We start from the raw sequence: 69366 nt of genomic DNA on the forward strand, positions 1-69366 counted from the left end.
ACCGCACAATACATATAAATTTTCTCTAGATCAAAATCAGGAACTCTATCAAGATTAGACTTTGGAATACCCTCAGTTATACGTTTCATTTCTTCATAACCCAAAAGAAGGCTAAGCTCTTTATGATGCTCAAGGGTAATCAAATTATCACAATGTTTGGACACGACTTGATCATGAAACAAATAACATTGGAGCTTTAAATGACCATGTTCATTGCAAAGTTCACAAGGGGCACGAAAAATATTGAATATTTCAGCACATTCATCTAGGCTTTCTTGCAACGATTTGGTTTCTAAGTACTTATGCCTCTTGCAATATCTATCTTCCTTATTTGGTGCGTACTTGCAAACCCAGTCTACTCCACAGAAATTGACATGTTTATAGGAGGTATTTTCATCATAACTAGTGCAATCATCATTAGTATTATGGATATTCAAAGAATTCGTACTAACAACATTGCAATCATGCTCATCATTCAAATATTTAGTGCCAAACATTTTATAGATTTCTTCTTCTAGCACTTGAGCACAATTATCCTTTCCATCATACTTACGAAAGATATTAAAAAGGTGAAGCGTATGAGACAAACTCAATTCCATTTTTTATACTTTTCTTTTATAAACTAAACTAGTGATAAAACAAGAAACTAAAGGACTCGATTGCAAGATCTAAAGATATACCTTCAAGCGCTAACCTCCCCGGCAACGGCGCCAGAAAAGAGCTTGATGTCTACTACACAACCTTCTTCTTGTAGACGTTGTTGGGCCTCCAAGTGCAGAGGTTTGTAGGACAGTAGCAAATTTCCCTCAAGTGGATGACCTAAGGTTTATCAATCCGTAGGAGGCATAGGATGAAGATGGTCTCTATCAAGCAACCCTGCAACCAAATAACAAAGAGTCTCTTGTGTCCCCAACACACCCAATACAATGGTAAATTGTATAGGTGCACTAGTTCGGCGAAGAGATAGTGAAACAAGTGGTATATGGATAGTAGATAAAGGTATTTGTAATCTGAAATAATAAAAACAGCAAGGTATCAAGTGATAAAAGTGAGCGTAAACGGTATTGCAATGTGTGGAAACAAGGCCTAGGGTTCATACTTTCGCTAGTGCAAGTTCCCTCAACAATACTAACATAATTGGATCATAAAACTATCCCTCAACATGCAACAAAGAGTCACTCCAAAGTCACTAATAGCGGAGAACAAACGAAGAGATTATGGTAGGGTACGAAACCACCTCAAAGTTATTCTTTCCAATCAATCCGTTGGCTATTCCTATAAGTGTCACAAACAGCCCTAGAGTTCATACTAGAATAACACCTTAAGACACAAATCAATTAAAACCCTAATGTCACCTAGATACTCCATTGTCACCTCAATTATCCATGGGCATGATTATACAATATGCATCACACAATCTCAATTCATCTATTCAACCAACACATAGAACCTCAAAGAGTGCCCCAAAGATCTACCGGAGAATCACGACGAAAACGTGTGCCAACCCCTATGCATAGGTTCATGAACCCGCAAGTTGGTCACCTTAACATACATCAAGTGGCACGCGGTATCCCATTGTCACCACAGATATCCACGGCAAGACATACATCAAGTGTTCTCAAATCTTTAAAGACTCAATTCGATAAGATTACTTCAAAGGGGAAACTCGATCCATTACAAGAGAGAAGAGGGGGGAAGAAACATCATAGGATCCAAATATAATAGCAAAGCTCGTGATACATCAAGATCGTATCATCTCAAGAACACGAGAGAGAGAGAGAGAGAGAGAGAGAGAGAGATCAAACACATAGCTACTGGTACATACCCTCAGCCCCGAGGGAGAACTACTCCCTCCTCGTCATGGAGAGCACCGGGATGATGAAGATGGCCACCGGAGAAGGATTGCCCCCTCCGGCAGGGTGCCGGAACGGGTCTAGATTGGGTTTTGATGGCTACGGAGGCTTCTGGCGGCGGAACTCCCGATCTACTATGCATTCTGGAAGTTTTAGGTCACGTAGGTATATATGGGTGTAGGAGGTACGTCAGGGGAGCCACGAGGGTCCCACGAGACAGGGGGCGCGCCCTAGGGGGGCGCCCCCCACCCTCGTGAGCACCTCGTTCCTTCCTTGACGTGGGGTCCAAGTCCATCAAGTGTGTTTCCTTCCAAAAATAACTTCTCCAGTTGATTTCGTTCCGTTTCGACTCTGTCTGATATTCCTTTTCTTCAAAACACTGAAATAGGCATAAAAGAGCAAATCTGGGTTGGGCCTCCGGTTAATAGGTTAGTCCCAAAAATAATATAAAAGTGGATAATAAAGCCCAATATTGCCTAAAACAGTAGATAATATAGCATGGAGCAATCAAAAATTATAGATACGTTGGAGACGTATCAGTGACTATAGACTTGCAAGATAGGATCAAGAACTCACATATATTCATGAAAACATAATAGGTTCAGATCTGAAATCATGGCACTCGGGCCCTAGTGACAAGCATTAAGCATAGCAAAGTCATAGCAACATCAATCTCAGAACATAATGGACACTAGGGATCAAACCCTAATAAAACTAACTCGATTACATGATAAATCTCATCCAACCCATCAGCGTCCAGCAAGCCTACGATGGAATTACTCACGCAGGGTGGTGAGCATCATGAAATTGGTGATGGTGGATGGTTGATGATGACGACGACGATGAATCCCCCTCTCCAGAGCCCCGAACGGACTCCAGATCAGCCCTCCCGAGAGGTTTTAGGGCTTAGCGGTGGCTCCGTATCGTAAAACACGATGATTTCTTCTCTCTGATTTTTTCTCTCTCCGAAAGCAAATATATAGAGTTGGAGTTGGCGTCGGAGGGTTTCCAGGGGGCCCACGAGGTAGGGGGCACGCCCTAGGGGGGGCGCGCCCCCCACCCTCGTGAGAAGGGTGTGGGCCCCCTGGTCTTCATCTTTGGCGAGGATTTTTTATTGTTTTTTCTAAGATGTTCCGTGGAGTTTCAGGTCATTTCGAGAATATTTGTTTTCTGCATATAAGACAACACCATGGTAATTCTGCTGAAAACAGTGTCAGTCCGGGTTAGTTCCATTCAAATCATACAAGTTATAGTCCAAAACAATGGCAAAAGTGTTTGGAAAAGTAGATACGACGGAGACGTATCACTTAAGCGTTGCGGCATCGGATGGGTATTGGAAAGCCGGTGACCACGAAAGCCTGGGAGGGGGTTCTCATCTTCAGGAGAAGTGTCTCTGCAATAAAACCAAGTCTGGTTCCATTCCTTTGGGTGGCTGTGCAGTTTGGCATGAGGAAATTCAACTTCTTTCCGCTTCTGAATTGAGACACCACCAAGTTCAGTGTTGGGACCATTTACAAATTATGTGCGCCGGTTTAGGTGAAAGAAGTCCCGGAACAGCTCCGCAGTTGGTTCTTCCTGTAAGTACACTTCACAGAAGACCTGGAAGTTGCATAGATTGGATATTGAGTTGGGCCCGATGTCTTGAGGATGGAGTTGGAAATTGGCAAGCACATCTCAGTAAAACTTTGACCCTGGCGGTTTGAAGCCACGGCCTATGTGGTCGACAAAGACCACCACCTCACCCTGCCTTGGGGTCGGAGGATTTTCTGCTCCTGGAACTCGCCATTTAATCTCAGTCTTCTTAGGCAAGGTACCAATGCTAACTATATTGTTCAATTGTTCCTCGGTGACCCGGGAACAAGCCTAGTTGCAAGCGGTAAATTGCTTGGCCATTATAGAGCAAAAAAGCTGTGGAAGAAACACCGGTTTACAGATCATTCAGGATAACACACAAGATGTAATGATATCAACATATACTGGTACATAAGATTGCGTAAACCGGAGGCTCATATAATAATGAAGGACAAGGTTATATCAAGGATATAAACATATCGTTAAACCGGAGTTGGCAATTCCATACAAGAATTCATTAAATACAGGTTATAAGGGGAAGTATATTGGCGGTTCAACAAGGGGACTAATGGTGTATACCGGATTGTCATTCTTGCAAAGTTAAACCGCCTATATTGGTGTGAGGAGTACAGATCTAAAAATACCTAAGTAAGGGGAAACAGATTTCACAGAGTTATATGAAAATTTCGGATCTAAGGTGTGACAGAAACTGGAAAATATTCAGGTTCAAGCTTCAGGTATTTAAACAGTTCAGCAGATTCAGATAAGTTGGTCTTGATATAAAGAGAGAGTCTAATGAGGAGAATATGATTACGGCTACGGTCACGCAAGGATAATAGGTCCAACCTAGCCCGGGATGCTACAGAGAAGAAAAGAGAAGAACATCACTAAGTTTTTCGATGAACTCCGACGAGCAGTGAAACCCTAAAAACAAGATCTAGGGTGGAAGTAAAAAGGGTTACCAATATCACAGGAACGGCGGAGAGATGCCGCAGTATTCTGGTACGTTCAGGGTGATGCAGCGGCCGGAGTCGGAGCAGAGGCGACGGTCGACGGTGGCAGCGGAGCTCTGGAGGATGAGCAGCGCAAGGAAGACGACGCGAAGAGGCACGAAGGGGAAAAGTGAAAATGACTCCCGATCTTATTTATAAAGGCAAGGGATAGGTGTCAGGCGTGAAAATCGAGGAGCCAAAACTTGGAAGTGAGGCAGAGCTGTCGCCTTGATTGTCGGAGAACCATTAATGAAGATGACGTCACGACGGTTTTCCACGATCTAAGAAGATGATGTCACGGCGGTTTACCAAAATATGAGAAGATGTGGAAGACAAAGTTTTTACTAAGGATTGACATGAAACCTGTTCAAGTCAATCTCGGGCCTAATGTTGGGGATATTACTACTGGACGTAAATCGGTCAGGAGTAGCCGGATTAACTTTATGAAGATTAGAAGCCCATGAAGATGTGAAGATGATGGCGCTTTACGAAGGCCCAAGGCCTAGAAGTGGGTTAAGGCCTATAGATGTAAACCAGCTTAATCATGTAACTTGCTTTGTAAGATAGGGAGTGTAGATACCGAACCGGAAACGTTTATGATCCGGCTTCGGGACTCTGTAAACCGATGTGCGCTACCCATGTATATAAGGGGACGACCCGGCAGCGGTTCAGGGGACAGACAACAACTCGAGAGCCAGACAAAGCGGATTCTCTCCCTGGCCTTCGAAACCCAAGCAATACCAATCACAACTAGACGTAGGCTTTTACCTTCATCGAAGGGGCCGAACTAGTATAAACTTCCCGTGTCCTCTTGTCTGGTTTAACCCCTTAAAGCTAACCCGTTGCGATGGCTCCACGACTAAGTCCTTTCACAAGGACATCTACCGTGACAAACCCACGACAAATCCCGTATGCATCAATTTCTATGCTAGGTTGAAGCTTCTGTCACTCTTGCCCTCCAATACATAGTCCTATCAACATACAACTAACCCTAGGGTGTGATCCACGCGTGCAATCATATGATGGGAACCAAAGGACAGCAACATAACCACAAGCAAATTAAATCAATCATAGCAATTCATCAACCACCGATAGGACAACGAAAATCTATTCAGACATCATTGGATGGCAACACATCATTGGATAATAGTATGAAGCATAAAGCACCATGTTCAAGTAGAGGGTACAGCGGGTTGCGGGAGAGTGGAACGCTGTAGATAGAGGGGGGAAGGTGATGGAGATGTTGGTGAAGATGGCGGAGGTGTTGGTGTAGATCGTGATGATGATGGCCCCCGGCGGCGTTCCGGCGCCACCGGAAGCGAGGGGGAGAGAGAGCCCCTCCTTCTTCTTCTTCCTTGACCTTCTCCCTAGATGGGAGAAGGGTTTCCCCTCTGGTCCATGGCCTCCATGGCATGGGAGGGGTGAGAGCCCCTCCGAGATTGGATCTGTCTCTCTGTCTCTCTCTGTTTCTGCGTTCTTCCTCTGCTCTGTTTCACTGTTTCGTGTATATATGGAGATCCGTAACTCCGATTGGCCGAAAACCTTCGCCATGATTTTTTTCCCGAAAATTAGATTTCTTGCGGCAAAATAAGAGCGTCAACCGCCTTATGGGTGGCTCATGAGGGTAGGGGCGCGCCCAGGGGGCAGGCGCGCCCCCCTGCCTCGTGACCACCTCGGGCACCGTCTCGCGTGGATTTTTCTTCCAGAATTTTCCAAATATTCCAAAAAGTATCTCCGTCCGTTTTTATCCCTTTTGGACTCCGTTTGATATGGATATTCTGCGAAACCAAAAACATGCAACAGACAGGAACTGGCACTGGGCACTGGATCAATATGTTAGTCCCAAAAATAGTATAAAAATTTGCCAAAAGTATATGAAAGTTGTAGAATATTGGCATGGAACAATCAAAAATTATCGATACGACGGAGACGTATCAGTGTAATACTTGGTTTTTGATGACTTGTAGATTTTTGCAATAAGTATGTGAGTTCTTTATGACTAATGTTGAGTCCATGGATTATACGCACTCTTACCCTTCCATCATTGCTAGCCTCTTCGGTACCGTGCATTGACCTTTCTCACATTGGGAGTTGGTGCAAACTTCGCCGGTGCATCCAAACCCCGTGATATGATACGCTCTATCACACATAAACCTCCTTATATCTTCCTCAAAACAGCCACCATACCTACCTATTATGGCATTTCCATAGCCATTCCGAGATATATTGCCATGCAACTTTCCATCGTTCCGTTCATCATGACACATTCATCATTGTCATATTGCTTAGCATGATCATGTAGTTGACATAGTATTTGTGGCAAAGCCACCATGCATAATTTATCATACATGTCACTCTTGATTCATTGCCCATCCCGGTACACCGCCGGAGGCATTCATATAGAGTCATACTTTGTTCTAGTATCAAGTTGTAATCTTTGAGTTGTAAATAAATAGAAGTGTGATGATCATCATTAATAGAGCATTGTCCCAAAAAAATAAAAAATAAAAGAAAAGAAAGGCCAAATAAAAAAAGGGAAGGCCAAATAAAAAAAGGCCAAATAAAAAAATAAAAAATAAAAGGGACAATGCTACTATCCTTTTTCCACACTTGTGCTTCAAAGTAGCACCATGATCTTCATAGTAGAGAGTCTCTCATGTTATCACTTTCATATACTAGTGGGAATTTTTCATTATAGAACTTGGCTTGTATATTCCAACAATGGGCCTCCTCAAGTGCCCTAGGTCTTCGTGAGCAAGCAAGTTGGATGCACACTCACTAGTTTCTTTTGTTGAGCTTTCATACATTTATAGCTCTAGTGCATCCGTTGCATGGCAATCCCTACTCCTTTCATTGACATCAATTGATGGGCATCTCCCTAGCCCATTGATTAGCCGCGTCGATGTGAGACTTTCTCCTTTTTGTCTTCTCCACATAACCCCCTCATTATATTCTATTCCACCCATAGTGCTATATCCATGGCTCACGCTCATGTATTGCGTGAAAGTTGAAAAAAGTTTGAGATTACTAAAGTATGAAACAATTGCTTGACTTGTCATCGGGGTTGTGCATGATGAGAGCATTCTTGTGTGACGAAAACGGAACATGACCAAACTATATGATTTTGTAGGGATGAGCTTTCTTTGGCCATGTTATTTTGAGAAGACATGATTGCTTAGTTAGTATGCTTGAAGTATTATTATTTTATGTCAATATTAAAATTTTGTCTTGAATCTTATGGATCTGAATATTCTTGCTACAATAAAGAGAAATACATGATGAATATGTTAGGTAGCATTCCACATCAAAAATTCTGTTTTTATCATTTACCTTCTCGAGGACGAGCAGGAATTAAGCTTGGGGATGCTGATACGTCTCCAACGTATCTATAATTTTTTATTGTTCCATGCTATTATATTATCTGTTTTGGATGTTTATGGGCTTTATTATACACTTTTATATTAGTTTTGAGACTAACCTATTAACCCAAAGCCCAGTGCCAGTTTCTATTTTTTCCTTGTTTTAAAGTATCGCAGAAAAGGAAAATCAAATGGAGTCCAATTGACCTGAAACTTCACGGAACTTACTTTTGGACCAGAAGAAGCCCACGGAGTATCGGAGTTGGACTAGGAGAGTCCCGGGCTGCCCACGAGGGTGGGGGTGCGCCCACCCCCCTGGGCGTGCCCCCTGCCTCGTGGACAGCCCGGAGGTCCACCGACGTACTTCTTCCTCCCATATATACCCATATACCCTAAAAACTTTGGGGAGCATAATAGATCGGGAGTTCCGCCGCCAGAAGCCTCCGTAGCCACCGAAAACCATTCTAGACCCGTTCCGGCACCCTGCCGGAGGGGGAATCCCTCTCCGGTGTCCATCTTCATCATCCCGGTGCTCTCCATGACGAGGAGGGAGTAGTTCTCCCTCGGGGCTGAGGGTATGTACCAATAGCTATGTGTTTGATCTCTCTCTCTCTCTCGTGTTCTTGAGGTGGTACGATCTTGATGTATCGCGAGCTTTGCTATTATAGTTGGATCTTATGATGTTTCTCCCTCTCTACTCTCTTGTAATGAATTGAGTTTTCCCTTTGAAGTTATCTTATCAGATCGAGTCCTTAAGGATTTGAGAACACTTGATGTATGTCTTGCGTGGGATACCGGTGGTGACAATGGAGTATTCTATTGATCCACTTGATGTATGTTTTGGTGATCAACTTGCGGGTTCCGCCCATGAACCTATGCATAGGGGTTGGCACACGTTTTCGCCTTGACTCTCCGGTAGAATCTTTGGGGCACTCTTTGAAGTTCTTTGTGTTGGTTGAATAGATGAATCTGAGATTGTGTGATGCATATCGTATAATCATACCCACGGATACTTGAGGTGACATTGGAGTATCTAGGTGACATTAGGGTTTTGGTTGATTTGTGTCTTAAGGTGTTATTCTAGTACGAACTCTATGGCTGTTTGTGACACTTATAGGAATAGCCCAAAGGATTGATTGGAAAGAATAACTTTGAGGTGATTTCATACCCTACCATAATCTCTTCGTTTGTTCTCCGATATTAGTGACTTTGGAGTGACTCTTTGTTGCATGTTGAGGGATAGTTATATGATCCAACTATGTTATTATTGTTGAGAGAACTTGCACTAGTGAAAGTATGAACTCTATGCCTTGTTTCCTAGCATTGTAATACTGTTTACGCTTACTTTTATCATTAGTTACCTTGCTATTTTTATATTTTCAGATTACAAAACCTTTATCTACCATCCATATACCACTTGTATCAACATCTCTTCGCCGAACTAGTGCACCTATACAATTACCATTGTATTGGGTGTGTTGGGGGCACAAGAGACTCCTTGTTATTTGGTTGCAGGGTTGCTTGAGAGAAACCATCTTCATCCTACGCCTCCTACGGATTGATAAACCTTAGGTCATCCACTTGAGGGAAATTTGCCACTGTCCTACAAACCTCTGCACTTAGAGGCCCAACAACGTCTACAAGAAGAAGGTTGTGTAGTAGACATCAGTCGACCATCGAGTAGCAGTGTGGGTTAGAGTATCTCCAGCCGTTGGCCCCCGAGAGGCGCTAAAAATTGCCCCCTGGGGGTGCACCGGCGCGAATCGCGTGCTGGGGCGTGATGCCCTCTAGTCGCGGCGCCCACGTTTTTTCGAATTTTTTTAATTTCGGCACAAACACGGCGCAAATTCAACCAAACTTTGGCGAGTTCGTACATATTTAAAATATTTTACAAAAAAGAAAGAAATGCTACTAGGCTGCTCCTCGCCGTCTCCCTCGCCGCTCCTTGCCGCCCGCCGCCCTTGCAACTCTACATGCCGAGGAGGCGGTAGAACCGCTGTAGTCCCCGACGTCGTCGTCGTCGTCGCCTCCTCCGCATCCGCCGTCCCTGCTGCAACCCTCCCCCGGTTGGCACGTCAGGTTGGACGGTCCGAGCACGTCCTCGTCGTCGTCGCTGTCGAGGATCACGACGCCGCGCTCGTCCTCGTTCCCATGTTTGCGGGCGGCTATCTCCTCCAGGGCCCGGCGCTGCCGGACCATCTCGTCGCAGAGGTAGTCGTCCCGCGCCCATCGTAGGGCGTCCTCGTCGGAGAAGCCGCGCTGGGCTATCTCCTGGTACTCCGCGGGGAGGCCGGGCTCGGGCTTCGGCCTGACAAGGATGAGGCGGCCAAAGGCGGGGGCGGAGTCGTCGATGCGGACGCCGGAGCTGCAGGTGCGCGCGCTGATAGGTGTGTCCTGGGGCTCCGGCTTGACGGGGCGGAGGCAGGGAGAGTCGGACGAGCGGCCTGACGAGGAGGAGGACGCCCCCAGGTCCATGCGCCTCGGCGTCCACGAGCTCCCACGCCGGCGAGAGATGGACGTGGGAGCGAGGTACTCTAGCCTCGACGTGTTGCCGCCCTCGATGTACTCGAGGACGGCCCAGCGTGCAGCCGGGCATGCCCCACCATTGGTGCCGGCCTTCGGAGTTGAGCCTTCCGGAGGGCGCGACGCCGTTGGTGGCCTCTAGTTGCTCGGCGTGGCGGCGGCGGAAGTAGGGCTCCCAGAGCGGGCTGTCGGGGACATACCGTGGACCTTCCCTCGCCGCCCGCGGTAAAGAGGCGCGGATACGCGCGATCTCCGCACGCCGCGCCGCCCCGGTGGGTGGTGGTGGCACCGGGACCCCGCCGGCGCTGATCCTCCATGCCCCCGGCACCCGCATGTCCGGCGGGACCGGGTACTCGGCCTTGAAGAGGAGTCGAGCTTCGTCCTCGTGAAGGTGGCGGCGGCTGAATCCATTCGCCGCCGCACCGTCGTATGGGAAGCGCTCGGCCATGCTTTGAACTGGAGACGACGAGAGGAGAGAGAGGAAAGGGGGGATAAATGGCGTTGCGGCGGTAAGGATTCTGTGTGTGTCACCAGCGCGCTGGGGTTCAGCTTATATAGGCGGCGGAGACGCCGCTCATACGCGTGGCCGCCGCGCGTACGTGTGGCGGGCGAGGGGACGCGCGTCGGTCGGTCACTGCGCCGCCCGTGAGGCATCAATGGAGAAGGCTGATCGGCGCAGCAACGCGCGGCAGCTTTGGCATTGATTCACCACGGGAAACGATGCGATGAGGACGACGAAGCGGCGAGAAGAGAGACGAGTCGCTATCAAGGAGGGCCCGTGGCTGTTTCGCACCAAAAACAATTGGCCCGGCGCCCCCGAGCGCCCCCTAGTGTGTCGGGTTTGGGTTGGGTCCGCCGGCGCCAATTTCGGCCCAAGCCGGCGAAAAATGGGCCCTTGGGGCGTGACTGGGCCGATTCTTCGGCGCCGGCGGCCGAAAAGTCATCTGGGGGGCCTTGTTGGGGGCGCGGCTGGAGATGCTCTTAACGGCCTTGACATGGACATTCTTGTTCACTGGCTTCGACCGCAATTGCAAACCACCAGAGTGAATTAGAATCCATCATCAAGAAGTTTCTTAAGGCATGCAAGAAGAAAGGGGGATCAAATCACGAAAGGGATTCGACCCATGTGCTAATTTTCTTAGGCGTTGTTTGGATAAGAGGAATATAGAGAACGCAATCTACGTAAGCCAAGGAAACCGCCTAACCATAAAAATTCTTGTTTGGCTCGTTCAACAACCCCGTGGATAGGGGAAACTCGTTTCCCAAAAACCCAGAATTCCGGGTTTGTGGGAAAACTAGTATTACTCGTTTTTCCACAAACGCGATTAGCATATACAGATGCAACTGCCTTTCTCCGCCCCCGCCTATTCCTCAACAACCTGAGATGGCGCCAATTCTGCTTTTTGCGTCTCACCTTGCGCCCTTTTCACTGCCTATAAAAGACAGACTTTGTTTCCCGCATGTTATACACCCAGATCGCAAAGGGCTGGCTGTGATCCCCATGACAGGCACTGGATGGGAGACGTTGACCTTGGATCTGAAGTTGGTCATCTTCAATAAGGCTCCACATCTCCTTCAGGCTTTCCGTGCATTGTCTTCCCACCTTCAATTAGTATTCCCATCTTCAATCAGGTTCCATGCCTTCACCATCCTACACAGCAGTACGAATTTGTATTTGTAAATATTTTCATGGTACTGTTGATTGAATTAATCTATTTGGTAGTGAACCCTATTTTGAATAAAACCTCTGATAATTTCATATGGGCAATTCCTAGGACATAGTAGATCCAACAACCTGGTAATCTGTTAATCTAAATGATAACACGTATTGTTGAAGGAAAAATTAGAGGCAACTCTGATTAGGGAGTATCGTAAATATGAACATGTGGCACATTAGAGAATCAGATTGCACTATGAATGCCTATATAAATACTAAAATGATCTAACACCGAACCACAATTAGATTATCGATGACTATATATATCAAGTGCAGTAGTTATTTTTTCATGACAAGGATGCAGTTTAAAGCACGCTGTAAGGATAATTTCCCATAAGTATCAATCATATTTATCCAGAATATATAGTGTGCAGTAAGAGCTAAGCAGTGCGCAGATGAAGATTAGAATACCTTGTGATGTCATCTGATGTTGATAGCAGTACTTGGGGCAAGCGAGACCAGATTTAATAGCAAATTAAAGATCTTGGCAGCAACCTAGGAAAATAACTGATAAGGGATGTGAACGGGACATCCCGTTAGACAGACAAGCGACAAAAATTCAAGTGTCCAGTCATAGCATGAACAAAAGATTAGTGGCATGCTCATTTTCTTCCACTTCGTAGATTTATTCCTTTTGAACCAAATGACTCATCTTCCATTATTGCTTCTTGTATCCCCTCTGTAGAAAAATATGGATGATGAGAAGGAAAAAAATTAAGAAGGAAAACACAGATAAAGCTAAGCGCCATGTATGGAAATCTTTAGAGGACAAAATACTGCTGAATATATTAAAAGATCAAAGCCTACATGGAGGAAAAGAAGGAACAGGTTACACAAAGAAAGCATGGCGTGATATCTTAGAACAATTCAATGATTCAAGGGTAGAAAAACTTGAATTACAACAACTGAAAAATCGTCATAAGTACTACAGGAGTTGCAACAGCACCATGGACAGACTTCTAGAACTCACGGGATTTGGTTGGGATGACGACGACAAAATGATAAAAGCTCCAGAAGATATTTGGGAAGAACTAATTAAGGTAAGTTTGTTCAAGTAGAATTCATATAAAGTTTCCATATCCTATTATTAACAAAAACATTAAACAACTTGCAGAAGGATAAGGCTATCCAAGAATATCGAGATAAGGTGTGGCCTAGTTGGATAGATCTTCAAGCCATATGTGCTAGTTCAACAGCATCTGGAGCTGGTGTTGTATCTAGCAAAGGAAAACATGGTGCATGTACGACCAAATCTTCACAAATTGATCTCAATGCGGAAGTTGAAGTACATGACATCGATTCTGATGAAATCAATGCTTCCCCTGGTGTCTTCACCAAGAAGTCAACTACCATTGAGCGAGAAAAAAAAAGTCCCCTGGAAGTGGATCCAAGGAAACTGCAAGAGGACAAAAACGGACAGCCGATGATGCCATAATAGCAATTGATCGCCTTGCAGATGCATCACTTAGCATTGCTGAAGCAAAGAAAACAATAGCACAACAAACTGAAGCTTACTCGGTTAAATCTTGTATGGCAATACTAAATAGTATGAGTAATCTAGATCCCAGTGAGAAACTAAAAGCGGTAAAGTCATTTACAGATGGTGATAAACGGGCCATTTTCATTGAGATGGATGAAGAGACGCGGAAGCTCTGGATTCTTGATCCTTAGAATTTTTGTAATACACCTTTGAGCATAGTATTTTATTTCAGTCGTTGTCGCACTTTACAAGATTCAGAAAACAATTTCACTTATATTTTGTCCGTTTGTGTGAAGTAATAAATATTGTTTTCAGTTTGGTATTGTTCATTGTTATCCGTCTCAAAATGTAATGGAGGCAAAAGTCAGGCTTGATAAGCAAACTCCTTATAGAAACAGACATGGTTATCCGTCTCAAAATGTAATGGCAGTAGTGTCATTTAACATGACATTCTCTTATGTCGCTGCTGGATGGGAGGGTTCTGCATCGGATCAAACTGTTCTAAGATGGGTTCTGACTAGTGGGGGTTTAGTTGTTCCTGAAGGTAAAGTACAATTATTTGTGTATCTACAATATATATAAAGATGCTGAGTTTGATATGAAATTAATGTGCAGGTAAATTTTACCTTGTTGATTCAGGTTACGCAAATACTCCAAGATTTATTGCCCCGTATCGTGGAGATCACTATCATATTGCTTCTTTTCATGGAAGTAATCGGTGATATACTAGTGAGAAGGACTTGTTCAACCATCTACATGCATAGTTGCGGAATGTTGTTGAACGAACTTTTGGTGTTCTAAAAGCTCGTTTTCCAATTCTAAGTAGGAAAGGAGGAATTCCTTATCCATACAGAACTCAAGTGAAAATTGTTATGGCTTGTTGCATTATCCACAACTTCATAAGGAAGGTTAATCATCCTGATGAGTTACTCGACCTTTATCAGGATGATTAACCTTCCTTATGAACTTCCCTATGATGAGTTATTGGTGATCAACAAGTTCATAACTTTATGAGCATGGGGAAACAGAACAAAACACTGACCATGGTGATCAACAAGTTCATGGGCAAGCAAGAGAAGATGATAGAGTTGCTGGTGAGAGAGTTCGTGCTGCCATCGCCCGAGAGTTGTGGACTAAACATCAACAACATAGTGCTCAACTAGAAGATGATTAAATACTGTAATATTTGTTTTCCATCTTCAATTGCAGATATATCTGCATAATTATTGTTGCAACTTTTAATTCTTTATATGGACATGAACTTCCCATTCTTTTATAGGCTTATATGCTCTATCTCTCTATCTCTCTCACCCTCTGCCTCTCCCTCTTTATCTGGAGCTACAAGATGAAATGTTATTGTCTACCAATCTTTTCAGCAAGTAAAGCAACCAATAAACTACTTCAAATTGGTGCATTTTTATGTGACATTCAAGTGTTCCCCTTGTACCTATGCACTAGGTTCTTCAATGGACCAAGTAGATATGTAGCTAATTGCTAAGTCCTGTCAGTTATGAAGTAGTATACTCTCCGCAAGTGCGTGATGTAGACCATGAAAACATGCTAAGAAACCAAAAAGGAAGATAACTGTAGCTTCTCTCGTCAAGTGCATGATGTAGCTCATGTTAATTTACTAGTACAAAACTTGAAAATAATAATCAAACATACCTGCTCCTTTGAATCCCCATCTGCTAGCTTGGAATCCCCATCCACTACAGCTGCCTGTTGCCCCCGGCGCCGCCGATACAGGCTGATGTCGGTGCAGCCTGCACGGCCGGCGTTGAGGGGAGGCAGGCCTGTGCGTTGACCTGAAGCAGGACCGCTCGCTAGGTACAGCTTGTGCGGGGTCGACGGCCGACGAAACGGAGTACGCCTGGGGACCTAGCGTCCAGGGGAGGGGAGGCGAGCAGCAACCAACATCCAGGGGGCGGAGGCACACAGTAGTAGGCGTCCACGCGCGGCGGCGTGTACCTGGCGACCTGGGAGTCCGGCAGCAACCGGTGTCCAGGACGGCGGAGACGCGTCGTACCCGGCGTCCATGCGCGGATTCTTCCACGGGCGAGACGAGGGAGCAGCGGTGTGAGCGAGCGGAGGAGGAATCGGAGGGCAGCAGCAGCTCAACGAGCTTGGATGGATGAGGCCATGGTGTGCGGTTTGGGGAAAGTGAGTCACTCACGGGAGGAGAATAGGAATAGGAGCAGCTAGTAGTCGTGGGCATCCAAACAAGGAACCGGGCCGACCAGTTTTCTAAATTTCCATTCAAACGTAGTTATTTATAAACTGGTTATTCGTAATAAACTGACATAAAACGGGTTTTCCTAGAAATTGGGTAAAAACTCATTTTCTATAATCCTATCACTAATCTCCACTATCCAAACAACGCCTTAGCCATCGAGAAAGTGGGCGTGGACGATGTTGTTGATGTCCCAAAGAACCCGCTTGTTTCCTCCTGCACCGGGGCGGCCGGCAACGGCAGCGGCGACCTTCAGCATCACAGCCGCTACCGCGGCACCTGCACATCACCGAAGAGAAACATGAGTATAGATGCTTGTTTGACACATGGATCGGGTAACAAACTCCATCGCATCAGACATCCTAGTTGGAAACATAAATAAAAATCAAATGAACAGGAGATCGAAAGAGAGACCCAACGACGCAGTCAGGACCAACTTGAGATCCCCTATAGTGGTCGTTCCTGACGGAGCGACGAGAAAGATATATTCGGCAGGCAGGCGGCCCGCGGACGTGTGGCTCACCTCTACTGGCCGCCGGCTGCGAAGCGGCAGCAGGAGCGTCCTGCTGGTTATGCCTAGTGACCGTCGGCGTGTGTTGTTCCGGCTTCGTTCAAAGACCTAGAGAACTGGCGACGTGTTTCTAGCGAGCTCCTGAACGGAACAGAGAGGAGCGGCGACCTCTGATTCCTTTGGTGAAGGCGGCGTCGCGTGGGCGTGGAGGGCAAGCGGAGCGGAGGAGCGATTAGCGATGACTCAATGGAGCGGCGTGCGTGCCTCTGATGGGGCGCTGGGATAAGGAATTTTGGTAAGGGAAGAATTGATATGGAGGGATTAGTGTGATTGGTGGGATTAGTGGGACGCACGGGTGAAATATTCCTCTACGGATGGAGTGCGTTCAGCCATATTAAATTGCTAATTGCACATCTGAGTGGGATTGAATCAGTTGTAACCATTAGATTTTTTAATGAGGTTAATCTAGTGGTGCTAATCAGGCTGGGTACAGTTTCGGGGCTTTAGAAAAGAATTAGTTTGATTGTTTAATATCCTCTCCATTTTAAATTACTATGGATATATCTAGAATTAAAATACATCTAGATACATCCATATTTGCGACAAGTAATTCGAAACGAAGGGAGTAGTAGTATCTTTACTATTAAAGGAGAATCGAACGTCGTGATGTTTTGACCTCCTGTTCCCACCATCTCGTGCGATCGCTACTTCCTCGCCTGAACTCGTGCGAGAAAAAAAAAACTCTACGCAACCCCGCACTAAAAAACGAAGAAACTAAACCGGGAAAACAACTGTCTCCCCACCCGTGCCTCTCGATCCGCCGCCGTGTTGCCCGTGCGGGCACTACATGCCTCTCGCCGATGCTCCCCTCTTCATCCGACGCCACTTCAACGGTCTGCGGCGCCGCGCCGCCCCACACGCTACACTGCCTACCCCGTGCTCTCCCTTGGACGAAGTGGAGCCAGCGGTCATCGCCCACATCACCGAACCTCGCTCCCCGCCCCCCTAGGGGTCCCCCTTCCCAGATTCAGCAAGGTTCTGTTGTGGCCTGATGCTAAATTTGTCCTCCTCAACTCTCTGCTGGCTGATTGATTCGCGATTTTGCAATTTTGTTCCGGCTTGATCGTGTTGCAGTGATGCGGCTGAACAATGCCCCATGGATTTTGTGATTTTGCATTGCCTTGTATTTTTTGCTTATTCCTGATGTATGATCGTGTTGTAGTGACGGAGCTGAACATTGCTCGCTACTAAGTGCAGCCTTGTGTGCTTCACGATTAAGCTTAATAATCCTGTCAAAACAATTTCTGCTATGCGATATCTATTACCTTGTTAATTAGTGAAGAGGAATCCAGAGTCATGTCATGTGAAATTATCTTTAAGGAGATAACATCCAGCGAGTTAAATTATCTTGAATGTCCACGTTGTGGAACTAATTTTTTTGCAAGATTCCAATTCCAGTAACTTGATCACAACAGGAATCATAAGAACTTATTTTTGCTTGATTCCGGATTTTTCTTGGAAATAAGCTATGTTTTCTGCCATCATTTGCTTCACCTTGATTCCGGATAACTTGTTCATATGCTAGAATTCATCTAACATGCAATTATGGAGAATCTTTCAGGGAACTATACATTGGAGTGTGATTTTAGACCGGAGATTATATAAGTGATGCAATGTATATAAAGATGCATGATATCTGTATTCAAGCGGCATGTTGATTCATGAAGATATTTTCAATCATTTGTACGAGTAAGGAATTAGATGCTATGCACTTGATGTGAAATTAGGTTAGAATTTTTTTTATGATTTATGTAATATGTGTCTGTAAAAGATGTTGATTCATGACGAATGACATTTTCAATTGTTTATACGAGTAAGGAATTAGATACTATGCACCAGATATGAATTACGGTTAGAATTTTGTTATGAATTCTACAATGTGCATTAGTCCATGATGAACCAGGGCCAAGCACAACGCGAAGGAGCCACATGGAGATCGCGGTTAATGGGTGAGACATCGACTTCAGCTGGACGGAGTCATCCAATATGGTGTATGGAGGAGATGACCACGCGATGTGGACCTGAGCCTCCATCCTGCTACTAACGACGAGGTCGATCCGGCTGCACCCGGGCTGGGGCGATGAATAAGCCCGTGGAATGCTATTCTTCTGATCTCCCCATTGGTTGCAGGTATGCTCCTATTGGGTTAGTCTGATTAAGAGTTACGGCTAGAGATGATTCCCGTAGATGATGTGTCTTGTGTTTTTTCTCATGTATTTTATACTGTCTTTTTTCACCACTGCATGGGTGATGTAATACTGCGTTTGAGGAAAATTTGCATCACTTCTCTCCTATTTTGATTTGTGGGTCTACTCCATTAACTAACATTGATGCTACATTTCCCCCTCTTTTTTCTAATTTGGAGTGTGGCTGTCCATAACGGTTGATTACTTAATTACTGGCTCTACACTCTGAATTTTATGTCAGAGATGAATGACACCCGACTGACTTAGCATGCAACACATTCTTTTTAGTTGAGGAAACAACCAATGATTCTGTATTGCATGCTAAAAATTCGGATTACAACAAATTCAGAATCCAATTTTTTTAATTGAGGTCAAAGTTTTGGTCCATGCCTTTATGTTTCGAGGATTACAATGGTGTATTTATGTTTTGAGTATATATAAATTTGATACCCCGTGGCAATGCACGGACAATCAACTAGTAGATATAGATATAGAAAAAACAAAGAGAGATTTTGCATGCGTTTGACAGTCATCGTACTGGGCGTGGGGAGTTTGTACATTTGCCAAAAGGCCCATCAAAATGACCAAATTCCAGTCGTAACCGCTGCCTTCCTCTTCCCCAAATCCCGTGCTAAAACCAAAATAGGGTTTCTCGCCACCGGCGGCGGGATGGGCCGCAACTCAGCGGAGCACCGCCGTCAGTGCCCTCCGCGGCGGCACGCCCCCGAGGATATGGCCTCGCTGCCGATCCCCGACGAACTCCTCGCCGAAATCTTCGTTCGCCTGCCCACCCCAGCCGACCTCGTCCTCGCCTCCGCCGCCTGCGTCTCCTTCCGCCGCGTCGTGGCCGACCGCTCCTTCCTCAGGCAGTTCCGCAAGCTCCACGCGCCGCCCCTCCTCGGCTTCCTCGGCCCGCACACCGGCTTCGACCCCGCCGAGCGGCCTCACCCCTCCGCATCTGCGGCCAGCGCCGTCGCCCTCGCCGCCGACTTCTCCTTCTCGTTCCTTCCGCCCCCCGGCCCCGCTCACCGCTGGGCTGTCTGGGACGTCCGCGACGGCCGGGTCCTCCTCCGCGGGATGCCCCTGGAAGATTCTCATGGAGTCGTCTTCACAGAGACGGTGGTGTGCGACCCTTTGCACCGGAGGTACCTCATGCTTCCCTCAATCCCTGACGACGTAGTAGCTACCGTGGAGGGGCCACGCCCACATTCATGCGAGATTTTCCTTGTTCCCGAAGGCGGCAATGAGGACGATGAGTCAACAGCCGCTGAAGAGACGTCATTCAGAGTGATCTGGATGGGGCACTATGAAGATAAGCTCATCACCTATGTCTTCTCTTCCAGCACCAGACAATGGCAAGCCATTCGATCCCTTACCTGGACCAATTTGTCAGCTGGCTCGCTATCATCGACAGAGACGACACTCTTCTGCCAGCGCCAATACGCGTATGGCTGCTTTTACTGGCTGCCAAATTCGAAGCATGGAATAAAAATGTTGGTGCTCAACACCCGTAAGATGGAGTTCTCCGTTGCTGAACCCCCAGCTGAACCCAGAGTTTGTTACAGACATATAACCATGGTGGAGGCAGGAGAAGGCAGGCCCGGGCTGGTTGTCCTTACATACGGCCCACGCGGCCACATTTATACCATTTGGAGAAACAATAATGGGAGTTCCAGCCAATGGCAAAAGGATAAGGTAATCCCACCCTCACCGGGATCTGGGTACGTGCTCAGACAGTCGATGGGGACACATTTGCTTTTGAATCACTGGGGGTTCTCATCCTTCGACGAAGAATTATGCACAGACTTATGCACGTTGGACATGAAAACATTAAAGATTGAGAGAGTGTGTGCTTCCACAGTGCAGAGCTTCGCATATAGCAACTATCCACCATCATTGTCGTCACCGACAATATCAAATGGTAAACTCTCTGTTGCTTGCTCTTCATTCTTCTCACATAGCTTGTCTGATGCTTGATAGTTGGCTATAATCACTGATTCTCATTTACACGTTTCATAGTTGTTAATTCTTTTGTGCTTGTGATAGAGCTGATCAGGCTTAGGAACATTATTGTGATTTGTTTGTTAGTCTGTCCTAAATGCTACTTTAATAGGACACAAGGAAAGATGTTGAACACGACGAGTACCATTTTGGAGGCATCATGAATTCATAAAAAACACTAGATCACGAGGACCATTTTGGCAAAAATTGTTGTTGTGGTCAAGCTAATCGAGAAGGAATACAAGTCTAAAATTATTTTCACCTCCGGATTGTTTCAACTTGGAAACAATCGTTGCGGGTAGCAGGAGTTTATTTATCTCTTTTGATAGATATAATGAGACAGAGAAGTCACGTTTTGTTCATCTTTACACCTACAAATCCATTTATCATATTGACTCCAGATGAATATAAGTAGGAATAACTGGTATGGTTGCAAATAAACACCCAAGCAATTTCTACCACTAATGCATCTCCTGTGTATATTGTGAGGATAATTGAAGGGGTGAGCTTGATTAATTTCTCAAGGGTGTTGCCATGCAAATAGCGAAAAATTGATGTGCTCGGGAACTATTTGATTTGAAATAAGACTGTCAAGATAAATTAGATGCAGGGCAACCATGTTTTTACATAGTTAAAAGTTTTGAACTTGTTGCCTATCCTTCAGGGCGCATGCTGAATGCAAGTAGTTTTTTGATTGTCACTACCTAGACCTGAGTTTCTATTCCTTGACTTGACTTAGAAACTTGGTACGCTACTAGGTAATTTATTAAGTCCTGCAGCGAGAAGCCACCATTTCTTTTATGACTTTAAGTTCTGCTGTGATTCATTTCTAAATGATTGTATGCCTTTGTGTTGTTATGTGTTTACTCTTGTACTGCAAATTACAATCTTAAAAAATACAGAATTGAGTGTTTGAGGTCAATACTGCTAATTGGAACATTGGGGAAAAGAGTTCCAGGCGATTTTCCATGCATCATGTTGTGTTGTTTGGTTTAAGACCTACTCCCTCCATCCCATAATATAAGAGCGTTTACACTTGTGTAAAAAATGCTCTTATATTATGGGATGGAGGGAGTAGTATTTTATCTCAGCTATTCTGCTAGCTTCTTCATGTGTTTCCTCCTAAGCAATTTTCCAACTTGTTACCCAATATAAAGACCCAAGGTTTATTCCTTTTGCTAACAAGTTTCTGAAGATCTGAATTTTTTTTGTGTGCATAATTTCGACAAATTAGACGGCTATTGAGGAGGAGGTAATGGAACAAGGCGCGGAGACGCTGTAAGGGTGTGTTCGGTTGCTGTCATGGGATAGAATGTCATGGGTCCGACCCATTCCAAAAGCCCATTCCCGTGTTCAGTTAGCCGAAGGGCCCAGAACCCACCAGTCCCAGAAAACCGAATATTCGGTGATTATGCGGAACCGACGCATACCTCCAAATCGGCCGGACGACAGAGAACGAGCCCTCGAGCCCTCGTTCCCCTCGCACGCAGCCCCCCTCCCGCATCTCAGCGCCGCCAACCTCCCACATCTCTCCCTCTCTCGATCTGCCACTCCTCCCTCTCCAGCGCCGATTCCCTCTCCTCCTTGTCGTCTCTTCCCTCTCCAGCGCCGATTCCCTCTCCTCCCCGTCGTCTCTCCCTAGATGGCGCACATCTGCAGCTCGGCGGCGACCTAGGACCGGGTGGAGACCTACCTGGCAGCGGCAGGAGAGGAAGGAGCGGCCGGAGGTGTGCCTACAGATCTGGATTGGCGGCTAGCAACGAAGCCAAGGTATGGTTCCTACTCCTTTGTATACGCTTGATGGGTACAATGGATGGATGGCAGATTTTTATTTCCTGTGTGTGCCATGTTCCTCCTCTATTTGTTCCATATATATGTGATGCTGCCTACTGTGTAGATCTATGATTACCCCAAAAAATTTAATAAGTGAGGCTGTGTACTCACCAGATCCATGGTTACAAGTCATTAGTAGTCATATATTTTTGACTGTATGCATCACTTGTAGATGGTCAGCAAGATGAACAAAAGAAAAAGGATGGCTAGGGGAGCAGCTGTTTTTGTTGCACTAGCTGCAATGGCAGTCATTGTTCGGGCAATTATAAGGAAGAGGAGACCACGTATTACCTATGGCCCAATGCATGAAAGAGATCGAATCAGATATGACTATCTAAACCAGAAAATTTGGCAAAGCGATGTGTTATGCAAAAACATGCTAAGGTTTGAAAGAGCAGCGTTCTTTCGCTTGTGTGGCATATTGAGGGATCGCAACTTGCTAGAAGATAGTCCACATCTTAGTGTGGAGCAACAATTGGCAATGTTTTTGCATACAATTGGGCATAACCTTCGGAATAGGGTTGTTTCTGCCAATTTTGGTAGATCATATGGCACAACCAGCATCTATTTTAGAAAGGCTCTTCATGCCATAGGCGAGCTTCGTAATGATTATATAAGGCCACCATCATTGGAAACCCCCGCAAAAATTGCAGGAAATCATCGATTTGACCCATATTTTAAAGTAATTTCAGAGACTATTCCTTAGCTATCTAGGCTATATGATATGCCATTTAATACTGGTCTCTATATAGGATTGTATTGGAGCTATCGATGGTACACATGTGCGAGCAGGGGTTACCAAAGATGTGGAGCCTTCTTTTCGTGGTAGGAAGGCCTTTACCACTCAAAATGTGATGGCAGCAGTAGATTTTGACCTCCGCTTCACATATGTGTTGGCTGGTTGGGAAGGGTCCGCACACGACGCGACTGTCTTAGCTGATGCATTAACTCGTGAGAGAGGCTTACAAGTACCACCTGGTAAGACGTTGACCTAGATAGAAATTGTCCATCTGTTACTGCCTTACGAAACCATTGTAACCAATATTTATTTTTATTTTTTAGGAAAGTACTACCTAGTTGATGCCGGTTATGGAACCAAGCCTGGGTTCTTACCACCTTTTCGTGGCGTGAGGTATCATTTGAATGAGTGGGGCAACAATCCGGTCCAAAATGACAAGGAGCTATTCAACCTTAGGCACTCATCTCTACGGGTGACGGTAGAGAGGGCTTTTGGATCTCTCAAGAGGCGTTTCAAAATTTTAGATGATGCCAAACCATTCTTCACTTTCCCGGTCCAAGTTGACATTGTTATAGCTTGTTGTGTTCTTCATAATTATGCACTATCACAAGGGATCGATGAATTCATTATACCGGAAGTGACATGGACCACCCAACCAATTCGAACATCAAGGCAACAATTAAGTGACAATAGGGCCTTGGTAGACCATAGGCTACAAATTGCTGCCCAAATGTGGGAAGATAGGCAACTTATATATGCCAATTTATGAGTGCAGTGCACTATGTATTTGTAATGTTTATGCAACTACCTTTGCATTCATTTGATGGCTGGACAGATTGTGGTATTTGTTATGTCAAACCATGTATTTGTGATGATTTCATCATTTTTATTGCAACATTTTGATGGCTGGACAGATTGTGGTATTTATTATGTCAAATCATATATTTGTGATGATTTCATCCTTTTTATTGCAACATTTTGATGGCTGGACTGATTGTGGTATTTATTATGTCAAACCATATATTTGTGATGATTTCATCCATTCTTTTGCAATTTTTTGATGACTGGACAGAAATGGACAATGTTCAAGTTACCGCTGCAAGTGGAAACTCCGGGAAAAGTGGGGTCATTGTATGGACCACTTCCATGACCAACACTATGCTAGGTTTTTTGGCTGACCTTGTTGCTAAAGGGAAGAGAACTTCTAGTGGATTCAGGGAGACACATCTCAAACAATGCGCTGCTGTTTTGAACGAGCAATTCAAGCTAACTATCACCTCTGATCAAGTTAGAAACCATCTCAAGAAGTGGAGGAAGATTTGGGTCAGGGTTGTCAATTTGAAGAATTTAAGTGGAGCTCTATGGGATGAAGATACTTGCACAATTAGGCTCAACGATGAGCACTATGCAGGTCATTGTATGGTAAGCTTCTTATAGTATGAACGATATCATCTCATTTTCTACCTTCATTATGCTAATGACTTGCAAAATTTTTGTAGACCCACAAACCTGATGCTCCCTTCTTGAATAACCCAATTGAACACTTTCATGCTATGGCGACCATTTTTGGAACAACCGGGGCTAAAGGGATGAATGCAAGGTCTGGAAATGATCTCCTTTCTATTGACGTCGATGATGAGGAGAATGGTGAGGTGAATGGTGAGATCAACACGTCACCGCAAGTTGGTGAGTCTTCTGACCTCAAAGGACCACCAAAAAAGAAGGCCAAGGTGGTGAAAGTTCTAGAGGATCCACTAGGTGCCATTCTCAAAGATGGGTTTAAACTTGTGGCTGAAGCTCTTGTGAAATCTGGTGGAGATGATGATGATATACCCGATGACCTTTGGGATGTAGTCTCTTGTTTGAAAGAATTTGATGAAGAGCACCTTGCCCATTACTATGCTCATCTTGTTGACAACCCCAAGACTGCAAGGGCCTTCATGAAGCTTTCCGAAACCAACAAATCTGTTTGGGTGAGTAGGTATGTGAAGAAGAACTTCTAAATTTGATATGGTTGTCAAGTATGTGAACTTGGCATGTATGGCTGTAGTGCCATTGGGTTGCTTTTGGATGTTTGGTATGTGAACATGTATGGCTGTAGTGCCATTGGGTTGCTTTTGGATGTTTGGTATGTGAACATGTATGGCTGTAGTGCACTTTCCTTGGTTATTTGTATGTGAAAGACATGTACTGCCTATTTGTATGTGAAAGACATGTATGTGCTGATTGCTTTTGGATGTACCAAATGAACTTGCTACATGATTGCCATCTTATGATATTGCTGGAAATTGTGTTCTTTGTCAATATATATTGTTATGTTGTTTTTTTCTTGAAAATACAAATGAAATGCTGCCGAAAATTTGAATTTTTGTTCTTCCATTCTTCATTCCATTCTTCCAAACCAAACACTGGAATGGAACCAACCTGTTCTACTTTTTTGCACCTACCAAAAACAAGAACGGAACCGACCCGTTCCTCTGGAATGGAACCATTCCATTCCGTGACAGTTGGCTCCTCAACCAAACACACCCTAAGCTGAAGGGCGCGTAGATTGCCATCACGATGAGAGTACTGCCGATGATGCAGATGCTGGAGGTCAGGCTGATGTGTTGAGGGTTGGAGATGGTGCCTATTAGGGCTGTGCTGCAACTTGAAAATAGGCTCGTGGTATGTATGTAGTAGGGTGCTTTTGGTTGTACTCCCTCCGTTCCGAAATGTAGGTCTTTGTAGAGATTCCACTATCAACTACATATGGATGTATATAGATGCATTTTAAGTGTAGATCCATTCATTTTGCTCCGTATGTAGTCCACCAAGTGAAATCTCTACAAAGACTTATATTTAGGAACGGAGGGAGTAATATGGTATGTATGTGATGATGGTGTGACTGCATAATCGATGTTGGTGGTGAGAGCATAATCGATGTTTAGTTTCTGTGCAATTAGTATGCTGATTACGGCTCTGTACTAATGTTCCTCAAAAAAATCAGTGAGGTATTTGGAACTAATGTAAAAGGCCAAGATGTTTTGTTAAAAGTCAATTTTCCCTGTTCTGCTAAATTGTGTTGAATCAGATTGCTAGTTTATTTGAATATCAGTACGTTGTTTCACAAATCAGAGCCAAGCTCGATGACAGTAGTAGTGTGTGTTTCGAATGTGTATCATGTCTTATAAGAGATGCCATTTTACCAATCTTGTTTTAGAACGCTCAGGCCATGCTTTGTGCTGGTGACATACAGGTTATGATAATCCAGCTTTTCTAGCATGTTTTTGCCTATTTCTGTTTATGGCTCTTAAGTTTTCCATGATTCATCCCCTTATCTTCACCAGCCTTTGTTTGGGCCATGTATTCCAACCTGTAGTGGAATTCACAGCGAGAAACACATGTAAGCAAGTCTTTGATGTTATTTATATTTCTGTCGAGGTCAATATTATTATGTCAGTATGGCAGTAGGCAAGAAGAGTTCTGGAGGTTGCTTCTCCATGTGTTGTATGTGCTTTGCTTTGAGCCCTGGTATGGTCTAAATGCTGTCCAAATGGTTCTGGGAAACTTTTGAGAGATCCATGTATCAATATGACTATAGGCAAGGTTCATTCCCTAGAAAATTTTGAAACAATTCCACAAATTGAAGCGCAGATATATAACTAATCTGGGAAACTTTCAGCTAACGGGAACCATTGGTTTGAGAGATTCATGCTTCTGGACGTTTAGCTTCAAAATTTGACTGAATTTTAACAGAAATTTCAAAGTTTCCAGACATATTACAAAAAATCCCAGAAATTGAAGAATGCATATATGACTGATCTGAGAAAGTTTCAGCTCACGTGGATCATTGGTTTGAGAAATTCATGCTTCTCAACTTTCAGCTTAAAAATCTGACTGGATTTGGTTAGGAAGTTCAAAGTATCCAGAAAAAAAATGAAAACAATTCAGAAATTCAAGAATTTGTCAGCGGACATAGAATTTTTGGTCGGCAAATTCAAAGGAATCATTGAGTGAAAAATGAAAACAATTCAAAATATCACTAATCTGTGAAAGTTTGTCTTGGCGCACATTCTCTTGGAAGCCGACGGCTGCAGTTCAGCAAAAGAAGGTTTGTCCGAGACCTTACTGGCCCACATTCTCTTGGAAGCCAACGGCTGCAGTTTATGACTGTCACCTCCTGCAGCAGCAGCACGGCTCGCCCAAGGGCCAGCTTCAGGAACGCAACCTGGTTTGTCCCCCCGGTGAACTGATCGAACACCACCTTCTTGACACGCGACTGCACGCATCCGATCAGACCGACCCCCTGCCAGAAGGTGGAGTTGAGCTTGTCCATGGCCTTGGCTTCACCGTGGTCATCCTAGTAGTCGGTGTCATTGTCGGACATAGAATAGATATAGAATTTTTGGTCGGCAAATTCAAAGGAATCATTGAGTGAAAAAGGAGCAGAGAAAGGGCCGACTTCTCAACTTCTCTAGTTGCTCTCTGTTTCCAACTTCTCATTGCCGCAAGTAAAGCAGATGCACAAGAATCTATACATCATACAGGCCATAGAACACAGCGGTTCAGTGAATGAACTAGATCAAAATTGCGCACACCCGTTTCGGGCGCACTAGAGTGAACCTTGCAGCCTAGCTAGAGCTCGAGGGCGGCTTCAGGTCATGGAGGAACGGCGCGGGCCTGACGTAGGTGAACCCCGCGAAGTTGCCTTGCCCGCCGCCGGCAGTGACGGGGGTGGCGGCCGGGGAGTCCAGCACGGGCGTGTTGGTCCAGCACACGTCGAAGTTGGCGATGCAGGTCAGGCCGGCGACGTCGGGCCGGAAGCTCGGCTGGATCTCCCTGGCGTCCAGCTTCCTCCAGTTGATCGGCTTGAACCACTTGTGCTTCTTTATCTCGTCGCTGCCGCCAGGTCCGGTTCCCAGCCGCTTGCCGGCCTCTTTGTGCAGCAACTGAAATATTGCAATATTTTAGATAATAAAACAGTTAACTGGCCAGTTTCCCTCATGCTGTTTTTTGTTCTGTAAGACCACTATATGGTACTATTTGTGCTATGAGTTACTACATGATGTATAATGAAATCAAACAAGTTGGAAAACGTACTCCTTTCAGCAGTGAGTGAGCTTCACTAGTCAAAAACGGAGGAAGCTTCAACTTCTCCTTCACTATCTTCTGCTGAACTTTGTCTCTGTTCCCAACAAACGGGGGCTGCAAAGAGTAGGAAGTTATAAGCCATGACACGTCTGCACAGAAAACCTCTCGGATGATAAGCTTGACATCCCATACAAATATGCAACTCACCTTGCCCGTCAGCATTTCAAACAGGAGGATTCCTACACTCCACCAATCTGCGGCCTTATCATGCCCCTGGCCCTGAATAATTTCAGGGGCCATATACTCGAGAGTGCCACACATCGAGTTTGATCGGGTGTTCTCACGGAATTCTTTCGCAAGGCCGAAGTCAGTTAGCATGGCCTATAACAGCGGCACAAGCAAATAGATGTCAGATAATCAAAGAGAAGACAAAACGGGATTGTTGGTTGCAACAAAGAATTCTTACATGGCCTTCAGCATCCAATAGGATGTTCTCGGGCTTAAGATCTCTATGCATAATCCCATTAGCATGGAGGTGGGCTACAGCAGATATAATCTCAGCCGTATAGATTCGTGCAAGTTCCTCCCTGTTAATATGAAAGGGTTTAGTTTAAAGGCATGTGCAGCTATCTTTTAGCAAACAAAATTACTAACAAGTGAAACAGCACCTAAATAATCCTTGCTTGTAGAGCTGAAAGAAGAGATGCCCCCCGTTTACGAAGTCCAGGACAAGGTAAAGTCGATATTTGGTCTGCACAGGCAAACTGTTTGAATGTTTGTACCAAGATATGAATGCCAACGCAGAGATGACAATATGTATACACATGACCTACCTGAAAGGAGTACCTCAGCTGCACTACATAAGGATGGTCAACTTTTGTCAGTATGTCTCTTTCAGCTTTCATGTACTCGGAATGGTTTTTCTCCAGTATCTTGTCCTTCCTCATGACTTTCATTGCATATATTTCTGAAGTACCCTTCTTTCTCACCTGAAAGACTTTGCCAAATGCCCCTTGGCCTACAAGCTTCAAGATTTCAAAGTCATCAAGCCCAACACCCTCATCCTCAGTCACGGCATCACCAAACTCTTCATCACTGAACTGCTCTAGGTTAAGTTCCTTTTCTTCTGTAGTGTGACCTACAAGTTCTGATGATCCATCTGCTATGTTTAGAGTGAGCTTGCCAAGTCCCAAAGAGCAGCTAACAAGTGATGATGGACCAACAAGAGAATGTGACCGCTTGAAGATGACCGCAGGATCATTATAAACCTCCTCAGGGGACTCAACGGGAGCTGCAGGGCTGTCAGGATCAACAACACAAAGTTCTGTTGCTGTCTCGACTGGACTGGAACCAAAAACATCAGAGAAATCATATTCAGCATTTTCAGAGGAGACAACGCCCGGGGGATCCATGGGGAGAATTGTCTTTGTAGTAAAGAGCTTGGGTCCTTGTGCAAGCTTTACTGCCAGAGAGGATGTCTGAGAAAAAACCATCTATCAAAGGCCAATGCAGCCGAGTATGGCAGCTCCAGGGCAAGTCTCCGACTTACTGAAACTAATGACTCCTGCTACATTGCATTCTCAAGTAGGCTCGCTCCACAATTTCCAAGGATGTAAAATGATGTACTGCTGTGAACAGAGAGGCCTTGAACAAGTTGAAGTTTCCACTATGAATTGGCCAAGTATCCTGCGAAAAGGCAGATCAAAACGATGCTGCTGTTCCCTGCTGAATATGACTTGCTTGATGCCAGTGTTGTTCTTCCTGGACTCGTGAAGCAGAAATCTAAAACGGACACAGAACAGATAAATTGTCAGTCTCATCTAGTATTGGAAGAAATCTAAAAAGGAAAGCAACATTTGCAGGACAAGTATTAGATAGGGATACCCTGTGCAAACGACCAATATCTTCTGTAGGGGAATCTATAAGAACATGGTACAAACGGTTACTGTAGTCAGTTCTAAGAATATTTATCTTGCTAGGATTTAAACCTTCACTGACACCAGAAGCAATCATGTGTTGCAGGAAAACTCTCTCGACATCAACAAAACTAAGGGACAATCAGTTGACTACTGGCAGGATCTCAGTTTGCATCACCGACCATCAGCACCTATCACTGGCCTCATTTGAAGCTCCCACACAGCAATCAGCAAGGAAGAAGCCGGCGGATGACTCTGCGGCTTCACCACTTAGGCCGCGATTGGTATGGATGTAACTGAATACGGGTGTAATTTATTTACACGTGTAACTTACAGGCCAAGAGCTATTTCCAGGTCAAAAACAAAACGACGGGCTGAGGTCTGTATTAGTTTTACGGGGGTATTTGTAATGGAAACGATAATCCAAACGACGCCTTACAGATATGTAAGGTGCATCACTGCATCATCAGCAGTTCGAGCATCTTGAATGCCCTCAAACATCCTGAACAGTGAACAGTGTGCATAGTGTACTAAATTCCCAGCACAAGGAAGCTGGAGCTTTGCAATCTATCAAGGAGAAAAGATTTCTCGAAAGTTACTTCCAGATTCTTAGAACACAAAGGCATACATGCTTTCTAAAAGCAGGACAACGTGCCTTTAGTCCAAAATTGTACTTCCAACTTCCACAATCCTACCATCCTAACCACGCTATGCTCAACACCTCGACTCAGCCTAGCATCGGCATTCCTTTGCTGAACAACCAATCAATTAGCAACGGATTCCCGATATAGATCGAACTCCACCCCACTGACACAGCAACGATTAAAACCGCACGCTACTCTTTCCCCGCTCGACCGCATCGAAATCACTGCAACCAAGCCATCACCCCAGAAACCACGAGATCCGCAGTGGGGAACGAGAGGTAAGCGAGAGAGAGAGCCAATCCAGCGGACAAACCCAGATCGAGGAACCGAAGGCGCGGGGCTAGTCTATCTGCTCTCTCACTTCCCGCGAGCGCTGCGTCCGTCAGTAAATCGTAGTTCAGATAAGGGGCGAGACCAAACCGCGGGGAGGGGGTGGGGGAGCTCACCTTGCGTGATCCGCGGAGGTGCGCGCGGTGCCGGCGACGCCCCGGCGAGCTCCGCTCCGGGCGGTGGGCGAGGAGCGCGGTTGGTGGAGCGAGGTGGGCGGCCTGGGGGAGGAGGGGAAAGGCGACGGACGACGGACGGACGGGGCGCGCCGCGTCCGGTCAACTACGCGGGCTGGGTGCCTGGGTCAGGCCCACTTCCAGTGGGTGGGTGGTTGGTTATGGCCAGATTAGCCGCGCCGCCGGGTGGGTCCCTCTTATGCAAGGGGAAAAGAGGATTTCCCGCGAATTGGATATGCTTGAGTTGTCACTGCCAACATGGGTAAAGCAAAAGCATATCCCTAAAAAAAAACATGTCCATTGCCTCCAATTCCAACCGTTGGATCTGAGATGAGTGAACCAGAATTGAGCCCCCCCCCCCCAACCGCACACGACTGCCTACGATGTTGCCATTTGCCCTCTTCCCGCCTCGTCATGGCGCACTGGTTTACAATTTCTCGCCTCCTAGGTCTTTGGCACCTATGCAGACACACGAACGAAATAGTCTTTAGGGGTAGTCTCTGTGACTCTCACTCATCTGCAGGGCCTGCAAGACGATGCCGTCCTCTACCCTGTGCGCCTACCAACCGATCATCGGGATGATGTCGAAGCCTAGCTCTCGTTTGTGTGAGTGGGTTGTAATGTGCTCGTGAGCTTAGGTTTTTCTCATCTCGCTTGTGTCTGCCATGTACGTAAAACCTTGCCCACCTTTTCTCTTGGCCTTTTTTAATGGAATTTCAGCTTGAAAACCTCTCTTCCAAGTGAATTTCTGAAGAAAAAAGGCGATGCATTGGCTACAATGATTAGTCGTCACAAAATACATTGAATTTGACCTTGTCTGGAGTTTCGTATAGTTACATACCTCTGAGAGTTTTACATATGTGATTAATGTGGCACAGGAAAGACCATTGTAACTTTTATAAGTTATTATATACTTAAATTTTGAATAGGAACTAGCATGGAGGTAACATAAAACATAAAATCTCTAATCACCCATGTAGAATCTCATCCAATCTAAGCTAGACTTGGCCAATCCGCACCCCTAAACTTCCACGAACACACCCGTGGACGCAACCACATACAATCCCGGACGGCCCCTCATATTGGCTGTCAAACAGGCGCACTTTCTCAAATTAATGCATGTCCATGCACGTCCATGATACACCTGAATATCACACGTAAATAACAACCGTTGGTGGCAAAAATACATAGTTCGAACATTAAAAAGAGTGCATAATTCATTGGCTTTTGTTGTGGGTCCACATATGCTCTACAACATCATTGAATTGTTATGTGTGCATGTGATGATCTCGAAGATTCTCATGCATTTGCAGAAAATTAGTAAGCTCACATTCGTCTTGTTGTTCCGGGTTGTTGACTTGTTCCCCGGGTTTGCCAAAACCATGGGTTCGAGCTACCCCTTCACCTCATCCTCGTCAATCATATTCTGGAATTCTGGGAGATGACACAACATGTCATTAGCTGCCATAAAGTCTCTAATTCCCATATTATTGCAGCTCCACGAACAATTCCCCTATGAGCTTGGAGTACCCCGAATGCCCTCTCCACGCCCTTCCTAACTGCTTCTTGCATTGTTGCAAAGTGGATTTGCTTGTTTCCGCAGGGATCAGATATGGTCTTCACAAATGTCGCCACACTGAGAATAGATACCATCGGCAAGGTAGTACCCCATGCCGTGGTCACGGCTGTTGACATTGAAGCTGCACAACGACGTTTCTCTACAAAGTCTCTTAAACACGGGAGATCACTAAAGCACATTAATGTCGTTGTGAGAAAAAGACGTTCAAAAGAAAGCATGCAAAATCCACAAGTCATGTGATGCCACTTTTTCAATATGATGGTGGCCTCTTTGCGGTGTGACCTTGATACATCCTGCACAAACCTTTGGGAAAATTCTTTCATTGTCAATGCATGCAATCAATTGAACCAAGCATAACTGAAAAACCTCTTGCCTCTTCAATAGCCAATAACCTTTTATGCATCTTGCACATTTGGTTCTCTTAGACACTCTGCTCCAAACAACCTCCACCACAGCACGGGCAAACTTAACAATTGTCTTTAGGCATGTGCTCTCTCCCATCCGTACCATCTCACTAACGGCATCGGTGACGGTACTAAGTGCAAGCATGCTCACAATAGCCATGCATTTCTGCTTAGCAAATAACGACAGTTCTTCGCAACAATTCCCGATGAACTTAATGTAGGGATAATGTGCCTCCACTCCTTCCACCACACTCAAGAACAAGAGTTTGGCATACAGAGGCATCGACGAGACCATTCATCAAGAATGTTGGTTCGGGATTAAAGTAGTCCTCGTAGAGCAGCCGTGCTTCGAAGACCCTATCCCGGTTTAGAACTCTTCTACTGTTGATCGAACCCTTGAAGTTTAGAATGTGCTCCACCTCTCGGCCCATTTCTCGTTGGATGCTCACGATCGAACCCTTGAAGGCAAGACGATGGATTCGAATGGTTCATCGAATGAGGACTATGCACCGACAAAGCTTGATGAATTAATTCAAATGGAGATCGTTGATTCGTAGGATTCGAACGAAGAAACGGAGATGTTAATCACAAAAAAACTGGTCGAACAATGTGTCGAGCTCATTGAGGGCAAGATGCATACTGAGAGGAGCCGAATGTACCATGGAGGTGTTCGGGCTAACTAGAGTGTCTGTGGCGGCGAGAGTATAGGGGAGAAGTGTTGTCACGCATGCTGATGGCGTTGATGGCTCGGTACGACAACGAAGATAAGGGAGGGCCGGCACGGACGAGGGGGAAGAGAGTAGAGGAAAATGGCTGGTCCAACAAGTTGCAATTTACGGTGTGTCCTCCCTATCGAGTCCGACGTGGCGAACGTGCCCGGGCTTCCCCATATCTGCCCCACTTTTTAGCTAGATATGAGGGATTCTGGTCAGCCCGGAGGTTTACCGACGCTATGTGGCGCCCACATGGTTCGTGTTTTCTTGACCGGTCGGTGACCAGACTGTCTGTCCAGGCTTACAAAGGGTTTGGAGAGCCCGGTTGTAGATGCTCTAATATCACTAGTTTACTTCAGCAGTCTCCATCGGCAACAAGTCGTTAATCCCCATTTGTGTATTTATCCTCTCCCAGTCCGTTTGGGCTACCATCAGCCATAGCGCATGATCCGGATTTGATGTCTGCGTTTGATTGGCTCTGGCTCCTATCACTGCTTTGCAGAACACATCCACGTGACAATGTGTGCTTTGGTGGGAGTTGCTCTGACTAGACACACCCATGACCCACATCTTCATCTTGGACTGAAATATATAAGTTGCACCGTGTGGAGTTAAAAAATACACTTGCCCTTTTGCTGATTTTTTCTTTTTAAGAAAAAAAGGAACATCATGGGCACACGCTCGCCTTCAACTTGGCGTTGCAGACCATGCATGGGCACACGCGGACGCGATATCTTTCCCGCCGCAGAATCGTCACGTTGTACACGACCAGGCGAATATATCCAGGGCTCCCGTGCGCAAGGGACCAGCGGCCGCGCTCCCCGTGTGGGCGGCCGTGTGGCCCCGCGGACCGAAAACAACTAGGCGGCGGTAGGTGACGACCCGCGCCGGTCGGTGGCGGTGCCATGCCAGTGCGCCTCGACTGTTGGCAGCTGCAGTTGTATGCGGGGCCACGCCAGGCGGCCGGCGCGGCACCGCCCACCGTCCACCTGCCACAGCCGTGCAACCCGGAGCTCGTCGCCGTTGACAAAAACGCGCGGCTCGCGCGCCCCGTGGCACCGAGGACGGCGACGAGAGAGAGCGTGCCGCCAAAAAACGCCTTTTTCCATCTCAAGCTCAGCCGGCGGCGCCTCATTTATTCGGCCCGCGTGACGCTGCTACGGTGTGGCGTGATGTCGCTGGCGACCGTGCCGCGCCATCTTTGGCAATTGGCGACATGGCAACGATCCTCGTTATTACGTACGTACGTGAACGGGTCGCGCGAGGCCCAACTTCCTCCGGTCGCCACCCGCGACTTTCGCCGCCACGACAAGTCCTTGTTTATACTCCACCTCACTCCGTTTTCTCACCCCTTCTTGGAGTACAGACCGAACGCCTGCTACTATTCCGTTCCGCACTGACCGGGTTGACCAAACAACGCGGCTTGGCTTGGCTTGCTTCCCTTCCGTGCGTGGAGGGTGGCCCGAAGCAAAGATAAACAAAGAACATCCCGAAAACAAACGCAGATCTAAGATTTTGTGCCCAGATGCCAAATCCATCGGAACGACGCATAGTTTACTCCTGCTGCGACCATCACGAGGCGCGCAGGGTGTCTCGAACCTGCTCGGAAAACGACGGCCCGGCGCGCGCGCGCGCTCGCAGTGCGCATGGCAATGCCAGATTTCATCCGTTTCCTTCACTTTTCCTGGTGATGGTCTCCTCCCAGCGACAGTGAGCGGGCGGGCGCGACCAGTCACCAGCACGATCACCGCGGAAAAGGGGCCACACGCGGCTCCACGGTGGACGCCCAGAAGGGCCAGCCGGGGCGCGACCAGGACGACGCGGTGGCAGCGTGACTGGCGTCGGCGACACGGTCGCCCCCCCTCGGCCCGGACGCCACTCGATCGCTCGCTCGCCAGCCAAAGCCAACGCCGAATCCCGCGGGGAGCGCACCGGTCGTCCCTGTCGTTGAAGCGGTCAGCCGCGGCCGCGCACACCAGCCCGCCTCCTTCCTCCTCCTCGCCCCACCCAGCGCATATAAATATTTCTCCGGCGCGCGCGCATCGTTTTACATGAGCTCAGCTCCTCCGTCTCCACTCCAAACCTCGCCATTATTCTATTGCTCGCAAGCCCAACAGGGACGCGTCTCTCTGCCTCCTCGCTTCCATCGCACGTAGAGTACTACAAGAAGAAGAGCCGCATCGGGCTGCCCGGTCTGGACTCCCGCGACGACTAGCGAGAGCTGCCTACATATAGCTAGCTTCCAAGGATTGGATTTGGAGGAGAGGCGGCTCGATTCCGAGGAGGAAGAAGAAGCTGCAAGAGCACGCAAAGCGGGACGTCTCGTTCTCGTCTCGAGTGGACGCCGAGGGAAAGTGGGAGATTTTGCGGTGAGTGGGTGCGCTTTCTGTTAGCTGTGCTCGAGTGCCTCCGTCCTGTTCTTCCTCCTTTCCGGAAACAACAAATTGGACGAAGAAATTGGTGCCAAAGCGCTAACGATTTTATGCTTTCATCTGTCAACGCAGGCCGCGAATTTGATTGATCGAGTGATGCTCTGGGGCCTTGTCGGCTCATGGCGATCTCGGACACCAGCGGCGGGGCTCGCCACGTGAGGTGCCCCAGGTGCCGCAGCGTCCTCCAGGAGCCCGCCGGCGTCCCCGTGTACCAATGCGGCGGGTGCGGCGCCAGCCTCCGAGGTAAATTCGAGCTCCACTCCGGTGATTGGATCTTCGCATTTCCATGTTATTTGTCCCGGGTTTCTGATTGGATTTCGTTTTCTGGTTGCGCAGCGAAACTTCCCGGCGGCGACACGCGCGGCGCGTCCGTCAGCGCTGCTCCGTCCACGGAGAGCGTCCTGCCGTCTCCTCGCCGGAGCCAGGCTCAGAGCGGCCAGTTGGGCGGCTCCGGGGATGTCGCGAGCACCAGTGGCACGACTCCTGACGCCCCGAGCACCAGCTACCGAGGCGCCGGCACGACGAGCCGACGCGAGGCCGGTGATCTCACGCCGCCGGTCGTTGAGAGGAAGGGGCGTGATCACCACCGGAGTGCCGATCAGGCGGAAGCTGCTGGCAGTTCTCAACCGCGCATCACAAGGGGTGCGGTCAGTGCTCCCAACGCCAGTGCTGCCCCGTCTTCAGCGAGTGTCCTGCCGTCTCCTCGCCGGAGCCAGACTAAGAGCAGCCACTTTGGCTCCGGGGATGTCGCGAGCACCAGCGCCCCCGCCCCGACTCCTGATGTTCGAACCACCAGCCCCCGGGACGCCGGCACGACAAGCCGACGCGAGACCGGCAGGGCCGTGGGCACGAGCGGCGATCAAACGCCAGCGAGGAAGCATCACTCCTCGGCGCAATCGCCGCCGATCGTCGAGAAGAAGGGGCATGATCACCATCACCGGAGTGCCGATCAGGAGGAAGCTGGTGGCAGCTCCGAACATCGCAGGGGGAGGGGCGCGGTCAGTGCTCCCGCCGCCGGTGCAAACTTCGCCGAGATGCGAGGTTCAGAGAGGGCACGTGATGCCGAGCCTGAAACTGATGCCGCGAGGAAGAAAAGTCCAAGTCCAAGCAGAGCGGAAGCTGCGCCAATGCCTGATCGCGCCGCGGATTCCCGGTCTGCGCCGGCAGCGGCGAGCTGGAAACGGCGAGACGATGCCGCGGCGGCGCAGGTGCCGGCTGTGACGGAGGAAAAGGCACCGAGCCCTCCTCGGCACGCGCCGCAGAAGATGAGTCCCCTCCACGAGAAGATCCTGAAGACGGTGGACGAGCTCAAAGGCGACCTCTCCGAGCTCTTCAGCCAGCCTCCGGAGGCCAAGCCAAGGACACCATCGCGTCCGCCTCGTCGTCCCAGGCAAGAAGGCCACGCCCCTCACCCGGCCGTCCCTACCAGCAGAGCTCGCCATGCCACCACCGCGGCCGCTCTGCACCACCGCGGCAACGCGGGCAAGCACGGACAGGCTACCCTCCGCGGTCTGCCGTCGCGGCGGTATCGCCGGTGCAGGGCTGACCCGTGCGGCGGCCACGACGCGCGCCCGGCAGGAGCATGCCGGCACAGCTGCTGCGACCACGTCAGGCCTGAGTGCGGCAGCTGCAGGGGGCACTGCTGCCGCCCGTCGAGAGCGCAGGAGCCCGCGCGGCCGGCCGCAGCGGAGGCCAAGAAGCGCGCGCCGCCGCCGAGGCACCACTGCCGGCCGGTCCTGAAGGGCGCGCCGTTCATCGTCTGCTCCAGCTGCTTCACGCTCGTCCAGGTGCCCGCGGGGTTCGCCGTGGCGAGCGCCAAGGTGCGCGACCTGCGGTGCGGCGCCTGCTCGGCCGTGCTCTCCTACTCCTACCGCGACCCGGACAGGAAGAAGCCCGCCGACGAGTGCAGCACGGCCGGCTCCTCCCCCGCGCGCCACGTCGGCGCGCGGCCGGACCTGTTCTCGTTCTTCGAGGACTTCGCGGCGGAGTACGGGGCGAGCAGCTACTCCACCACGGAGGACGAGCAGCCGCTGCACGTGTCGAGGAACTCGTCCTTCGACACCGTCGTCGCGGCGGGGGAGGAGGCGGCGGCGGCGCGGCGGCACAGCCACAGCCTGCACCGTCTCATGGGGTACGGCTCGGCGAGCGAGCTGCTGCTGCGGCGCTCCCCGAGCCTGTACGAGTACGGGAGCCCCGGCAAGAGGTCGACGCCGCCGTCGGACGCCAGCAGGCGGCACGACGACAGGAAGGGGAAGGGCATCTGCGTGGAGGACTTCACCGGCGACGAGGACTCGGACGACAGTTGCACGCTGAGGCGGTCGAACGGGAGAAGATCTGGCTGGACGCCCGGCCACGGGGTTCCGGCGGCGGGAGCCATCAGGATCAGGTAGCGGCAGAGGAGCTCGGCTCGTCGTATATACTGTAGAAAGAAGGTAGTTTCAGTTCAGGCCATGGAATTCTGATGGTATTTTTCGGGTGTTGGAATTCTGATAGACAGAGTGGATTGTTGTTTAGATTTACCGTTTGGTTAGATTGGTGAGGTGGTGTGCACATTTGGTTGATTTCTTCATTTTTGAGTGCAACGATGTTGCAGAAGTGTAGATACTCAGTCTCTCAATGTTGTGATTCTCAGGATAAGGGAAGATCTAGCGAAGATCTTCAGGTCCTTTCTGAAAGTTTTAACTGACCAAGTACAGTTCTAAAATCAAGTTCATTTGTTACATTAACTAGCTGAATGTTTGTAAGTTGCCACGGGGTAACAGAAAAATATACATTGACATACGAGGTTTAATTTGAAAACGTTTGTTGAACATGATGATTATCTTCTATCTTCTATATCTAAATAGCTAGCCTCATTAACATATTTCTCTCAACATGCAAGCATGACACCTCATCATTCAACATGCATAGAAAAGGCCCACCTCAACATGCAACTATGGATATTAAAAATCCACTTCAACATGCAAACATGCATGCATGAAAAATCCATTCTATTATGGTATTAAATTTAATTCTTATATAATTTTAAAAACTATTATTTCAAATATTTATGTTTCATTTAGCCAAAATCTCACTAAAATACTGCAAAAATATTCCTGCAATAACGTCTGGGGCATCATCTAGTATTTAAATAGTTAGCCCCCATTAATATATTTCTCTCAACATGCAAGCATGCCACCTCATCATTCAACATGCATGAAAAAGGCTCACCTCAACACGCAACTATGCATAATAAAAACCCACCTCAACATGCAAACATGCATGCATGAAAATTTCACCGTATTATGCTATTTACCTTTAATTCTTATATTCATACAGAACTATTATTCCAAATATTCATGTTTCACATAACCAAAACCTCATTGAAGTATTGCAAAACATTCCCGCAACAACGTGCGGAGCGTCATCTAGTTCATAGAGTGACCAAGTACAACTCTCAACATCTTTCTATCTACTTCTCCCCGGCCACCTCCATCATCTTCATCTGCCTTTGCTCTAGCGTTGTCGTTTTTTCACTACAAAAGTCGGTCATCTTTCGTCCTACCATCACATGGGCATCTTTCTAAAAATTTAACAAATCTATGAAACAATCCTCATGAATCCGAATGAGCGATTGTTTATGTATGATTTACAGATGGAATTGTTGTAGCATACTCACCTATAATGACATAACATGGCATAATTAAATTTCTAATTTGTAAGTATGAAAGACGCACTTAGAGCATCTCCAACACGCGCGCTTCGTCTCAGCACGGTATAATTCTTTTACATCGTCAAAATAGTTTTTTTATGCGCGGGAGGGACAAAGAGGTTTTTCAGATGCACAAAAACACAACGCCCAATCCGGCAGCCCCACCTGTAGCAGCGCCCACGCACACCTGTACGCTAAAGTTTTTTGTGCGCGCTCTGGAGATGCTCTTAGTGCAATGACATTTTTTTTATCTTGACTCCAACAAAGATACAGTTCGAAATTGCAAGAAACACAAAGGAAAAGATGTATATACATGAAAAAAAAAGACTAAAACAAAGATCTGGTTAACTAAAGTATCCTCCTTCCTTGAACTTATTTAGTTTCATTATGCGCACATTGCCACGTAAGGTGATTTGCACTATACAAATTTAAATGTAGCACCTGGTTGGTACGAAACAATAATCATGGTTACTCGTTTGAACCACGTTCCTCCATGGGCACCTCACACACTGCTTATCCCCACAAAGCCATATCCATATGACATCAAATGTGCGTTGCCACGGTATAACAGAAAAATATACATTGAGAGAAAATGTTTTAATTTGAAAACACGTGTTTCAGGATGATTATTCATATAGTGACAAATATCAATTCTGGATGTCTTTCTACCTACTTCTCCCCGGCGACCTCCATCATCTTCGTCTACCTTTGCTCTAGTGTTGTCGTCATTTCATTGCATAAGTCGGCCATCTTTCACCCTAGCATCAAATGGGCACCTTTCTAATATTTTAACAAATCTATGAAATAATCCTCACGAATCCGAACGAACGATTGTTGTACGTATGATTTATAGATGGAATTGTTGTTGCCTACTCAACTATAATGACAGATCATAGCATATTAAATTTCCGATTTACAATATGAAAGATGCACTTAGTGCAATGACAACAAAAAAATCTTTACTCCAACAAAGATACAGTTTGAACATGCAAGAAACACGGGGGAAAAAGATGTATATATGAAAAAGAAACTAAAACAAATATCTGGTTAACTAAAATCTCCTCCTTCCTTAAACTTATTTAGTTTCATATATGCGCACAATTGCAAAGGGAACATTGGTGCTATTAGTAGTTCAACAACAACGACAATAGAGATGCTAGCAAACACAGTATGATATAAGTAAGGTAAGAGACAAATAACCACAAGTAGAGAGTTAGGGTTAGCGATAACCGAAACTCCGAAGACAAGAATGTATCCCGACTTCCTTGGAGGGAAGCTAAGTCACCGATGAAGGGGCAGATGTTACCACGAAGGCTCGCCTATTATCCCCTTGAGATATCACCAAAAAGGCGATTCTCAACCACCGGTGGTACCCCTTGTGGTGGTCTCGAAACCTCCACAAACTATCCGGGGTTAACAACAATGAATGATTCCTCTCCGAAGAACTCCTACCAACCAGGAGTCTCCAACCTCCGAGAGTAACAAGATCAATGGGGAAATGATCAAGACTTGCTCAAATCATGACCTGCTTTGGTCCTAGCTATGCCGAGGCCATGTGTGTGCTCATTGTGTTATGTATCTTCTTGATGCCCCATTTCGTATCAATAAAATCTACCATTTATCGAAAAAAGAGGGAGAAGAAGTGGATCTATCACTTTATGGGGTTTTTCTAAAGAACTCACACAAATGCCTTGGGGGTATGGGTTTTGGTGTAGAGGAAGTGAAAGGGGGCACTTTAGGGGTCTTGGGTGTTTTGAAATGAAGTGGTCGACCCTCTTCCGGAGTGGGAGAGGGGTATATATAGGGAACGCTAAATCCGATCGTTGGAGCTGTCTATGCATTTTAAGTACCGGCCATCCCGTGATTTTCAGCGGGCTTCGGGTGATCGGAGATAGTGCACTTACTATACGTAAATGGCGCAAGTTAATAATACCAGTTTCATGTTTTAAACAAGGAGTTTGTATTCTACTTGCTAGAAATATTATTGTAATATTTGTAAAACTTTTTTGAATCTGTGATAGTAGTACTCCTTGAATATTTTGTACCATAACAGAAAAAAATACATTCTTTACACCCAACAACAAATGGTTTATTTTCATCATTTTATATGGAAAACATGTTGCACCAGACAATAATATATTGGGAGGTTCACTACTGAGACATTGACACATTGCTTCTATATGAACGACTACATTTGATGAGATTTTCTATGATATATGTTCTTTTAGAAAAGTGACATGATGATATAGGTAAACATTTTTGCTGCCCGACATAGGCCTCGGTTGCTACTCAATTATTATGTTACCCTACTATATTACAGGATAACATTTTCCATGGTATGCATGTATGCATTATCATGTTGTTTAAGTACACCAGAGTTTAAAAAACATGTATTTTTTTCTTTCCCTAATTTTTAGTTGGACCATGATTGATATCCATAGGATGCCGGAGTCTACATGAGCACCGGGAGAGTGGGAGCTTAACTGAATTGTTAGCGCGGTGCACTTCACGAACAATGTACAACGATTAAGGTGTCAACCTTGATTTTTTGGAGCAAGTTCTTACTCAACAAAGAACTACCAATGTATGAATGATATGAATATTTATAATTAAGTCACAAACTTACTCATACAATCAACGATATTTTGCAATATATCAGTATATTACCAATGCACTTATCGACCACAATACAATTTTTTTGATTTTTTTTGTGTCATTCTATCAATGGTTCAAATAGGCATGTATTTATACATTTCATTTCATGGCCTCACTGTTTTTACGCGCAACAATGTCGTTGGGTATCATCTACTCCCTCCGTTCAGAAATACTCTCTCCTTTTCGATTTATTGGGCTTATCTCATATTATTGGTTTTTCCATATTATAAGTCTTTTTTTCACTTCTTTTCACCGATGTTCACATTTTTAAGGTGCATTAAATTGATGCATGCAAGCTTTAAAAGAAACCAACCAATGCATATAACCGTTCCGACTCATTTAATGATCATCAATGCATACACTGTATTTAATGCAGATTAAAGTTTGAATAATTTTGTAAACTAGTACGAGATACTATTCCTCCACTTACCATCTAGTACCTTGGTTGATGAGATTTCAAATTTAAGCCCTGTAAACCGGAAATGAGGGAGTATAAGATGTTTAGGTTATTTCAATATAAACTACGTACAAACTGAAATGAGTGAACAAACACGCTAAAATGTATACCTATACATATTTGATTTAGAAAAAAAGTTAAAGCATCATACTCCCTCTCTCTCAGTTTACAGGGCGTGCGCGTACCTCTAGATCGTCAATTTCATCAACCAAATACAAGTCATATATCTTTACCTACTAATAAAGCGGCTACCGATTCTGGTCGTCCGTCATTAAAATTACCCTCTAAGTTAGTAGAAATTACCCACCTATGCCACCCATAAGTAGAAAAACGATCCGTTTTTTTCTTTCTTAACCCGCCACCGATAGAGCTTGGTTCATGTAAGGAAATGCCCTTACAAAATACAAACAAACCAGCCTATTGGCCTAGGTGTTTCTCCACAATCTAGGAGACCTTGGTTCGAAACCTGGTCATCCCCATTTTTGCACCCTTTTTTTTTGCGAATTTCAATTGCCGTAGTATAGAGCTACCTCGCCAAGTGTCGCTTAACAGTGTGTCTACACAGTACAATACGGCCAAAATATTCTCTTTTTAACTTTTTTTAAAGATTCAAGTATTTTTTAAAATATTCATATCTTTCAAACCCCAACTTTAAATTTCCCAGAAAATTTTGTACATTCTAAATATAATGTTATCTTCCATGTTAATTATTTTTAAAATTATTTTTATGTTGCACCCTTAATTAGTACTTTCATTTTTCTATTAAAGACATGGATGTTTCTTACTCCTTTTTTTATATGTTGCTTATTACCAGATTTTCATCCATCATTTGGTTTGTCCATTTGCACATAAAATAAAAAATGTTCACAATTTTAAAAAATGTTTGCAAGTATAAAATGTTCATGAATTCAAAAAATATTCTTGATTTTGGAAAATGTTAAAAACTTTGAAAAAGTGTTCACAATTTTAAAAAGTTCATGATTTCAAATATGTGCACGATTTTTAAAAAATGATCATGATTTTAAAAATTGTTCATGGTTCCACGAAATTGAGAGTGATAGTGTATCTCGATGATGCAACAAAGCGTGGCCATGGCCATTGAGATTATGAAAAAAAATCTCCCGTTGCAACGCACGGGCTCTTTTGCTAGTTACAAAAAATATACCAATATAAACTTTATACGTTCTATTTTCAAACGGTATAATTTTTACGTTAATTTATATTAGGATGATAAAATTGACAACCTAGATATACACGTAGGACTTGTAAAACTAAAACGGAGATAGTATATATAGTACTCTACTGCATTTGTGAACGAGGGGAGTGGTTTGTAGGGAATCTATCAAACAGTTTCATTAACCCTTCCTCGGATCTCTTCTCACGCTCACGGTTTCCAAGTCCAACACAACGCGCGTTTCATTAACCAGCATCCCAGATCACCCTCCCCGCTTTCAAAAATTAACCGCGACTGCCCCTGTTCATCTCCCCCCTCCCCCCCACACCCCATCTCCCTCCCCGTTCGCGCAAAACCCCTCTCGCGTCCCCCGGGAATAGGAAATCCACCGCGCGAAGCCTCCAATCCAATCTCCTCGGAGCCGGCCGCCGCCTCCACCGAAATCCCCGGCGCCCACCCCCCGGCCCACTGCTTCATCCCCGCGCCCCAGCCGCGAGGGATTCGGGGGATTTCGCGGCCGCCCGGCCCAATTCCGCTCCGGCGCGCAAAAACCCTCGCCCCAATGCCCCGGCGGGCCGCCGCCTGAGCCCGCCGCCGCAGCATGGGGAGGACCAAGTCGCGGCCGTCGCGGGCGAGGGGGCTCGGCGCCTGCGCCGCGGAGCCCGACGCGCCGAGCCCTAGCGGCGCCGGCTCCTCCAAATCGAAGCGCGCGGCCAAGGGCGAGGCGAGGAGGGACGTCCTCGTGGAGGCGGGCGGCGGCGCGAGTGGTGGCCCCGTAGACGACCGCCGCGACCTCGCCGAGCTGGTCCTCCGCGACGTGACGCTCGGGGGCGAGGGCAAGTTGGAGGGGGCCGGCCCCGGGGCGCCGGGAGATGGGTCCTCGGGGAACGGGGGGAGGCCCTCGCTGCGCCTGCGGGTGCGGGACGCGCCGGAGGACGGGTTCAGGCTGGGCCACTGGCCCGTGGTGCCGTCGGAGTGCGTGCTCTTGGAGTATCACGCAGAGGAGCTTGGGGGCGGCGCGTTTGTCTCGGGCTGCTTTGATGGCCCTGACGAAGGTGTATCCGGCCTTGCCCATTTGGTCAGCTTGGGGTTCATGACGCTGCGGGTTTGGGAGTATAGCTCATTGCCGAGTGACGGTGATGATTTGACGCCGGCCATAGTGCTCCGGGTCAGAGTGGAGGTGACGGACCGGGCTTTCGATGTGTGTGGATCGCTGCTGGAGGTCGCGAGGCAGCCCTGGAGGAAGAGCTTGATGAATGTGATGGCCTGGGTTCGCCCCGAGGTCACCACGTCGGCTGTCATGTATGGGATGGATGGTCTAGTTCCAGCGATGGACGGTGATGATGAGTGTGACTTTGCCCCGAAGAGCGACTCACAGTTTGATCTTGCTGCTTTCTACGAAGCCGTTAAGCCTTCGATGTGCGTGCCTCACATTCTCATGATCTCATGTCTTGGTTATTAGGAAACAGTTGAGGCAATTATTCTGAACTTTTATCTGTGAACTTCATGAAGTATGTGAAAGTATCCACACCAAAAATAAACTACTTTCTGCTGTCAGTATGGCATACATATGCTGGCTTGGTGGAAATGTTTGGTCATCTGCGATCTTGAGTCATACAGAACAAAGTTATATGTATTATGATAGCACCATTCTCTTTATCGCTGTTATATGATGGTTTTTTCTTACTACTTGTTGACAGGGATGCAGAGCTACTGAAAGATGAGCTTCCTGATTTACTTCCTCATCTCAGACCATACCAACTTCGTGCAGCAAATTGGATGGTTCAGCGTGAAAAGGGAAATACAACTGTTCCATCACCCAATGAGGACTATGTTCATCATGCACCCTATTGTGTTCCCATAGATTTTATTAGCAAGCATTCGAGGATGTTCTACAATCCCTTCAAGTAAGGGTCCAATGCACATCACTTGTACTTCCCTCAATATTGCTGTGCTTTCCTTCAATGCAGATTGGCATGTTTGAACTACAGTTACATTAATTATCCCTGCACGCATGTAAGGAAAATTAATGGTAATATGGTTTTATGCTGGGTGATGTTGGGTAGTGTTGCCCAAAGGAAAGAAGTGTGTTTGTGGTCTAGTATGTTGAGATTCTTCTGGGTATCAAGGTTTGGCTTGATTTAGGATAGCTGTAGGCTATTAGGATATGGCGGCGAAACTTCTTAGACTCCTATACACATTAGTATTTGTTTTGCATATTTATTGTCTTATTACTCAGTTGTTCTTTTTCCAAAAATATATTATTTCCAATTCTTTGGATTTGGAACACATTTGTTCCTACAGCATCCTTGAATGGTTCAGTTTTATGTAATCTGTCACTTTGCAGCGGAAATGTTTCATTGCAACCAGAGCCTTCTCCACCTCATGTCTCTGGGGGGATTTTGGCTGGTATGTTGATTCTAAGTGTTTGGAAATAATTGCAGTGCACTAATGTTTTGGGCACTAAGTATATTCATCACTAATTTTCCTTTTTGTGGCTAAATAATTACAGATGAAATGGGCTTGGGTAAAACTGTTGAGCTTTTGGCTTGCATTTTTGCCCATCGTAGCACATTTTCCGTAGATCGTTCTGTCTCTCGAACCAGAAAAGAAATAGATCTGATAAGTAGGCAGAAAAGAGATAGAGTTGAATGCATTTGTGGGGCTGCAAGTGAAAGTTCTGCATACAAAGGGATATGGGTCCAATGTGACATTTGTGATGCTTGGCAACACGGTGATTGTGTTGGTTACTCACCCAAGAAAGGCTTAACCTTTGACGATGATGATGTGTTGTCAAGGAATGAAAAAGGCACCATGAAGTCTAAAAGTAGAAGGCAGAAGAGAGCCAAGTTTTCTATTGCAGAGACGGACGAACACTACATTTGTGCGGTATGCTTGGAACTTGCTGAAGCAGCTCAAACTACTATTTTCAGTCATGCTACATTGATAGTATGCCCGTCACCGATATTGGCACAGTGGCACTCCGAGATTACCCGGTATGGTTTCTCCTGTCCAAACAATAGCTGCTCAGTATTGTCTCTAGTTCTTGAAGGAATAGCAGACCTGAATTTTCCGAAGTTCGTAGTGATTTTTTTTGAACATAAAAAGGACCGTAGAAAAGGCTCCTACTGACATATATTAACACCAAGAATTGTTACAGACTAGTTACATGGTATATTGGTCATCACAACCCCTCCCCCCCCATCAGTCAGGGGAGTAGTTGCAAGAACCACAAGCACAGGGAAATAAAAGTAAGTTTTTTAGTGATACAAGTCTAGGAGATGGAATTAGTAAGAGAGGAAATGAACTGCACTAAGCTGGGCTTGACCCTATCGTAGTGATTTTTCGAACCCACACCACTCATCGGAAAACTTAAAGCATGTGCCTGACCATTTGACCATTCTATATGCTATTTTCCTAATTTCAGATGCATATCTCTTCGATTGGAACGTAGAATGTTGATTTTGTTCTGTTTTAACCGTGCCAGTCCCATGACTTCCACTTCACTGCTTTTAATCGGATCATTGTAGAAATTCTGCAACTTTGAGTTGAAATCCTTTCCCTGTGTCTGTAGGAATTAAGGGTGCTCATGACAAAAAAAAATGTTTTTTCATAACAAAATAAATACGTTACATATTTTGGAAGAAGTTCTCAACGGTTAAGAACAATTTGTTCATGTGCAACAGATTTTGCTAGACCATTCCAGTGCAGTATAATCTATGCGTATAACTGAAGCTGCAAGTGCCTTATCCAGTCTTGATTATTCCAATGCTTACTGGTACCTCCTTAGTTCAGCGATTATCTGCATATGCTGATAGTGCTGACTGTTAAGTTCCTTTTCTCTTAGACACACAAGGCCAGGATCTCTGGACGTTCGCATTTATGAAGGTGCAAGGAACTTCTCAGCTTCTAACCAAAGAAATGATCTGACTGAAATAAGCACTGCTGATGTTGTTTTGACAACTTATGATGTCCTAAAAGAAGATCTATCTCATGATTCTGATCGGCATGATGGTGATCGCCGTTTCTTGAGATTTCAGAAGAGGTAATGTTTAATTTTTGCACCGAAGCTTGGCCATACTTAAGATCAACCTACACGGCAATCTGAATACTTGGTTAATATTTGTCCTTAACTGAAAAGAGGTATTGTCCCCTTCACTCTAGACATTCTGTAGCGATCACCATTTATTCAGATTTCAGAAGAATTAATGTTTATTTTTCACACCGAAGCTTGGCCATACTTGATCAACTTATTCTGTTACTCCCTCCGTCCGGGTTTATTAGGCCTCTTAGCATCACAAGCATGTCCACTTTTATAAGGCCCCGTGTTGGAAAGGTGCATGCATGCAACCATTTCATTGGTTACATTGAAAGGTATTGTTGTTGGTGCCATGGCTGAAAAATTAATACACTTCATGTGTGTTTTTTCATTGGCTGCATGCATGTGAGAGAGTGCATTGAGAGTGGAGTGAAAGAATTAATGTGAGCAAATTACTATGTGTCTTGGTCTAAGAGAAGTTGTCTTTAGGCCTAATAAACCCGGACGGAGGGAGTATTTTGAAAGTTGACTTATATGACAATCTGAACCTCAGTTAATATGTGTACTTAACTGAGAAGGGGTTTTGTCCTCTTTATTCTAGACATTCTGTAGCGCCTGCCACCTTCAGTATCACATTTCCAGTTTAATTGCCGTTTCACTTGCATATATAACCCTTGTCGACCCAAGACATGCACCTCTGCTTAATCCCTTCTACATGAAGTGAGGGTGCAATTGTAAACAAGATGCTGCGAATACATGGCCACCCCATGTTGGGCAGCTGTTAGCCTCTTTGAGACGCAGGGTGTTACACATTCATCATAGCACTTTAGGTCGTATGGTTACTTGGAAGCAGGGGCAGCAAGTCTCTGTTCTGTGTTCGTCTGGTTGTGGTGGCAGGGTTGGATGCTCACACTTCTATCTTTTATTTTTATACAAGTGCTCTTTATTGTGTTGTGTTGTGTTGAGTTATCATTTTCGGGTTTCAAAATTGTGAATTTATAATATCTCTATTGGTCTTGCATGACCTGAATGTGGAATCTTGCTACACCTGACAATGTTAGCATTAAAATATAATTAACTTGAGCTTTTATTCTGTTTATAATTATGGTATACTGATAATAGCTGAAATAGAAGCGAACTAGCTTATTTGGTCTGAGTATTCCATTGAATGCTTGCAGTCTTATATGCATTGCATGGCTTAACACATTAGGCCCACCAATCATTCAATAGTATGGAAATAACTATGGCTTAACTTCTACTGAACTCTTATTACACACTTAGGTACCCTGTCATTCCAACTGTCCTAACAAGGGTCCACTGGTGGCGGCTTTGTTTGGATGAAGCTCAGATGGTAGAGTCCAGCAAAACTTCTGTTACTGAGATGGCGATGAGGCTAAATGCGCAACACCGTTGGTGTGTTACAGGAACTCCAATACAACGCAGGCTTGATGATCTCTTTGGCCTTCTACGTTTTCTCAGAACAAGTCCATTTGACACATATAGGTGGTGGGTGGACGTTATTAGAGACCCATATGAGGTACATTGACTGCCAGTGGTATCTGCAAGCATTTAATACATCTTTCGTAATACCGCAGTTGCTCTAACTGTTGACAAAAGAATAAACATAATACTGTATTATTTATCATTCTTAGAAATATTAATCACTGATAGTGAAAGAAGTTGCACACATGTCATTGATTCTGAGTGAGGCACCAATAGCCTATAAACCTAGGATGGTATGAATTTTACTGTTAGATCATAAGGTAATTGCTCATCTGTAGGCTCATATAATTCAAAAACATGCATGAATGATGAACATCTTTGAAGAACTGTAAAACCTGATTAAAGAATGCCAATCTTAGTGTAAATTTGTTGCTTGGCATAGCAATATATGAATGAAAGCCATGATGGAAGCTTTTTTCAACATTGGTTCCTCAAGATGGTTGGATTAATTAATCCTTTTCACCTTTTCCTCATTGAATTGAACTGCAGAGGGGAGATATGATAGCTATGAATTATACACACAAGTTCTTCAAGGAAATCATGTGGCGCTCCTCTAAAATTCATGTCTCGCGGGAATTACAGCTGCCTCCACAAGAAGAGTGTTTCTTGTGGCTCATCTTTTCTTCAATTGAAGAATATTTCTATCAGAAGCAGCATGCAACTTGCATGGACCATGCACATGAAATTATTAAACGCTTAAGAAATGATGCCAACAGAAGGGAACTAACATCAGGTACTTTGTCCACTATATCAATTATTTTCTGGTTGCTAGATTGATACTGCAGGACAGGATTTAAAAAATTCCATATCTTTTCTGTTGTTTTTCTTTAATTGTTGTATTTAGAGGGAAATAACTATAGTCTAAAGGATATGTCTGCAAGATCTGCATCTTTTCTTGTTTAATTTTCTCTTAAATGTCATGCCTATGAGATAGTTTCTGTCAGAAATTTCCTTTTTCAGTTACTTTTTCCATGTGTGCACTCGAACAAAGCAATCACATGTACTACACACCCTGAAGGGCTGTGTTAAAGGTGTTATTCAGTTGCTGTTCATGACCACAAATTCACAGTACTGTTAAAGGTGTTAATTCAGTTGTTGTACAGTTACCGTGCTATCCCTCTTTGTTTAAAAAAAACTGAAACTGATTTAACCTTTTGTTGTTTTGTAGATTCAAATGCTTTATCAAATGCGTACCTCTCCAACAACGACACTGCCAAACTTCTAGTCCCACTGCTCAAGCTTCGGCAGGCCTGTTGCCATCCGCAAGTGGGGAGTTCTGGTCTCTGCTCTCTGCAACGTACTCCTTTGTCCATGGATGAAATTTTACAGGTGAACGACCAATTTTACCTCCCCAATTGGCAGCTAATTATTTTTGTAAAATTGCGTGATTTTGTGCTTAAGTTTTTCATGATCCTTTTCTATCCAGGTTCTTATTGGTAAAGCAAAAGTTGAAGGGGAGGAAGAACTTAGAAAAGTTGTTGTTTCCCTGAATGGTCTTGCTGGAATTGCTATCATTGAACAAAAGAACCAAGAAGCTATCTCTTTGTACAAAGAAGCACTAGATTTAGCTCGCCAAAATTTTGATGATTTCCGTGTTGACCCGTTGTTGAATCTTCATATCAACCACAATCTTGCGGAGCTGCTCAGAACTAGTTCTGAATATTTGCATGAATGCACACCAAAAATACAACCTCCTGTTGTCTACTACAGACGTAAAAGAAAGGAAACTAGCCATGCGGATTCAGATCTACGTGGTGTAAAGCGAAATAAGATATCCGAGAACATCGGCTCAGTTTTGGCAGCTGGTAGTCCTGAAACCTCTGAGTACAAAAATGTTGTTGGACAAGCATCCATAAGTGTGGAGTTGGATGCAGAGAATCGTACTGGATGCCACTTGTCATCTGAGTGTTTTGCTGATGGTTGCTTGAGAAAGAAATGCAACACACTCAAAGAAAAATATTTATCAGTTTTTACTACAAAGCTATTAATAGCACAGAAAGATTTCAGTGCATCATTTGAAGAGGTTGGTCTCTTCACTTTATTGTTATTTTCTGGGTTGCGACTTGCAACATGTGATTTTGATCCACGTCTTATCTTCCTTGGAATGTTCTATGTAACATTCTTGTGTGTTTCAGATCTTGCTTAGTGCTCTATAAGCACGACGTTTGCCTCTACTCTAGTTCTTACAGTTATCTAGACTAAATTTATCACTGTTTTCTAATGACTGCCTGCCTCTAGGTCACAACTCTTAATAAAGAACTACGAAATCAGGGTATGGGCTGGTGGCTATACGCTTTGGATTGCATTGAAAAGAATAAGGATGATACTGATGAGCTTTTTAAGAAGATTGATAGTTTATCCACCAAGAGCACCACTGGCTTGGGCACAGGGGCGATATCGTCCAGGTCAGCACTAAAACTGGTTCAATTTTTTTCTTGAATCTTATGCTGGTTTATTTTTGAAGGAAGTTGCAGTAGCTTAACTATTTAGGAATTAGAATCACTAAATTAAAATATTATTAGTATTTGATGGATAACATGGTTGTTTTATTCTATGCATAGGGTTAAAACTATTGCTGGCTTGAAGTATACTATTCAAGCTGGTATTGACTCCCTGGAAGGTTCAAGGCAACAATTAATGGGTAGGCTATTGGAAATTAACAAAACAATGGATAACCCAAGGGACGAGGACATTGAGAGTCAGAGATATTGTCCAAAGTGCTATGATGGTACTGGTTCTTTGTGCATCCAGTGTGAATTAGATGGGCTGTCTCAGGTAATCTTGTATGATCGTGCTCTTCAATGTATTCTAGGTAAAATGAAATTAATAATGTATTTATCAATCTCATGATTTTTTCTAGGGGTATGAGGCACGACTCTTTGTTGTTAAGAAATCGAACAATGATTCTGTTATTGCTTCAGTAGATGAAGCACGGGATGTACAGAGGCGAAACTATGAGTTGAATCACTTTTTCCGTAACAAAAAAACTAATGAAGGATCTGAAGTTGGTGGCAACAATGATAATCCAAGATCTGTTCGGGAAAATATACAGGTGACTTTTGTTCCATCCTTATTCAGATGATTGTCATGTCTTTCATTTGCTGATATAGCTCAATACTTGTCAGTTAGAATACCCTTTTGACCTTTGTTCATCCATCTTTGTATTGCACCGAGTATTCCCTTTATTCCCTTCTACTAGGAACTATTAAGTTTCATGCACCAACAAGCAGAACCAAAACCCTGAACTGAAGGTCTAAACATGGACAAAAGGAGGGAAATCAATTATTATTTTTATTTAAATTGTGAATGCCAAGACTTGAACCCAAGAACTCTTGGCTACGATACCATATTACCAGTAGAACCAAAAGTCCGAACTGATAGGGAAGGTTGGGCACTATGCATATACTTCAACTCCTCACATCTGGCTCGATAAGCCCTAAACATGGACAGGAAGAGGGCAATCAATTTTTTATTTAAATTGCGAAATCAGAGACTTGAACCCAAGACCTTTTGACTCTCGTATTAAGTTTCATGAACCGTCAAAAGTAAAACCAGAAGTCCAAACTGATGGAGAAGGTTGGGCGATCTGCATATACTTCAACCAATGCACTTGTTAAGATCTGCAGCCATGGCGCAGTTCAGGCTGCACCTGTGTATCTGCAGCGACCATGGAGCACCATTGCAAGAGTTGAAGGGGTGGAGCCATGACCGGCTTTTGAAATTTGAAAGTCAGGAGGATGGATATTGGGAGGGGTGGTTGATGGAGGGTGGGTATTGAGGAGGAGCGGTGGCAGGGAAAAATTGCTTGGCGAATTGACTGGCTGGTTATTATCATAGTAAAAATATTGTGTCCTACCAAGTACTCCCTCTGTCCCAAAATAAGTGACTCAACTTTGTACTAACTTTAGTACAAAGTTGAGTCACTTATTTTGGGACGGAGGCAGTACTTGTAAAATATTCTCCCATCCAAAACACGAGTGATGCGGTGGCTTTTTGGTTTGACTGAGCTGTGCCAAAATCAAAGATGGTCTGTATGTCCTAGATGGATGATGGGGATTGGGATAGAGCTGGGAGAGTGAACTTGTCGCCACCACCACCAACTCCAGTTTATAAAGTAGTAGAGATAAGGGACATGATTTGGTTTAACTTCTTTTTAACTAGAATTTTTCTTCTTCTATCGTCTATCTTCAGTTAAACCTGTCATTTAAGGAGTTAAAAGTGTTCAACTATTTATCTATTATTATTATGTTTTTATAGAACATTATTTATTATGCTGCTTAGAACACATCATTATAGTTTTATATGCTGCCTCTCTTTACAGGTCTACAGGCATCCTTCTCAAACCGAGACTGCTCTAAGGGCTATTCGAACCCACTCAAGGAGAGTATTGGGAAAGCAATATGTTGAAATTGCTAAGAAGCATTTACTTCTTTTTGAGGTACATCATAGTTTGTAGATTGACGCCTTCTCTTCTGGCATGATGGTCATTTCAATGACCATCAGTAAATGCTAGCACTTCGGATTATTCTACCGTAGCATAAGGAATAGCAAATACAAGAAGCCCGCGAATAGTATATGAGTACCTTTTCCTTTAAAAAGCGATATTTGGTCATGTCATGATTTTTTATCAGAGAAAGAACACTTGTTTTGAGCCACTACTACTGAGCCTGTTACCATGTAAAACCTGCTACATCTTGTTTGATGATCAATTGCATTTGGTAATATCTGAGAAAACATCAAGGGGAGATAAAGGCCAATTCAATTAGCCATCATTTTAGGAACCTTGCCATATGTCAAAGCTTAAAATCTTGCTTGCTTTGTTCTGTATATTTAGTTCAAATTTGAAAGGTTCAAAAAGTATCCTGGGCTAGGACATTCTCTGATTATGATTGTTAATTTAGGCTATGCGCAAGGAGTTTTCTCTTGCAAGGAGTTTGTCAATTGCTCAGAACCAATTATTGCGTGCTCATGATGAGATCAAGATGTCTATCTCACGGCTGCAGCTCAAAGAGAATGATGATGAGCCCAGTGCTGTCAATATTGTAACCAGAGAAGAGCTTATTCCATACAACGTGCAGTTCACAAGTGACAAGTTCTTGGCTCTAACATCTTTAGCTCGTATAAGAGGCCAACTCCGGTACTTGAAGGTAACATAATCACTACTACTGCCCTGCTGTCAACTTGATATTATGGCCTGTCATCATATCTTCCCGAAAACCGAACTATTTTCAATCTGGATAACACCTGAATCATTTCTTTTAAATCTACTTATATGTTGCATTTCCCTTTACTTTTAGGGATTGATGCTGCCCAAGTCAGGCAACACTGTTGCTACAGCGACTTCCTTCCCTGCCACAGAGCAAATTGGTTCTGAGATTAGCAATGAACCATGCCCAGTTTGTCAGGAGAAAATTCTCGAGCAGAAAATGGTTTTCCAATGTGGCCACTCCATGTGTTGCAAGTGTGAGTACCCAAGTTATCTCCTCAAAATTTGTTTACAAGTGATACTGTATGTAATCTTTGCTTAAATTTACCTCGGTTGAAGTATACATTAACTGGTGCAGTTAATGCTTCTGCCCCTCTATTATTGGCTGTTTACAATGTGTTTGCCTGCATGCTGTACTAATGGACTTCATTTTTGCAAATCCAACCGCAGTGCCTTTTTTTTGTGAAAATTGCAACCCTGTCTTGGCAAACCATTGATTATTCATCTCATATGTCCATTTGATGTATAATAAACACTTTACCTTCACTAAATTTATCTCCTCGTTCTTCTCAGGCTGTTTGTACCTGACAGATCGAGCTGCTGGGAAGCACAAAAAATGGATTATGTGCCCTACATGCCGTCAACGTACATATCTTGAGAATGTTGCTTTTGTGGTTGAGAAACAGAGTGAAAATGCTGATAAACAAGCTGATGATTTGACAGAAGCCGCTATTTCTGTCCAAGGCTCATACGGAACAAAGGTTTCATTCAATTTGCTTACTTATGGCCATTCTACTGTTGTGTGTTTCAAATTTATAGTTTCTTTTTGTTTGCCCATTTGTAATAATGTTATACGGAAGGCTACAGTTAATGCCTGTGTGCAACAACAAGTAACCTTTTGCACTAACCATTCTATCAGACTGAGTTGCTTATCACTTAATTCTTGGCCAAGTACATAGTTTGTTCTGCAATTAATTTATCTGAGAGTTTACGTAAAAAGTGATTTATCTGAAAAGTTGGACAAATCTATCCATAACCTCAGAGTTTCTAGATATGCACTTCATATTTGTGCTCAGGGAGTAGAGTTCGTGCTAAGCGAATGCACGTGCTGTTATATAAACTTTAGCAGAATCACATGTTGTTTCCATCTGTCTGAATCTCATGAACTGTTGTATTTCCATCATGAGCAATGGACAGGAGTTGAGCCTGGGTTTAAAGGAAAAAAAAACAGAATCACATGTTCATATGCCATGAACCTCATGGAGCTGTCCAACTGAGGCTTGTTTAATTAATAACTATGTGTTCAAGTTGGCTACAATAACTCTGTCAAATATTTTTGTTCTCTTTACTTGGACTAAGATTGAAGCTGTGACAACTAGCGAAATTACAGGTTCATAGGCCATGTACCTCACCAAGCTGTCCAACTCAGGCTTGTCTAATTAGTAAATACGTGTTCAAGCTGGATGTGATAACTAATGGAATCTTTTTTGTTCTTTTACTTGGACTAAGATTGAAGCTGTGACAAGAAGAATTTTGAAGATCACTTCCAGTGATGGGGAAGCCAAAATACTTGTTTTTTCAAGTTGGAATGATGTCCTTGATGTATTAGAGCATTCCCTTGCTGCTAACAATATATCTTATGCTCGGATGAAAGGAGGAAGGTGAGATACGTGTAGCCCAGCCCATACATGCTTTAATTATTTGTCTCACTGCTGAGTTCAATAATTCTATTATGATATTAGATATCTTGAAGTCATCTTTTCTTTTCTTTTCTCTTGTTCTGCTCCCAGTTGTGCTGCTAGTCGTTACTGATCTTATAGACAATGCCAGTTGCTTAATGAAGTTCATTTTCCTTCAGAAAATCACAATTGGCGCTCTGTCAATTTAAAGGCCTGGAATCCAGTATAAATGGAGAGAAAACGAAGAAGGCAGTTTCCAAAACACGGCCTGTTCAAGTATTGCTAATGCTTATCCAGCATGGCGCAAATGGTCTGAATCTACTGGAAGCACAGCATGTGATTCTACTGGAACCATTACTAAACCCATCAGCTGAGGCACAAGCTATCAGTAGGATCCATAGAGTTGGGCAAGACAAGAGCACATTCATCCACCGATTTATAGTAAGCACCACATCCTATGCTCATTTATTTCATTGAAAGTATTCTTGGAAAGAAAAAACTCATAGAATTGCTGGTGTTCAGGTGAAGAAAACAATAGAAGACAGCATATACAAAATGAACAGGGGCAGAAATGTCTGCTCCACGATCAAACGCAAGTCAAAGAACTTCAAAGACGAGCTTGCTCTGACGCTGAAGGATGTCGAGTCACTGTTTCCGGTGGCAACACCTGATCAACCTCCAGAGGAGGACGATAAGGATCACGGTGATAGCCTGAGGAGTTTACCTCCGTCTGTTGCTGCGGGGTTGGCTGCTGAAATGAGGGCTATCAATGGAGCAACATGATTAACCACCATTAAGTTAACAGAGGTAGTCTTGGTCTAACCGGAAATTCCAGTGCTCGTCTGAATCTCGAGGTTACAGTAGACGACACTAATTTTAGACGAATGTAGACGGTATGGTCATGAAGTTCTGGCATCACCGATTGAATGGCGTAGAGCACTGGTGCCTGTGTGGCCGTTTATGAAGACGGTGAACTTGTACTCCCTCCATAAAGAAATATAAGAGTGTTTAGATCACTACTTGTGATCTAAATGCTCTTATATTTCTTTACAGAGGGAATTCTTTGTCATGTGTCGTGAACCATCTCATTTTCTATCTTTGTCATGGTGATTCTGCCATACAAGTTGTGTCAGGTGTACTATTTGCATGAACGTAGCATGTACAGTATATTTGTTTTAGAACTACCGCAGGCAGCATGTACAGTTTGTGTCATTGATAGCGTATTTTAAGCTTGAGCACCCTGGGTACGCCCACTTGTGACCGCGGTTGTCGACTTGCGTCGGGTATTCGGCTGTGCAAGTGGACACGGCAGATGGGCAACATTGTTTTCTTTTGCCTTGCGGACATGGAGTATATATATTTCTTAAGCACAAATGCACCTGAATGAACAGTAAATCCGATGGAGAACAGTAAAACAATAGAAAAATCATTTTTTTTTGTGTATGAACATCAACTGAAGTTCTAACTTCCTGCCAAATTTCACTTTGAAAAGACAGCCATGGAGGCCTGTACAAAAAGCAAAATTCCGGATTCTGCATATTTTCTGCACACACCTCTACGGATGTTTTTTTGGGGCGTAATTTTGCAGCATGTTAGAAAACTTGTTGATGTTCATACACAAAAAAAAGTTAAGTTTTTATTTATTTTTACTATTTTTTCGGAATTTATAATTGAGAAAAGTCCACTTTTGGTCCCTCAACTCTAAAACCGGACAGATTGCACCATGAACTCTCGAAACCAGACATTTTTCGTCCCTGTGTGGGGTTTTGCTGCCACGAAGTGAACAGTGCTCCGATGAACAGAAAATTAAAAAAAAGCAAAAAAAAAATCAAAAAATTATGAAATTTTATGACATCGAAGATACACAGATGCGCAAGGTGTGTGCTAATTTTTGTCATGTTGGGAAGTTCGAGAAGCTCGCGGCAAAAAAACAAAAGTAAATCTACTCTATGATAAACAGTAAATTCAAAAAAATAGCAAAAAAAAAAAATCTCAAATTTTTTGGCACTGAAGATGCTCAGGTGCGCAAGGTGCATGCAAAATTTCGTGCTAAAATGACATCCGAGGAGCTCGTGGATTTTTTTTAAAAATAGCATACGTGTGCGTGCTGCTTCGGGTGGTTTCCAAACCCTCGGATGTCATTTTAGCAGGAAAATTTGCATGCACCTTGAATATCTGAGCATCTTCGATGCCAAAACAAATATGTTTTTTTGGACCTTTTTGCTATTTTTTTTTGAATTTACTGTTCATCATAGAGTAGATTTACATTTGTTTTTTTGCTGTGAGCTTCTCGAACGTCCAAACATGACGAAAATTGGCACGCACCTTGCCCATCTGAGTGTCTTCGATGTCATAAATTTTCAGTTTTTTTTGTTTTATTTGTTCGAATTTGCTGTTCATAGGGACACACTGCTCACGTTGTGGTCAAAACTGGGTTGACTCGGCAGCGAAACCACGCAGGGATGAAAAGTGGCTGGTTTCAAGAGTTGGTGGTGCAATGTATTCGGATTTAGAGTTGAGGGACCAAAAATAAGCAGACCGGAGAATCGAGGGACCAAAAGTGGACTTTTCTCTTTAGGCCAACTCCACCTCGCGACCCCAAACGGACGTCCGTTTTATCCTGTTTTTGTCCCTTTGGGTAGGGATTTGGGATCGTGTCCGGACCTGTCCTGGGATGCGGTGGCCGTCCGCCCACCGCGCAGACGCATCCTTTTGCCCCATCCTATCCGCGTGTATTTTAAAAAAAGAAACGTTTCAAATGCCAAGCCCCAGGTCACGATCCCAGTTCATCATGCCGGCAACAAAGCCAGCGGCCTACACGACCATCGCCGGCAACACAGCCAGCGGCCGGCAACACAGCCAGCCTCCAAATGAATAGTTGTCCTCGCCGGCAACACAGCCAGCGGCCGGCAACACAGCCGACCTCCAAAGTGAATGTTTTTTCGCCGGCACACTGCCAGCGGCCCAGCGGGCGGGCGGCACCCATGCCAGCCTCCAAAAAGAACGGCCACGCCGATCGGACGACCTAGTTCAGGCCTTCGGCGTCGAGCATCTCCTTCTGCTTGGCCTCGAACCAGGCCCTCGTCTTGTCGCTCATCTTCGACAAGTCCACGCTCATGATCACAAGGGCCACCTTCTTCGCTTTGGTGGCGGCATTGGTGGCCTCCATGTCGAGCTGCCTCTGCCTGGCCTTGACGTTGTCGGCCTCGATGTCGAGCTGCCTTTGCCGGGCGGCCTCCTCCATGTCAAGCTGCCTTTGCCGGGCCACCTCCTCCATGCCTATCTTCCTTTTCTTGGCCGCCTCCTCCATCTCAAGCTTCTGTCTTTGGAGGTCTAGGTATTGCTTCATTTGCTCGTCCTTGCTTTGCCGCTTCTTCTCGTCCCTCACATCCTTATGTGACATCATTCCATGCAAAGTCTCATGCAAGGCCATGGTTGAGGCGTCACGTATGTCGTCCACCTTGGAGTTGGTCTTGCCCCTCGGCCTCTTCAACGCCTCGCCATCCCCACCTCCGGTGAACTTGGCCGTTTTCTTGCCTCTCTTCCTTTGAAGTTCACGGTATTGATCCTTGAACTTAGGGCAATTGTTGATGAGCGTCCAACAATGCGTAAGAGTGAATGGCTTGTCATTGTGCCGGGCCTTGAATGCCTCCAAAGATTGAAATGCCTACACCACATGATCAACAATAAGTGAACACGCAAACATATACACGGCCAAAGTATCATGGCCGTAGCAAGGAAAGGGCTAAAAAGAGAAGAGCATACCATGTCCCCAACGCCGAGACCACTCACGGGCCGTGCTTCAACGCTCTCAAATGCGGCACAATACTTGTTGCACTCTTGTTGGATGAACAACCATCTTTTTTGAATCGAACCGATGCCACGGTTGCTTGTAATTTGGTAGGGCTCAAACATCTTCCTTTCATGGAATGTTTTGTGGACTCTCGTCCAAAAAACAATGCCCTTTTGTTGCGCGCCGGTCCTTGGATCTTGGCTAATCTCCATCCAACATTGACAAATCAACTTGTCCTCATCTTGTGTATATGAACCGGTGCGAATGCTCTTCAACGCGCCTGCTTTTTGCATCTCGACGGACGGCCGCCCGCCGCTGCTGGACCCAGGCGTGACGTTGAGGTCGATGACGGCCGCGGGGCGTGGTGTGGACGGCGCGAACAAGCCCACGTTCGGGGACGCCGAGAAACGGGTCTGGCCGTCGTGCCTGGGCAGAGGAAAGCCGGGCGACATGGGCGCGGCGCGCGACGTCGGCGACTGACAGTGCGTAGGCCGGGCGACCGATGAACCTGTGCTCACCGGGCCGACGGCCGCTGCATGGAACCCCGCCGGACGGCCCATGCCAAGCATGAGGATGGCGTGCGCTTTGTTAACGAGGTCCTCCTTCTCGTCGGCAGCGGCCTTGCGCCGCGCGGCCTCCAGCTCCTCGCGCTGGGCGGCGAACTTGGCCGCGGCGACATTGATCTTGACGGCCGCTCTCCATTCCATCCTCTTCACCGATTCCGCGTCCAACTTGGCGATCTCCTCCGGCGTGCACTCCGACCGCGGCTTCCTTGGCGCCTTCTTCTTCACCTTTGTGGTCGGGTCGACGGCTAGGCCGCCGGAACTCGGCGGGGCGTCGGCCATGGACGGGGGAGAGAGGGGGCGGCGGGAGGGACGTGGGAGGGTTTGGGGGAAATGGCGCCAAATGGGCGGGGGAGGGGGGGTTGGTTTCTCCCACCGACAGGCGGGCCAGGCGAGGACAAGCGCGCGCGTCCCGCCCGTCCGCGCGCTGTCCGTTTCACCCCAAAACCGGCGCAACTTTGGGACGGGGATGGGTCGAAAGCGGACACAAAGCGGACAAAAGTCCGTTTGCGCTCGCGCGCTAGGCTGTCTCGTTTGTCCCTTTTACTCCAAACGGATGGGGGCGGACATGATAGGGTCGCGTGGTGGAGTTGGCCTTATAATTTGCCGGTGCATCTGAGCTTGAGATTGTAGGTACTCCCGCGTTGATATGCAAGCAGTTTGCTGTCTTGGAAGATGCTCCCCTGGACGGTTGCTGGGCGAGAGCGATCGGTGAGCATTGCGAGTGATCAGTTTGCTAGTTATAGGCGTTTCGCTTTTACTATATTTTCCTTGGCGAGCATTGCGACTTCCGTGGCCTGTAAGAAAAGTGGCATCCATCAATTGGCCCTTTACTTTGTTTATGGAGGAAAATTGGCCCTTTACTGCAAGAAGTAATGGTAGATTAAGGGACTGTTTAATTAACATCCGGCTGAAAACCAATTGGGTTTTAGCCGGATTTTTCAGCTAACTAGTAATGCGACAACTGCCTTCTGTACCTTGTCCCCTGTATGTACCTTTTCCTGTCTCACTCGTTTAAACAAACCACATATATCAAACAGAAACTTAACGGGTCCGCCCCCTCCTTCTCTAACCCGGACAGAAAAGCAACGAAGTGATGACGTTTCCTCCATGTTCTGGGAAACAAGCTTGAAGAAGAACATGGCTGAAGAAGCAAAGGATTCACAGGTAAACATCCCCTTCTTTTGAATTCGCCATACATCTAGCATGAGTAAAATAGATCTCTCTCGTGAACGTGTACATCTGAAAGAAACAACAGTGTGTGGATCATTACATAGCTGAAGAAACACATTAGATTTACAAACCAAATCTAAGATCATAGGCAGGATAATCATGAAAAAAAAACTTACTAAAACTGTAAGAAAATATACACAGTTCAAATCCTCACTTACTTGCTGCAGGGACCAAAAGTTGAGCTCTGGAACTGTACTTATGTGTCACAAAAAGAACACCAGAACCAGGAAGAATACTAGACCAAAGTAGTCTAGGGAGACAGGAACAGAGAAACTACTTGCAAGTTTATGAATTCATTTACAACACATGGTCAAAAGAAAAAAGGATTAAGGGGAGCATGTTCAGGAAGATATGAAATCATTTAGGAAAAAAAAGCTTGAACAAAAAAGTCTAGGAATAATGTATTTTCAGAAAGCTATGACTATATTTTCAGATACTTTTGCACTCACAAAGAAATGTACACTAATCAGAAACTATGATGAGTTTACAAATTTACTCCTGAAGAAAAGCAATGAATCTATGACAGAATTTTATAAACTTTGGAATTGTATACAAATACCTTTTATTTGTACTTGAAGCTCGAAATGCTATGACCTTTTACTTGTAATTTTGAATGAGTACACACTGAAACTAAAATGATCATTACATATGAATTAGGACAATGATCAGATAAAAAAAACTGGAAAAATATCAGGCTACGCACTAATACTATTGGCACAAACAATGTAGATAGTTCTTGTTTATTCAATAACGATTCACTACTTATACTTTTTTTTTAAATAATATGCACAGGTGCCTGCAATGGGATCAAAGGGAATGGAATCTAGCATGAAAGTGGAGGAGCTGTAACTCGAACATGACCAAGCTGATTTCCTTAATGTATGACTTTATTGTAGCATTAGAAACTGAAAAAATGAACAAACATATTCAATTATCCTTTTCTAACTTGATTCTTGACAAAATAACAGAGTCGGGCATACACTTTTACTCAACTACTTCAAGCGCAAATGATGTACAAGGTACTATCACTGTGAAATTTACATATAAGATGACAGGGAAAGAAATCCTGCAAAAATTTTTGGAGCTAATGCAAAAAATATTGTTCTACTTTGAGCAGCTACAGGTTGCTACCAAAGCAAAAGAGCAGATCACAATCCACAGAGCACCCTCGTTATAAACTTAAAATCCAGAGATCACCAGAAAAAGCAATAAGAACTAGCATTCACTAGTGCACTGAATGTTACTCTCTCCATAATGAAATATAAGAGCGTTTAGATCACTAAAGTAGTGATCTAAACGCCTTTATATTTCTTTACAGAGGGAGTACAACATACACGGATGAGCAGATCATACACAATAGCAAAATCTAACAAGTGTTTTTACACTGGTTACAGAGGAGCAGAAAAAGAACCTGTCAAACTAAATTACACTGGCAGATAAGGAATTTACAGTGGCAGACAAACTATAATTACAATACTAGACCATTAAAATTTCAGTAGTAAGCAATAGAAATCACAGTAGTGGACCAGGGTGAAAAATCCTTTGTAATTACATTTTAAATTACATCGCTAGACCACTGGAATTACAGTGTAAGCAAATTGTAATTCTAGTGCTAGACCACTGGAACTACAGTGTAAAATACAGTGTATTATATAGAGAAACCAATTTGTTCCTGCTCAGAATCCAAAATGAAACTATGATTGAATATTAGAAACTTTGGAACTGTATAAAACAACAAATTACTGCCACTTGAACTTAGAATTACTATGATCTTTTAAATGTAATTACTATGAAGATCACACTGAACTAAAAAAACTAAGCACTGATACTATGAAGGGGAGCCTTGGCGCAGTGGTAAAGCTGCTGCCTTGTGACCATGAGGTCACGGGTTCAAGTCCTGGAAACAGCCTCTTACAGAAATGTAGGGAAAGGCTGCGTACAATAGACCCAAAGTGGTCGGACCCTTCCCCAGACCCTGCGCAAGCGGGAGCTACATGCACTGGGGCTGCCCCTTATTTACTGATACTACATAGTACACACAAGAAACCAAATTTGGACCATCCTTTGTACCCTCGTTTGACAAAACATTACCAGCAGATTTACTAACTGACGAATCATTTGATGCTTTCTTCGTAGATTCAAGAGCAAGAGACTTTTGCAACCTACACAGCAAAACCAAAATGACATCAGGGTAAAAAATAAAATAAAGAAACAACCAAATGCATGAAAGTAAATTAAACAAGACAGAGATTGGCTACCTGAAAAATGCTCAGACCAAAAAATCCACATAATAGACCCTACTCAACTGCAGAGTACAAGGGTAAAAACCAACTAACAGCCCTAGTCAAATTCACTAAGGGTAGAATCCACTGAAATATTACAGTGTCTGTAAGCCCACTGAGAATTACACTGCAAATCCAATAAGAATTACACTATAAAATCCACTAAAGATAATACATGAATAATCCACATAATAGTCCCTAGTCAAATGCAGATTACAAGTGTAAAAACCCACTAACAGACCCTAGCCAAAATACACTAAGAATTACAGAGTAAATACACTGAAAATTACACTGTAAAAATCAAGAGTTACAGTGCAAATACAAGGTAAATCCAAGAAAAACTAATAGTCACTATAAAGACACTAAGGATTACAGTGTAACTCCACTAAGAATTACACTGTAAAAATCAAGAGATATAGTGTAATTCTTATAGGATTACAATGAAAGATCAACTAAAAACTACAGAGTAAATTCACTAAGAACTACAGTGTAGATCCACTGCAAATTACAGTATAAATCCAATAAACATACAATATAAATCCACTGAAAATTACAGTGTAAATTCACTAAAAAATACAGTGTAAATTCACTTAAAATTACAGTGTAAATCTGCTAATAAATTACACTGTAAATCCACTGAGAATTACAGTGTTAAACAGTAAGAAAACACACTGTAAATCCACTAAAAAAACAGGGATTTCTAGTAGAGCAATCAGACATTTACATAGCTGAAAATGAAAAGGACATTCTGTCTCACAGAAACACAAAGAACAGAGCTGAAGTCTGCAAGCGAAACACACTACATACGACAACATAAGCTTGTTGACTAGCTATACAAGCAAAATCGCAAAAAACACTACATATAAACCTACATCAACAAACGACCCAGGGGATATATAACCTATAGCCACAAACAAAAACACTAGAGAATCCAAGGTGAGCAGGGCACTAAAGTCACTGAAACACGATCCAGCATATACGAAATTAGCAGCTGCCCACGACAACCACCAGAATTCCAACTACTAACTGAAACAGATCAAATAAAACCTACAAGGTAATCCCTAACATAGCACACAAGACAGATGAGATTCAATACCACTAACAAACGCAACAAGGCATCTGCATCAAAATAGCTGCGGGGGATTACCACATGCGAGATCCAAAGGGGGATAAGTAGCAGATCTGACTGACAAATCCCTACACACTACCAAATCAGACTTGAGGATCAAGCTACATACCGAATACGACGCACAGAAACGCCGGGCGGAGAAAAATGGGGCCGGCGATGGGGCGGAACCGAGAGATGTTGCAGACCTCTGGCGGGGGAAAAGGCGAAGGAGAAGGAGGTGGCGGGGCAGCCGGAGGAAGAGCGCCGGACGCCTGACAACCACCATTCTGAATCAAGCGGACAGGGCAGCTCAGTCGCCATGGATCTCTTTCTCTCTGTCTCTCTCGACACGGGAGGGGATGGGACAGAGGCACGACGCGGGGCGAAGCGAGAGAAAACGCAAACGGGTCTCCCCGGAAATTGAGCGGGCCCGATAAAAAAACAAATCAACTGATAGGACAAGAAAAAAAAAACAAAAACATAAATCTCGGAACAGAGAACGGACGGCTCACAATACGGATGAAAGCCAAAAGATTTCATCCGGATGAAAATTAGCATTCCCGTAGATTAATGGTAGTGCTCACATCATGACTGTGCAAATCATTTGTGCCGGATAGAGGCGGTGCCAGTGCCAGTGCCATGCATGGCCCCACGACCATGCATGCATGAGAGCGATCGGTGAGCTCACCCGGCTGAGTCACGCCGATGACGCCCCGACGTCGCCTTCCTAGCCGGGGGCCGCACGCGCTCGCCTCCTTGTTCCTCGCCTCTTCCTCTTGCTTTTCCCCCCACCTTCCCACCGTGCGTCGAGCACGCCGATAAAAACTGCGGCACGCCAACCGTACCAACTCAGCAGCACCACCAGCAGCTTCGCTTGCTCTCTGTGCCTCTCTGGCTGGCATGGCGTCTTCTGGCGGCGCGCGCTCACCGGCGGCGGTGGTCTTAGACGACCTTGTGGATGTTCGCGACCGCGTGGCTATGCTGCAGACCGTGCTGCAGGAGTCTTCGCCTGGGGCGACCGTAGAAGCGGGGGAGCTGGTGGAGGGGATGATGGCCAAGCTGTCAAGCGCCTTGTCGGCCGTTCTCGGCACCGGCGACGGCAGCGTGGCGTCGTCGTCGTCGGGAGCAGGCGGGGGACCGGGCGGGAGGAGGAGGAGAACCGGCGCGGCGTCGTCCGGGCCGCACCGCCGGAGCAGCTCCAGGGGAAGGTGAAGAAACTCTAAAACCCTTTTATCAACCGTGCGACAAGTAGCTAGCTATAGCTATAGTAGTATTTCTTGGATGCGCTTCAGTATGCATGCGATTTAACAAATTATATTTTGCAAATTGGACTATTAATTTGGCGGCACAGTGGGAGAACTTTAAGAACCAATGATGAGGGGACGACTTGTGATGACCGATTCCTGTGTTATCAGATTGATTGAAAAGTAGATTCACTCAAAAAAAAAGATTGAAAAGTGCTCCCTTTGTCCCGAATTACTTATCGCATGCATGGGTGTATCTAGATATATTTTAGTTCTAGATACATCCATTTCTGTGACGAGTAATTTGGGACGGAGGAAGTAGATGTCACTAAGATTAGCATGCATGCATGGGTATATCAAATCATATATACTCCTATCTGTTATTCATAGCAGGATGAAGAGCCCTCTAATCAAGACGGTCACCGCTACGACGCTCACAGATGGCAAGTCATGGAGGAAGTACGGACAGAAACAGATAAATGACTCAACTAACCCGAGGTACACCATCTCGATACGTCAAGCTGTCCAAGTATAAGTAAAGAGTGATTACTGAATCACTAGTATTGTACTCTCTCTATCCCATAATATAAGAGCGTTTTTTGCACTAGCATAATGTAAAAACCGTTTTTATATTATGGGACGGATGGAGTAGCTTGCTAGCCAAGCACACTTGCCAACTGCTTAATTAACTAGTTGCATAGTTGAGCTTTTTAATCTTATCCTTTTAAGGGAAGTTGAGCTTTTCCATTGATTAAATGCATGCATGGATACGGTGCTTATTGCTCCCTATATACAGCACCAGTTGTTGTATTGGGGATTTGGGGTATTATTGGAGTAGCTAGTAGACTTGTAGCTAGCTCACATAATGTAGGATTATTACTGATTTGCATATGGGCATATATCCAGGAGCTACTACAGGTGCACGCATTTGCCAGATCAAGGCTGCAAGGCCAAGAGGCACGTCCACGTATCCGAGGCCAACCCGTCGGAGTACACCATCGACTACTACGGCCAGCACACCTGCAGGGACCCCTCCACGTTCCCATCGCTCATCGTCCAAGGTGCCGCCGACACTGCCCCGCCGCCGGACTGCGCAAACCTCATCAGCTTCGCGCCCATCAATGGAGCCAACCGCGCTTTCACCGCAAGCACGAGCACGAGCGCTTTTGCTCATCATCTTATGAAAGAACCGGTTGATCATCATCCAATGCTCTTCTCCCAATTCTCCAACTACAGCTCCTCGCCGCCGGCTCAGGAGGGTATACCCAGTGGCTCGTCATCGCGGGCTTGCCACGAAAGGTTCATGCAGTACGCCGGCGGGCAATTTGTGGACATAACTGGCCGGAGTACGTCGCCGTTGACCGTGGGATCAGCCCCAGCTGAGTACTGGCCAGTGGTGGGTGTTGCCGGTGTCGACATGGATGCTGGCGCGGGCATGGACAGCTTCCCTTCCTCGCCGAGCAGCCTCGGGTTCATGTCGGGATCGTTGGGGGGATCATTTGGCAACACCGTTTGCGACGACGACCTGTTCAGCTTTGATTCCTGACCATGCCTATGTGCATGTGCATGCTAATTGAGCTATTAGTTGGGTGTGCTGTCTATGTATATATGTTGTTGCGGGATGTCTATGTATGTATATTGGGCATGTATGTAATTTGTATCATATTAGTATGTCATGTGTAAATATATATGTATTTTTGTCCGTATGACCTTAAATTAGATCAGCCAATGTACTAGCCCATCTTTGTGCGAAGTATGCTTGATGATCACCGGAAGGATGATCAGCCAATGTACCAGCCCATATTCGTGGTAGGAGGGCCATGGCGAGAACATCCCTCTACGCGGACGACGCGGCCGTGTTCATGGCCCCTATCAAGAGCGACGTCGACAACCTGGCGGTAATTCTAAAGGGATTCGGGGAGGTGACTGGTCTTTGCACCAACTTCCAGAAAAGCTCAGTTGTACCCATCCGCTGCTCCCGTGTCCGATTGGGCCATGTCCTACAGAGTTTGCCTGCAACTAGGACCTCCTTCCCGATGAGATACCTGGGCCTCCCACTCTCGATCTGGCAACTCAAGAAGGTGGACCTACAATTCCTAGAGGAGAAGGTTGCCAACAAACTGGTTACTTGGGAGGGTCAAAACATCACTACCATTGGCCGCACGGCCCTTGTCAGGTCTGTGACCACCTCCCAGGTGATATACTTTATCACACCGCTTGTCGTCCCTCTGGGCACACTGCACAATGTCAACAAGCTGGAGCGGGCATTTCTATGGTCGGGTTCAGACAAGACCACCGGGGCTAAGTGTAAGGTCAACTGGGAGGTGGTTTGCCGTCCAATTCAGTATGGAGGACTAGGGGTGTTGAACACTGACAAATTTGCTCGGGCTCTGAGATTGCGCTGGCCTTGGTTTGAATG

The 69366-nt window shown here is 45.3% G+C and overlaps 7 protein-coding genes and 1 pseudogene across 10 annotated transcripts; 6 read left to right on the forward strand and 2 right to left on the reverse strand.

Annotated features, from left to right (window-relative positions):
- The first annotated feature begins 12707 nt into the window (after positions 1-12707).
- On the forward strand, positions 12708-14670 carry LOC119357601 (annotated as a pseudogene).
- Positions 14671-19091: 4421 nt separating this feature from the next.
- LOC119353266 lies at positions 19092-25332 on the forward strand. Its single transcript, XM_037619861.1, has 3 exons — positions 19092-20404; positions 24129-24478; positions 24556-25332. The coding sequence occupies exons 1-3, from the start codon at positions 19153-19155 to the stop codon at positions 25057-25059; spliced, it is 2106 nt and encodes a 701-aa protein (XP_037475758.1). The 5' UTR covers positions 19092-19152; the 3' UTR covers positions 25060-25332.
- Positions 22262-24119, forward strand: LOC119353267 (protein ALP1-like). Its single transcript, XM_037619862.1, has 3 exons — positions 22262-22999; positions 23070-23295; positions 23380-24119. Exons 1-3 carry the CDS (start codon positions 22490-22492, stop codon positions 23823-23825), a joined length of 1182 nt encoding a protein of 393 aa, XP_037475759.1. The 5' UTR covers positions 22262-22489; the 3' UTR covers positions 23826-24119.
- Positions 25333-27455: 2123 nt separating the features above from the next.
- On the reverse strand, positions 27456-31310 carry LOC119353268 (serine/threonine-protein kinase AtPK2/AtPK19-like). The gene is made up of 7 exons (XM_037619863.1): positions 31136-31310; positions 28963-29911; positions 28798-28880; positions 28596-28716; positions 28337-28510; positions 28139-28243; positions 27456-27987 (listed from the first exon to the last, which is right to left on the reverse strand). The coding sequence occupies exons 2-7, from the start codon at positions 29620-29622 to the stop codon at positions 27670-27672; spliced, it is 1461 nt and encodes a 486-aa protein (XP_037475760.1). The 5' UTR covers positions 29623-29911; positions 31136-31310; the 3' UTR covers positions 27456-27669.
- A 4639-nt stretch (positions 31311-35949) lies between these two features.
- Positions 35950-39028, forward strand: LOC119353270 (protein ENHANCED DISEASE RESISTANCE 4-like). The gene is made up of 3 exons (XM_037619864.1): positions 35950-36257; positions 36393-36563; positions 36657-39028. Exons 2-3 carry the CDS (start codon positions 36440-36442, stop codon positions 38708-38710), a joined length of 2178 nt encoding a protein of 725 aa, XP_037475761.1. The 5' UTR covers positions 35950-36257; positions 36393-36439; the 3' UTR covers positions 38711-39028.
- Positions 39029-44633: 5605 nt separating this feature from the next.
- LOC119353271 (E3 ubiquitin-protein ligase SHPRH-like) lies at positions 44634-57947 on the forward strand. 2 transcript variants are annotated; one of them, XM_037619865.1, is made up of 19 exons: positions 44636-45716; positions 45998-46204; positions 46645-46706; positions 46810-47293; positions 48145-48342; positions 49618-49873; positions 50329-50572; positions 51008-51168; positions 51266-51862; positions 52078-52244; positions 52401-52614; positions 52700-52891; positions 54161-54277; positions 54741-54986; positions 55137-55302; positions 55619-55806; positions 56555-56706; positions 56904-57165; positions 57247-57947. In XM_037619865.1, exons 1-19 carry the CDS (start codon positions 44899-44901, stop codon positions 57505-57507), a joined length of 4992 nt encoding a protein of 1663 aa, XP_037475762.1. In that variant the 5' UTR covers positions 44636-44898; the 3' UTR covers positions 57508-57947. The 2 variants fall into 2 exon arrangements, with proteins under 2 accessions (XP_037475763.1, XP_037475762.1); XM_037619866.1 differs by lacking the exons at positions 56555-56706; positions 56904-57165; positions 57247-57947 and adding an exon at positions 56405-56458 and having other exon boundaries at positions 44634-45716.
- A 3992-nt stretch (positions 57948-61939) lies between these two features.
- Positions 61940-66089, reverse strand: LOC119358948. 3 transcript variants are annotated; one of them, XR_005172338.1, is made up of 4 exons: positions 65834-66089; positions 64405-64475; positions 62873-62937; positions 61940-62322 (listed from the first exon to the last, which is right to left on the reverse strand). XR_005172338.1 is itself a non-coding variant. In XM_037625323.1 (3 exons), exons 1-3 carry the CDS (start codon positions 66022-66024, stop codon positions 62282-62284), a joined length of 303 nt encoding a protein of 100 aa, XP_037481220.1. In that variant the 5' UTR covers positions 66025-66089; the 3' UTR covers positions 61940-62281. The 3 variants fall into 3 exon arrangements, 2 of the variants coding, with proteins under 2 accessions (XP_037481220.1, XP_037481219.1); XM_037625323.1 differs by lacking the exon at positions 62873-62937; XM_037625322.1 differs by lacking the exons at positions 61940-62322; positions 62873-62937 and having other exon boundaries at positions 64283-64475.
- A 453-nt stretch (positions 66090-66542) lies between these two features.
- Positions 66543-68601, forward strand: LOC119358951 (probable WRKY transcription factor 33). The gene is made up of 3 exons (XM_037625324.1): positions 66543-66911; positions 67341-67445; positions 67854-68601. The coding sequence occupies exons 1-3, from the start codon at positions 66604-66606 to the stop codon at positions 68491-68493; spliced, it is 1053 nt and encodes a 350-aa protein (XP_037481221.1). The 5' UTR covers positions 66543-66603; the 3' UTR covers positions 68494-68601.
- Positions 68602-69366: the final 765 nt, after the last annotated feature.

Source organism: Triticum dicoccoides, chromosome 2A (genome assembly GCF_002162155.2).
Source record: "Triticum dicoccoides isolate Atlit2015 ecotype Zavitan chromosome 2A, WEW_v2.0, whole genome shotgun sequence".
NCBI lineage: Eukaryota > Viridiplantae > Streptophyta > Magnoliopsida > Poales > Poaceae > Triticum > Triticum dicoccoides.

Coding starts and splice junctions, on each gene's coding strand:
- LOC119353266 (XM_037619861.1), top strand. CDS start 19,153: ATGGGCCGCAACTCAGCGGAGCACCGCCGTCAGTGCCCTCCGCGGCGG. Junction 20,405..24,128: donor GTCACCGACAATATCAAATG/GTAAACTCTCTG, acceptor ATGACTGGACAG/AAATGGACAATGTTCAAGTT. Junction 24,479..24,555: donor ACTATGCAGGTCATTGTATG/GTAAGCTTCTTA, acceptor AAATTTTTGTAG/ACCCACAAACCTGATGCTCC.
- LOC119353267 (XM_037619862.1), top strand. CDS start 22,490: ATGGTCAGCAAGATGAACAAAAGAAAAAGGATGGCTAGGGGAGCAGCT. Junction 23,000..23,069: donor GATTTGACCCATATTTTAAA/GTAATTTCAGAG, acceptor GTCTCTATATAG/GATTGTATTGGAGCTATCGA. Junction 23,296..23,379: donor AGGCTTACAAGTACCACCTG/GTAAGACGTTGA, acceptor TTTATTTTTTAG/GAAAGTACTACCTAGTTGAT.
- LOC119353268 (XM_037619863.1), bottom strand. CDS start 29,622: ATGGTTTTTTCTCAGACATCCTCTCTGGCAGTAAAGCTTGCACAAGGA. Junction 28,511..28,595: donor TATTGGATGCTGAAGGCCAT/GTAAGAATTCTT, acceptor CCGCTGTTATAG/GCCATGCTAACTGACTTCGG. Junction 27,988..28,138: donor CTCACTCACTGCTGAAAGGA/GTACGTTTTCCA, acceptor GCAATATTTCAG/TTGCTGCACAAAGAGGCCGG.
- LOC119353270 (XM_037619864.1), top strand. CDS start 36,440: ATGGCGATCTCGGACACCAGCGGCGGGGCTCGCCACGTGAGGTGCCCC. Junction 36,564..36,656: donor GTGCGGCGCCAGCCTCCGAG/GTAAATTCGAGC, acceptor CTGGTTGCGCAG/CGAAACTTCCCGGCGGCGAC.
- LOC119353271 (XM_037619865.1), top strand. CDS start 44,899: ATGGGGAGGACCAAGTCGCGGCCGTCGCGGGCGAGGGGGCTCGGCGCC. Junction 46,205..46,644: donor ATGTTCTACAATCCCTTCAA/GTAAGGGTCCAA, acceptor GTCACTTTGCAG/CGGAAATGTTTCATTGCAAC. Junction 52,892..54,160: donor CTGTTCGGGAAAATATACAG/GTGACTTTTGTT, acceptor CTCTCTTTACAG/GTCTACAGGCATCCTTCTCA.
- LOC119358948 (XM_037625322.1), bottom strand. CDS start 66,024: ATGGCGACTGAGCTGCCCTGTCCGCTTGATTCAGAATGGTGGTTGTCA. Junction 64,476..65,833: donor GTTTCTGTGCGTCGTATTCG/GTATGTAGCTTG, acceptor TTTGCTGTGTAG/GTTGCAAAAGTCTCTTGCTC.
- LOC119358951 (XM_037625324.1), top strand. CDS start 66,604: ATGGCGTCTTCTGGCGGCGCGCGCTCACCGGCGGCGGTGGTCTTAGAC. Junction 66,912..67,340: donor CGGAGCAGCTCCAGGGGAAG/GTGAAGAAACTC, acceptor TATTCATAGCAG/GATGAAGAGCCCTCTAATCA. Junction 67,446..67,853: donor AATGACTCAACTAACCCGAG/GTACACCATCTC, acceptor GCATATATCCAG/GAGCTACTACAGGTGCACGC.